The 60,948-nt window shown below is 37.3% G+C and overlaps 3 protein-coding genes and 1 long non-coding RNA gene across 5 annotated transcripts; 2 read left to right on the forward strand and 2 right to left on the reverse strand.

Moving 5' to 3' along the window:
- Nucleotides 1-8,773: 8,773 nt before the first annotated feature.
- On the reverse strand, nucleotides 8,774-9,736 carry LOC126710218 (lachrymatory-factor synthase). The gene is made up of 2 exons (XM_050410594.1): nucleotides 9,665-9,736; nucleotides 8,774-9,340 (listed from the first exon to the last, which is right to left on the reverse strand). Exons 1-2 carry the CDS (start codon nucleotides 9,734-9,736, stop codon nucleotides 8,840-8,842), a joined length of 573 nt encoding a protein of 190 aa, XP_050266551.1. The 3' UTR covers nucleotides 8,774-8,839.
- Nucleotides 9,737-32,844: 23,108 nt separating this feature from the next.
- Nucleotides 32,845-38,330, forward strand: LOC126710462 (casein kinase 1-like protein HD16). Its single transcript, XM_050410926.1, has 16 exons — nucleotides 32,845-33,652; nucleotides 34,179-34,310; nucleotides 34,412-34,485; nucleotides 34,599-34,668; nucleotides 34,772-34,827; nucleotides 34,937-35,008; nucleotides 35,506-35,600; nucleotides 35,705-35,771; nucleotides 35,872-36,001; nucleotides 36,078-36,296; nucleotides 36,402-36,544; nucleotides 36,627-36,801; nucleotides 36,985-37,075; nucleotides 37,160-37,317; nucleotides 37,405-37,593; nucleotides 37,684-38,330. Exons 1-16 carry the CDS (start codon nucleotides 33,209-33,211, stop codon nucleotides 37,741-37,743), a joined length of 2,175 nt encoding a protein of 724 aa, XP_050266883.1. The 5' UTR covers nucleotides 32,845-33,208; the 3' UTR covers nucleotides 37,744-38,330.
- A 1,185-nt stretch (nucleotides 38,331-39,515) lies between these two features.
- LOC126710463 (uncharacterized) lies at nucleotides 39,516-41,177 on the forward strand. Its single transcript, XR_007649673.1, has 2 exons — nucleotides 39,516-40,422; nucleotides 40,873-41,177. It is a non-coding gene; the product is annotated as an uncharacterized LOC126710463 (long non-coding RNA).
- Nucleotides 41,178-44,230: 3,053 nt separating this feature from the next.
- Nucleotides 44,231-52,210, reverse strand: LOC126709437 (protein SAWADEE HOMEODOMAIN HOMOLOG 2-like). 2 transcript variants are annotated; one of them, XM_050409683.1, is made up of 9 exons: nucleotides 51,816-52,210; nucleotides 49,255-49,340; nucleotides 48,925-48,970; nucleotides 48,666-48,783; nucleotides 47,539-47,647; nucleotides 45,788-45,836; nucleotides 45,401-45,544; nucleotides 45,192-45,311; nucleotides 44,231-44,833 (listed from the first exon to the last, which is right to left on the reverse strand). In XM_050409683.1, exons 1-9 carry the CDS (start codon nucleotides 51,870-51,872, stop codon nucleotides 44,792-44,794), a joined length of 771 nt encoding a protein of 256 aa, XP_050265640.1. In that variant the 5' UTR covers nucleotides 51,873-52,210; the 3' UTR covers nucleotides 44,231-44,791. The 2 variants fall into 2 exon arrangements, with proteins under 2 accessions (XP_050265640.1, XP_050265639.1); XM_050409682.1 differs by having other exon boundaries at nucleotides 47,539-47,650; nucleotides 51,816-52,201.
- Between the last annotated feature and the right edge of the window lie 8,738 nt (nucleotides 52,211-60,948).

The following is a 60,948-nucleotide window of genomic DNA, read 5'->3' on the forward strand; positions in this document are numbered from 1 at the left end:
TTTACTAAGTTGCCAAACTCGTCCATAGACAACTTCGATCAGCTAAGTAGTGCTTTCTTGCGTCACTTCATAGGGGGACAACGCCCAAGGAGACCAGTAGATTACTTACTCACCATAAGACAGGGAGAGAAGGAGACTCTGAGGTCATATGTCAAGCGATTCACCCGGGAAACTCTGGAGGTGGACGAAGCTGATGACAAGGTGCAACTGACGACCTTCAAGGCAGGGTTGAAATCCAGAGACCTTGTAGCCTCTCTTGCCAAAAACCCCCCGAAGACAATGGCTGAGATGCTTCTGAAGGCCCAAAAATACATGAACGCGGAAGACGCTCTAGCTGCCATAAAAGATACCGAGAGGCTAGGAGACAAGTCCAAGAGGGAAGACGACCGCAGAGGGCAAAAGAGAGACAGACCAGAACGTCGGAACAATGACGGGAATAGAAGGAGAGATGACAAAAATCCTCGTCAGGTAAAATTTACTCCTTTGGTTATGCCTGTTGACAAGATTTTCACGCAGATCAAGGACGAGCATTATCTCAAATGGCCCAGGCCATTACACTCGTCCCCCAACATACGTGACAAGAACAAGTATTGCCGGTTCCATAGAGACCACGGCCACAACACAGAAGATTGCAGAGACCTGAAGGAACAAATAGAGGAGTTAATACGGAAAGGAAAGTTGCAGAAATATGTAAAGAAAGGAGAATATAGCAAGTTCAGAGACGACAACAGGACCCAACATGAATCCTTCACTCGGGATGACGACCATCCGTCCCAACCTCCACGCAAAGTGATCGGGGAGATAAACATGATCACGGGAGGACCGTCCACAGGAGGATCGTTTAGATCACTCAAAAAAGCATGCCACAGACAGGTGAACAGCGTCCACACCGTGCCTCCGTCCAAGCACCGATGAACATACCAAGACATGTCCTTTAATGAAGGAGACGCCAGGGGAGTAACGCAGCCTCACAACGATCCCCTGGTCATAGTGCTGAATATAGAAGGGTTCAACACCAGAAGAATCCTTATTGATAACGGGAGCTCAGCAGATATCATCTACCTCCCAGCCTTCCAGCAGTTGAGATTAGATCCAAAAAGGCTCCGCCCTTTTGACTCTCCGCTCGTCAGCTTCAGTGGAGACAGGGTCTACCCCAGGGGAATAGTGACTCTGACGGTGACGGCAGGGACCTACCCGTTGCAGTTGACCAAACAGGTAGACTTCCTGGTGGTAGATTGCCCTTCGTCCTACAATGTCATCATAAGGAGGCCCACCCTAAACAAGTGGAAGGCGGCGACGTCGACCTACTGTTTGAAGGTGAAATTCCCAACAGACAACGGCGTGGGTGAAGTGAAGGGTGACCAAGTCCTGGCAAGGGAATGCTATCAGGCCGTCCTGGCAAAAAAAGAGAACCACACGTGGACGATTGAAGAAAAAGAGGAGGACGGGATGGAGACCCTGGAAGTAGTGGAGTTGGTAGCAGGAAATGTGGACAAGACGACCAGGATAGGGACGATGCTAAGCCCCGAGATGAGAACGAGACTCATAAAATTCCTTAAGGGGAACCTAGATGTCTTTGCATGGGGTCACAAGGACATGCCAGGCATATCTCCAGAAGTCATCCAGCATAGGCTAAATGTGGACCCCAGCAGGAAGCCCGTCCAGCAACGACGAAGAACCTTCGCTCCGGAACGAGATCAGGCAGTAGCAGAGGAAGTAACCAAACTCTTGACGGCTGGATTCATCCGAGAAGTATATTATCCAGAGTGGCTCGCCAACATCGTCCTGGTAAAGAAAGCCAACGGAAAGTGGAGAATGTGTGTAGACTTCACCGACCTGAACAAAGCATGCCCAAAGGACAGCTTCCCTCTACCAAGGATAGACCAGCTCGTGGACTCCACCGCCGGGCACAAGCTACTAACGTTCATGGACGCCTTCTCAGGGTACAACCAGATAAAGATGGCTGAAGAGGACCAGGAGAAGACTGCCTTCATCACAAGCCAAGGACTCTACTGTTACAAGGTGATGCCTTTTGGATTGAAAAATGCTGGAGCTACGTACCAAAGATTGGTAAACAAAATGTTCAGCCAACAGATTGGCAGGAACATGGAAGTATACGTGGACGATATGCTTGTCAAGAGCAAGGAGGAGTTCGCTCATCTGGATGACCTGGATGAGACTTTTGCAACCCTGAAAAGACACTAGATGAAGTTGAATCCAAGCAAGTGTGTTTTTGGGGTGGCCTCGGGAAAGTTCTTGGGATTCATGGTATCCCAGAGGGGAATAGAAGCAAATCCAGAGAAAGTACGAGCCATCATTGACATGGCCTCACCCAAGACCGTCAAGGATGTACAAAAGCTTACAGGAAGGATAGCAGCTCTAAATAGGTTCGTCTCTAGGGCCACAGACAAATGCCTGCCCTTCTTCAAAACCCTCAAGCAGGCTTTTGCTTGGACCGACGAATGCGAGGCAGCGTTCCAAGAGCTGAAGCAATACCTGAGCAGTCCACCCTTCCTGAGCCCGTCCAAAGGAGGGGAGAACCTATACTTGTACCTGGCAGTGTCAGCCTCGGCAGTAAGCGCAGCCTTGATTAGAGAAGAAGGCAAGAAGCAACTCCTGGTGTACTACGTCAGTCAAGCCTTGCAAGGAGCTGAGTTCAGGTATCCAAGGATCGAAAAGATTGCGTTTGCACTTATAGTAGCCTCACGCAAGCTCAGGCCGTATTTCCAGTCAAATCCTATCCTTGTGATGACGGATCAACCAATTAAGAAATCAATGAACAAACCAGAAGCAGCAGGGAGAATGGTCCAATGGGCAATCGAACTCAGCCAATTTGACATCGAGTACCATCCCAGAGCAGCCATCAAGGCCCAAGCCCTGGCTGACTTCATCGTTGAATTCACTCTTCCAGATGAACATGGAGTTACAGATGAAGTTGATAAATGGACAATACAGATAGATGGTTCGTCAGCCCAAAAGAGGGGGGGAGTAGGGGTCGTCATAACCACCCCCGACGGAAAAGTGATGAGATACGGGGTTCAACTGAAGTTCCCAGCCATTAATAACGAAGCCGAGTATGAAGGAATATTGACGGGCTTGAGGCTTGGAAAAGCTCTTGGAGCCAAAAACTTGCTGATCCAGAGTGATTCAAAGCTGGTAATCGGACAGATCAGTGGAGAGTACGAAGCAAAGGAAGAAAGGATGCAGAAATACCTTAAACTGACAAGGCAACTAACTCAAGAGTTCGACACAGTGGAATTCGTCCAGATACCAAGGAGCCAGAATATGGGGGCCGACGAAGTATCAAAACTAGCGTAATCAGAAGAAGGGAAGACGAGCACAGACACGGCGATAGAGATCCAGAAACACCCGAGTATTGAAGAGGTGGCGGTATTTTCCATCCAGAGCACAGACACCTGGATGACGCCCATAATATCCTTCCTCCAGGACGGGCACCTACCTCAGAATACTGACGAAGCCAGAAAGGTCAAGAAGAGAGCAGCCAGGTTTACAATCCTGAATGACGTCTTGTACAAGAGAGGCTTCTCCATGCCTTATCTAAAGTGCGTCGACGAGGACGAGGCCAAATACATCCTGGAAGAAGTACATGGAGGAATCTGTGGCGACCATGCCGGCTCTAGATCCCTAGTCAACAAGGTGACAAGAGCGGGGTATTTTTGGCCAACCATGCAGGGGGATGCTGCTGACATCGTCAGAAGGTGCGACAGATGCCAGCGGTACGGGAATGTGCAACGGCTTCCAGCGGAGAAAATGACGACCATAGCCTCCCCATGGCCGTTCGCACAGTGGGGAATCGACATCGTCGATCCTCTGCCTCAAGGTAAAGGTCAGGTAAAATTCCTTCTAGTTGCTATTGACTATTTCACTAAATGGGTTGAAGCAGAGGCCCTAGCAACCATCACTGAGGCTCGGATCCAGAGCTTCGTGTGGAAAAACATAATCTGCAGGTTCGGGATTCCTTTGACGATCATATCTGATAATGGGAAGCAGTTCGACAGCCAAGGCTTCAGAGACTTCTGCTCGGACCTCGGGATCAAGAATCAGTTCTCATCCCCGGGACACCCCCAGGCAAACGGACAGACGGAAGTAACGAACAGGACGCTGCTCAAGATAATCAAAACCAAGCTGGACGAAGCAAAAGGTGCCTGGCCAGAAGAACTACCTAGTGTCCTCTGGGCATACAGGACTATAGCCAGAACCCCAACAGGAGAGACACCCTTCAGGCTTACCTATGGCACAGAGGCAGTGATCCCAGTAGAGGTTGGAGTAACAAGCATCAGGCGAGGAACTTTCAGAGATGGACTCAATGACGAGGAACTGCGGTTCAACCTGGATTGCTTGGATGAAGTAAGAGACAATGCGTCCAGTAGAATGACGAAGTATCAAAAGAAAATGGCCGAGTATTACAACAAGAGGGTCAAACTCAGGCGTCTGGCCATAGGGGACCTTGTCCTTCGCAAAGTCACTATAGCAACTAAAGACCCTACTCAAGGGAAGCTGGGCCCTACATGGGAAGGGCCATATCGCGTCATTCACTACTCTAGGCAAGGAAGTTACCATCTGGAAACTATGGACGGACAAAAGCTCCCTCGTCCGTGGAACATTGAGCATTTAAAGAAATACCATGAGTAAATGTAACACACGAATACATTCGTTATTGAAGTTAATAAAAGTATTATTCCTTTGATGTTTTTGCGCAGGCAGTACAGGTCGACCATGAGGCCTATAAATCACTAAGTAACAAGATTCCGCCTTGACGAATGTAAGTTACTGACGAACATCATAGGATGGTAAAAAGACTAAGTAACAAGATTCCGCCTTGACGGATGTAAGTTACTGACGAACATCATAGGATGGTAAAAAGACTAAGTAACAAGATTCCGCCTTGACGAATGTAAGTTACTGACGAACATCATAGGATGGTAAAAAGACTAAGTAACAAGATTCCGCCTTGACGGATGTAAGTTACTGACGAACATCATAGGATGGTAAAAAGACTAAGTAACAAGATTCCGCCTTGACGGATGTAAGTTACTGACGACCATAATAGTATGGTTAAAAAAAAAAAACTAAGTAACAAGATTCCGCCTTGACGGATGTAAGTTACCGACGACCATAACAGTATGGTTAAAAGACTAAGTAACAAGATTCCGCCTTGACGGATGTAAGTTACTGACAACTATAATAGCAGGGTTAAAAGACCAAGCGATAAGAGTCCGCCTGGACGGACATAAGTCGCCCATGCAGCGCTCCCTAAAGTCACAAATGGCAGAAGTCAGTTGACGGAGAAAAGAGCGCAGTGCATTAAATCAACAACTAATTAACAACGCACAAAAATTGTGGACGGATGTAAATCAGCCAAAACATCAAGAAGAAAAGTAAGTACGCTTCATTCCAGCCCATAACCACTGGGCCAATATCATTGTTTTCAAAATAAAGTTAACTGTTTTGAAATTAGATTTACAAAAAGAAAGGCCCAAAAACAAGATGGGCACCCACCATAAAAAAAAAAAAAAAAATTTCTAAGTGTTAAGAATCAAGCATCAGCTGTGCCTTCACTGGCCGGTACGTCAGCAACAGGCTCAGGAGCATCATCACCAGGGGCAGAAGATGAAGCCGCCTCCTCTAGAGCCATTTCCTTGTCAACTTCCTCCAAATCCAGGCTCTCCAGGTCGACTCCAGAAGGATGCTTGATCATATACCTCCGGAGAAGCTCAAAACCTTTGAAATACCAGCTGAAGAGCACGGTATTGTACTCGTCAGTGGTCTGGAAAGCCTCCACGGATCGAGCGGCGATGGTCACAAGTTTCTCCTTGGCTGCCAGAAGCTGCACGTCCTTCTCGTGAGTCAACCAGCGCTCAACTCTGAGGTCGTCCTCCAGCACCTTGACCTTCTCCTTCAACGTCGTTGCCTCGTCCATAAAAGTAATCAGGTTCGTCCTCAGGTCAGAGTTATCCTTCTCCAAAGCCTCCATCCGGGTTGCCAGAGACGCCACCTTGGCCCCTTGAGTGAGGTACTCAGCGGTGATATGGAGACTCTCTCCCAACACCTGGAGGGAATTATGAAGTCGTCCATAAAAAAAAAAAAAAAAAAAAAAAAAAAAAAAAAAAAAAAAATGATGATGAAGAGGGAAGAACCCCACACCTGGACCAGTTTGTGGACGTGACGAGAGGCCACATCGTTTAAGGACAAGTCAGAGAGAGCCTTCAAGTCCGCTGAAGTAACGACCTCGTGAGCTCTTTCTACAGCCAATGACTCGTCATCCCATATTGTGGATGAACGAGTATCAGTCTTCTCTTTCCTTTTGCCTGCCACATGCGGCCTTTTGGAGCCGGGAGTAGGAATCTCTTCTATTGAAACGGTCGGGGAGGCAGTCCTCGTCGTTTCGGAAGCTATGGAAGGAACGATGCTGAGCGGGATGGAGGCAGGACCCTTCCCGGTGACTCGCACAGCCTTCTTCCCCATATTGGACAGAGGTTCGTCCTTCTTTGACCTCATCTTTGCGTACATGTCCTTGTTGAATTTTGTCGTCATCTCTGCAAGAAGAAAGTGTGTCAAAAAATTGCTTAAGCACACATAAGAAGAACCAGCACTGACGAAGTCAAAACTTACTCTTTTTGCCTTCAATGCCGAGCTGACGAAGAACGAAAGGAGATGGGTCAGGACCAAGGTTGTAAAATGCAAAAGACCGGGGGTCAACCAGTTCGTCCCAGCTCTCAATCGTCTTAGCGTACCCGATGGCAGTCTCTATGCGTTCCTTATACCGTCTCTTCAGTCCAGGCCGTCTCTTAACTATACCAAACAAAGAAACAGAGAAGTCAGCAAGACCAGAATCTCAAAATTGGCAAAATTGAAACAACAGGAGAAATACTGACGCACCTAAGGTCGGGGTTCCCCACCGACGGAGCAACCTCGGGATATCACCCCAATCACTGCTGGATTGAGTCTCGAAGTCGTCCCCAGACACAAAGAAAAAGCGCGACTTCCAATACCTGAATGACGAGGGCAATCCCTTGACGATCCTAGTCTTTCTCTCCCAAGGGACTAATTCATAATACCCCCACTCCTTAGACTCTTTCAAACGATACAGGTAGGTGAGCTCGCCTAGCCTGATCATATCCCCGTTGGAGGCCAACCATATTTGCATACAGTTGATGACGATCCTCCACGAGTTAGGCATGAGCTGCCCAGGAGCTATACCAAAGTGATCTAAAAGCTCCATCAGGAACGGGTGGACGGGGAGCCTAAGCCCACAGGTGAAGGTTGACTCGTAAAAGCATATTTCGCCTGGAAAGAAGTGACAGGCCCTATCTTCTTCCCTGGGTAGACGAACACGAACCCTAGACGGAAATTGAAACCTATCCTTAAATCTATTCACAGTCTCGTCATCCAGACCACAAATCTCCCTAAGGGCATAAAAAGCCCTAACCTCTCGAGGGTCAGAGACGGCTGTATCTCCTTCAGCCGGGCCACCACTGGATGATAGCCCAGTCTCAAGATCACTAGACCTAACCTCAGACATCAATCCTCTCCCTCCTAAACCCTCGAACCAATTAAGCGATTGACGGAGCAAGGGCAACAATTCGCCCAAAACGACGCTCAGACTATTGCCCCCATACACAAAATTTTCCAAAAAAGGGTAAGTACCCAAAGACCCCCCTAGACGCGCAAAAAGGAAGGATATCGACGGGCAAGCTATCCTAACCTCCAAACTATCAACCATGGAAAATACAGAAATCGAAGGGCAGAAAAACAAGGTACAAAAACTGAAACCCCAAAAGAAAAACAAGGACCAACAACAAAATAGAAGCAAAGAGAAATAGCGAATCAAAAAATTATGCTACAGCAAAGGAAGAAAAAGAAGAAAGAAAAAGGAAAGAAAAACGTACCTCCAATGGTGGAACAGCAGAAGCGCAGCGCAGGAAAATCTGGAGAATGTAAGTCCTAAGAAAAATGCTCTAAAAAGTTGGTCTGTCTTTGCTCTTTCAGAAGTAGAAGAAAAGTTAAAGAGGAGAAGTTTTAAATGTGGGCCAAAAACGATTGAAAAACTAGCGGGAAACCCAAGGGTCATGCCATTAATTCCACAGACCATCAAGCGCCACGTGGCCATGATTGCGTGTAGCGCCGCCACTAAGCATTAAAAGCGGAACAGAACCCCAAGAGTCACAAGAAAAACTTTTCATCTTCTGTGATCGTCATGACGGGTCACCGACGACCCCAGAACCTGGGGGGCAACTGACGGGAATGACGACTCTACATCCCGCTGACGAAGATAACATTAATGACGGGAGAATCATCCATGACGAGGTAATCAGAAACAACGAAGAAAGCCATCATCACTGACGAAGGCAGGGAGTTATTCAATGCAGTCAATCAATGACCCGAGCAGTTACCAAATCGACCAAGCAGACCGTTGGAGAGCCTCTTAAAAGTCTCATTACTGACCAGGGGCGTTACTAAAGAAAGCATTAACAGCCTCAACGGCTAGCCCTTAAGGCCTCAGGTATAAAACTTTCATACAACCAACAGAAGAGGATATATGCAAAAATACTCTGAAATTATATTTTATTTCCTTACTGTGTTTAATTGTGATCCTAACTTTGGCATCGGAGACTTTGTGGCAGGCACCACACCAGTGTCCCTCATCGAGCAAACTTTCACTTTCTACAAGAGATTCCATCTGCTCACTCTTACTGACGGATTTGTGTTCCATCACACTCTATTTGCACACCCCTAACCTAACTTACATGGATAAAATAGGAAATACAAAAGTAACTAGAAATTAATAATAAGATAAATGAGAAAAGATTACAAACAACTACCCTTCTGGCTCAAAACTTGCTAGTGCATCTTCCATTCTCTTAACCATGCGCTGCAATCCCACCTCATACTTCTTCACCAAATCATCTAGTACCCACCCTTCCACCTTATCAACGGTGAACGACCACTCAATCATACACCCTTCATCACCTTGGGGAACAATCTTGACCGTAGAAACGTATGACTTGAACCCAATATTGCTGTCCACAATCTCGTAGCTTAATCTGTGTTCATCATCATCGACGGCTATTAATCTTTCCTTGGACCAGCTAACGGGCTTATTGTCACCATCGTTGGATGGGATTGAGAATCCAGCACAGTATCTGATGCAACCGGGCTCACCGTTGGTGCCATGAATACCATAGCAAGTGGCTAGGCTAGGAAACCATTTGTGGAAGTTGAAGAAGTCCTTGTACAGAACGAACACTTGGTCTGCGGTGGCATTTGTCAGTTTTGTACAAACCTTGCCTTCCCATTTAGAATTTGACTTGGGCTCCCACTACAAAAAAAAGGTTCTATGGCCGCGTTTTTAAAACGCGGCTATATGTCAAAAAAACGTGGCTATAGCCTATAGCTACGTTTTTTTAGGCCGCGCTTTCTAATGTGACCTAAAACCTGTGACTATAGGACTGACGGTCCTATGGCCGCACTTTTTAACCGCGGCCCAAGACCAGGTCCTATAGCCCCGTTTAAAACGCGGCCTAAGGGTCTGGTCTTAGGCTGCGTTTTAAACGCGGCCTAAGGTTGTGGTCTTGGGCCGCGTTTTAAACGCAGCCCAAGGTTTAACCTTAGGCCACGTTTAAAACGCGGCCTAAGACCAGACCCTTAGGCCGCGTTTAAAAAGTGCGGCCATAGCTCCCTTGGTGACAGCCTCTGAGACATCTTTTAGCCGCATTTTAAACGTGGCCTAAGGTTAAATCTGTAGCTGCGTTTAAAACGCGGCCCAAGATCACAACCTTAGGCCGCATTTTAAGTGTGGCCTAAGACCCCCGAATTCCTGTTAGGAATTTGTCTATAGCAACGTTTTAAGAACGCGGCTATAGTTTTTTTTTTTTTCCTTTTTATTTCCTTTTTCTGGGCAGATGAGTACAAACCTGCTTATGTTTTACAAACCTGTCACACATACAAAAAATTCCAGTGCAAAGATAAAATACAATTGCTAATTATGACTTACAATATAATACAAATTTTTTTTACTAAAAGAAATGCAACAAAAGCGCACAAATTATTATTATCATTAGTAAAGAATATTATCTCTCACCAACTTTGGACAAGTGTGTGCCAACCAACAAATTAATTGTTGAAGGAAATCTTAACATCTATCAACTTGTACAAGTCATTAAAAATTCCAAGTGAAAAAACTATCAACATCTATAACTTAGTTTACTCTCCATGGAATGTTTACTCTCCGTGGAGTAACTAAACTCCACGTGCCTAAAACTTGTGTCATAGTGACAATGAATCATTTTGTTGGACAAACAATGGACTATACCATTGTTCAAAAGGAAATTAGAAATGTTCACATGCTCAAGTAGAAAAATGCTCTCAAGGAGACCCATATCCCATGACATAAACAAATTGGACTTACCTTTGCAACCTCTAATCTACCAAGTTGTATGTCTAGCTCAAATCTGTAATCAGGGTCTTTAGCAAGTGATGCAAGTTGTGTAATCCCCTCAGCATCACCTAAAGAAGAATAGAGCAGTAACAAACCACTCAAGTCCATTGCACGCTTTAAACATTCCTCAGCCATATCTAACTGCAATACTCAAATAAGAGAAGAATGTGTAAACCAGTAATCCTCAACTTAATCACTAGCAACAAGCCATCTTCTAATACACATAACTCTGACAATACACTCGCCTAACCACTCTTTAAAGAAAAGAAAAAAAATCCATTTTTTTTTAATTTAATTCAACAAAAAAGAAGAATTTGATTTCTATTTTGCCTTTTCCCCCTCTTTTCTCCAATAAAAAATTGAATATTTAGACCACTAGTGAAGTAGACAATAAAAAATTTGTTCCTTAACTGATAGTCCAGAATTATTTCCTAAATTTGGCTATAAATTTTGAAGATGACAAGGCAATAAGGTCACATTTTACAAGCACACAAAGAAAATAAAAAACTTGAACAGGATGAACAACATTAGTTAAAGTAAGTTCATACCCGGGTTGGGGGGAAATCTAAAAAAGGATTAAAGTAAGTCCAGATTCCATTGCTCAAAAAGGGACATCAGAAATCACATAGCACTGAAGGCATTCAAAAATTTGTTTTCAACAGCCTACAACAACAACCAAGTCTTAAGTCCCAAAAATTTGGATTCAGATATGGATCCTCTACAGACCAATGAATGATACCTAAAAGATAAGACATTTCTAAGCACTTGTCCTTGCACCATGAGCTCTCAGCTCTTATTTGCTGCTCAGGCTATAGTGGTTCAGGCCCTACCTAAAGTTAAAGCCCAGTTAATGATCACGTATAGTTTCCCTAGTCAAGTCCTCCTTAGGACTAGAAGTTTAAGCCCCCATTTATGATCAGGGCCATTGGATTGGCATTGATAGCAGGTTGTTGAAACTTTTTCTACCAACATTAATAAAAATAAAATAGCAACTTACAAAATAAAGCCATCACCTTTTTTCCCTGCTTTTGACTTTTTGGCAGGGTAGTCATGTACTATTTGCCAAGAAGATACTAAGAGTAACTAAAACGTTTGACCAAGGAGTTGGTCAATCGAATATGATGAATCAAATGGGACAAACTTCAATTGAGACAGACTTAGATAGAGTAGATGATTGACTTTCACTATAATGGGTGGAAAACTGGAAATTTAAAAATTAATGGGCGACACCAGAGAAAAATATTTAGAAAGTTTAGATTCCTAGTACATCTCTATAAAGAACTTCGAAGACAATTTCCCATACTAATTCAAGTCATGCAGATCAATTATTTGTACTTTCTAGTGTGTCTATATATATATTTCATGGATATTAGGTAATTGTCAAACATAATCAGTTTGATTCTATGGTTTCATTTACATTATCATGACAATCAACTGGATGTTAGTTGGGGATGTGAATTAATCAATCTTATCAGTTCTATTTTGCCAATTCAGCAACCAGAAGAAAAAGTAAAGGTACATAGGAAAAAAAAACCCTTCAAACTTTGAGGTTCCTGGTATGTGAGTAAAGTACGAGATTTTCCAGTAATTTTAAGTTGCTCCTGCAAAATATTGAACAATTAGTTAAACTAATGATCAGCCATATAAGAAAGCACCAAAGATGAGACTACAATTATGTAATTAAGAAAATAGTAGAGACAGTATGATGCACTCCTTAGCACATTCAATATTGTTGATTATGCCAGTAAATTTTATTAAAAAAAAAAAAAAAGATTATTCGAAAACCACCAAATACTGTTTGTGCTTTCAAATAACAAGGAGATAATATCAGACACCATCACTGCCACTTCAGTGTGTGGCATGGAATGAACATCAATGGCAGGACCGTTGTTACCTCCAGATACAATTTGATTTATTACAACTAAAATGGATACATTTGAAGTATTAACTATTTCGAGAGCTCAAACAACCCCTCCCCCCTCATTCAAAGAAAAGAGACATGACATTAAAAGTTAACTACAAAGTATATTTAAAACCACAGGTTTTTCCTTTCAAAACTTCGGGCATTATCCCGTTTTTGCCATCAACAAAGTTATGTTAGCACCTCCTCAAGAAGATACATACAACTGCAAGATTAACAGCCAACACCATTACAAGTCATAAATCAGAGGTGGTTTATCCTCATAGTAGAAAGTTCAGACAACCAGTCATAATTATAAATATATCAAGCACCCATGACAATGCAACTGCTACTGACACTCATAAACTAAGACATCACTCAACTTACCTTTAATCAACCTAAATTTTCCCAGTTATTGATGATTTTTTTTTTCCATGTATAGTGAAACATGTCTAGCTAATCAGTGCAATATCAATTTGTCACCAGTCAAATTATTCAAAACACATCTTACTAAAAATAAAAATTAAAAACTAAAAAATAATTATTAAAAAAGTCATTGTTGCAACTTCTTTTAATTATTTTTAAGCAAACAAAAAAACTTTTATTGCCAGAACTGGATTACCTGGTTTCCTATAAACAAACACCCCCCATATCCCCAATTCCTCTAGTTACCATCAAACAGAATTTCACCCAACTAAATTACCACTATAGGCATGTACTTATCCAAAAAATAAAATTACCACTATAGGCAGGTATCTTCTCTCCAATTATTGATACAAATCTCACTTTTCAATATAGATTATAATTCCTTATGACCTTTTTATTTTGGCTTGATTCCTTTTGACCCTTTTTCCCCCTTTCTAGTTAGGACCTCTTAACTTTTCCAGGCTAGGATACAACTTTTTCAGGCTAGGATCTGTCTTCACTTGCTGCCACCTACCATATTGCTCACTAAAATCTCAAAATCATAATGAGACAATAAAACCAACCCTTAATATATTTTTATACATATATTGGCTCTTAAGCTTCCCACTTCTTATACCAAACAATCAATGAAAAATTAATAAAGCACACAAGCTACTCCCAACAATATACACGTGGTAGCACAACATTACTATAACCAAACAAAACAAGGGTGCACATAGCACAATAGATTAAGAATAACTTTCTCTAATTTATTTCTTTTAGAAAATTTGGTGGGCCAGATGTTGGCATAACACATCATATGGCCCCTAGCACATAACAAACAGCAGATTAAGGAAAAAAACTTGGTGTTCATTAATTGCAGTGTTACCAGAACTTCACAGATATTTCACTTTTTTGTCACTTGTTGCATGGCCAGATTGTGTATTTGTGTGTTTTAGAGAGATTTTGGGGGTTTCATGATGATACCTATTTTTACCTTATCAACAACCTCTGCCGACCAAAGACATTAGCAATAACAACCTCTGCCTACCAAAAAAAAAATTAAGATTATGTATTCTTTACATCTTCTTCTTTATTTTTTTCTCAAACTTTTTCTAAGCGACTAAAAAATCTCCAAAGAAGAAAAAATAAATCCCGAAATTCTCTTTTCTTCCAAGTCAAAATTTCCTATCAACAAAACAAACTCCAAGAACTACTACAAACATCGAAATTCTATTTTGTTTCCCATCAAAACTTCCTATCAACCAAATTTTAAAAATTTTCTTATGAAACAAACAAACCCTTCAAAAACAACGTTAAAAACTCAACATTGGATACATAAATACATAGATATAGAGAAGAAAAAAAAACAAACCTACATGATGGATTGAAGATTGTCAGGTTGAGGAAAGCCCGATCTGAAAATGCCGTCCTCCACCATTGGGAAATTCGACGGAGGCACCAATACCACGTCGCTCTCTTCCTCTTCCACTATCAGTCCCATATCGTTTTCTTCCACTAACAAATCGAAAGAATGAAAGAAATAGAGAACCCAAAAACAAAAATTGATGGGTTTCTAAAATCTAACTAATGAGAATGCAGGTTAGAGAAATTGAAGAAGAAATATAAAGGAAGAAGAAAAAGAAGAGGTCATGGTTGGGATTTTTTGCGATTTCTCTTTTCTTCTGTGTGTGAGAATGAAGAGAGGCGCAGGGAGAATGAAGCGATTCAGAGGGTGTGCTAGGGTTAGTAGGTTTTTTACTATACTATTTATACAAAGCCTAAAGCCGCGTTTTTAACCTGCGGCTATAGGCAAAAACTGAAGCCACGTTTAAAAAACGCAGCCCCATCCCAAACTAAAGCCGCGTTTTTAACACGCGGCTTAAAACCAAATTTAAAGCCACGTTTATAAAACGTGGCTTTAGGCAGCCACAGTTAAGGAAAAAAAAAAAAAAAAAGAGTTTACCAAAAATTAAATACGGAGGTCCTTAGGCCGCGTTTTTAGCTCAAAAAAACGCGGCCTAAGAACCCGTCTATGGCCCCGTTTTTAAAATGCGGCCACAGTTAAGGAAAAAGAAAAAAAAAAGTTTGCCAAAAAATAAAATACGGAGGTCCTTAGGCCGCGTTTTTCGCTCAAAAAAACGCGGCCTAAGAACCCGTCTATGGCCCCGTTTTTAAAATGCGGCCACAGTTAAGGAAAAGAAAAAAAAAAGTTTGCCAAAAAATAAAATACGGAGGTCCTTAGGCCGCGTTTTTAGCTCAAAAAAACGCGGCCTAAGAGCCCCTCTATGGCCCCGTTTTTAAAATGCGGCCACAGTTAAGGGAAAAAAAAAAAGTTTGCCAAAAAATAAAATACGGAGGTCCTTAGGCCGCGTTTTTAGCTCAAAAAAACGTGGCCTAAGAGCCCGTCTATGGCCCCGTTTTTAAAATGCGGCCATAGTTAAGGAAAAGAAAAAAAAAAAAAAAGTTTGCCAAAAAAAAAATACGGAGGTCCTTAGGCCGCGTTTTTAGCTCAAAAAAACGCGGCTTAAGATCCCGTCTATGGCCCCGCTTGAAAAACGCGGCCTAAGAACCCGTCTATGGCCCCGTTTTTATGAAACGTGGCTTCAGTCTATCTTGGGCCGCGTTTTTTATAGCCACGCCTTAAAAAACGCGGCCCAAGGCCCCCGCGTTTTGTAGTGTCCATTAATGGAGATTTATTGAGCAAGAGAAAGTTAGAGATACAAAAGCATGCAAGTCCAAAAATGTTAGAAGGGAAAGTGCCTTTAAATAGACATATGGCCGATTCAAAACATTTTCCAGCAAACCTCTCTATCTCTCTCAAAAAATGTGGACAACGAAAAATGTGACGCGCACAACAAAAACGTTGACAATGGACAACATTGGAAAAATTCTTCACTTGGCCATGGTGGAGGTGGGGGTTGGGGCTTTTGGAGTGGATGTGGTGGAGGTGGATTTTATTGAAGGTGTGTGGCTGCGATTTGTTGCATGGTCGATAAATTAGCCAAGTCTACCAGCCAATCCAAAAAGTGGATGCCAATGAGTTTCCAGTCCAAAGCAGGTTTTATTTTTCAACATCTAGTATGGTCGAATCAAATGATAGGTGTACCTTAAATCTCATCTTGATCTGATTTGTGAGCACCGCTAGCTATCAAATTTTATAATTTACATTACGACAATGATGTGAGTATATTCCTTCTTATGCCCCGTCATAATCTTGCTCTGAACCCTTATAAAATGACATTGCTTTTTAAATTAAAATATACACGAGAGAGAGAGAGAGAGAGAGAGAGAAAAGCAAAAGAAAACATGATGTTACTTTATCCATAATGCTCATTTGTGGGCAATAGCCACGTATAGGGATGTGCATGTGCATGATAGGATTGGGTTGGATTTTTACCATCCTTGGGTTGAGAAGTCAGGCCATTGACTTGGGGGGAAATTTTGTTAAGCCTAATAAAATTTGGGTTTCGTTTAATTATTTAGGTCAATTATTCAATTTATACAACTGAGTCTAACCATCTCTATCAAACCAAAGTCCCAAATCTCAATTTATACTACAACCATAGTAATATAAGTTATTACTGTCTTTTAGCTTCGAAAATGGGAGGAAAAGTATTGAAATTTTCAGGATCTTATAAATGTTTGATTTGGAAGTAGCAATAGTAAAATTTCAAGTATTCTCTGTATCTCCATTTCTCTAACATATGAATTAAGTGATTTTGAGAACCATGTCCCAAAAATGATAGGATAATTGACTCCTCAAGGTAGAAACTCTGCCAACAATGTTATGCTCCCTAGATGGAGGGTTTTACAAATAAAACCACCACTTAATTTAATTATAAGAGGAAAAGCAAGAAAAACCTTGTGATATACCTATTATTGAATAAAAAAATGAAACTTACATCACTGTTAAAAAATAAACTGAAATTAAAAAAAAATATATATATATGACTTTTGACCTAAGTTACAATCTAAAAAAAGAAAGAATTATATTGCTTATTTGCGTAGTTAAATTTTAGAAACATAACTTATATGGCTTATTTCCCAAATTACAGTCAAATTTACATGGATAATTTTTTTTTCATCAGAAACTTACATGAATACGAAATGGTAAGAAGGTGTTAAGCACCTATTCCACCCTACTCGAATGTTAGTTTTATTGGAATTAATGGTCATATTACATTATGCACAATATTCATACATGCCATTCATCATTTGAAGAAAATCCATGCACATCATGTGATCAAATAATTTCTTTTACACATTCTCATGAGTCATGACATGTTCATCATCCAAACCTAGCATGCATATTCATCATAATGCATTTCATCATCATAATTTTAGGGTTTCACTCAATAACAAATCTAAATACTAACCCATCTATATTATCAAGTGTTAATCTGCATACACATCCTCTTGTAAATTATTTGATGGCAAGTTACCCTTAAAAATATGAAATAAGTTGCTGCCCTTCCTCTCCCAAATCAAGTCAAGAATTTTCCACATACTTGGATGAGGGAATTGTACTTATTGATGTCATTGTCGTTGATTGATCAAGTGCAACCTTCATCAGTCTTGTTGCACTTAATCAATCATTCTATGCTACCATCATACTCATTTGCTTATAACCTAAATAATTCTTAGGTGCTTTCAAAGTATAGAAAATAGTGCTCACTCTTCTCACATTTATAGTAGGGTCCACTCATTAAATTCATGGTAGAGACCACCATGAATGTGAGAGGAATGAGCATAATTTCTACTTACTCCGAGAGTACCTAAGAATTTTCCTTATAACCTTCATATTTCTCTATTTTTTACCTTTTTTTTTTATTGCATTTTGTTAATTTTTATTTGCTTTGACTCTTGAGGTGCCTTTCCATTCCTTCACCAATTTTCTTTAAGTTGGCTTTGTCTTGGGCATACTCTTCTCTGGCTTTAGCCAATAGGCTCGAGTTTGAAGCATGCAGCTAATTATATAATATTAAAGCATGTTATTGTGAGTGAATGTTTTTTTAATTAGCTACATTCGTCCATGTATCTATAACTTTTGTGAGTTTGTCCATCACTCATGGATGTTCCATGAGTAGATTAGAATAATTATGACCATGTCATGTGATTCAACTTATTTTTATCATAAAAGAGAGTTTATAGTTTTGTAAAATTTATTGTAAGGGCTATTTTTGGGGCCCAGGCCCAGCAAGCAGGCGATTCTGGCCCAAAAGACCCTCAACAATGAATTTGTAGAGAGTGGGTCACAGAACTAGGTCTTGACAGAGTAGACGTAATTATTAGTGAGCCATGCAATGATATGAACGTGGGAATATTTCATTACGTTTCATGGGATTACAATCCATGTGGGTGCATGAGTGCTTCTTATGCTCTGTTTACAGAGTTCCTTTCTCCCTTTCTCTCTTCCTTCCTCCTTTTCTCCAATTTTCGATCCCTTGGTTATGGGGGTTTTCTTCTCTTATATAGCATCCTTCAATTAATAATGGTCTTACACTTGTTAACCATCTGGGCCTCTACTTGAGTACCTATCCCATAGGACACCCCCCCTTTTTCTGTGAGTTGCACTGGCCAAGATAACACTATTCTCCTATCCTCTCTACATTAATGCGGCTGGAAAAGTAGTTTCCTTGCATTTAATGCGGCAGTTGTGGTTGCCCCCCGAACGTCCAACAATTTCCTTCTACTTGGGATGATTTCTCACTGTGTACAGGGCGTGCGTTGGACTCCCGTTTGGTGCGTCTGAGGAGACACTCCTCCTCGGACGACCCTTAAACAAGCCCGGCCCAACAGGATTGGGCTGGAAGTCCTCTGGCCATGTCTTCACTTCCTGTTATGGCTGGGCTCCGCATGTGTACCAAGGCTCACTGTTGACTGATGAATTTTACCCCCACATTTATCATAAATTTTTAAGGTACAATTATATTTTAACATGATAAATAAAAATAAGATCATCCAAACTCACATCTTCACATCTAATATAAGTGTAGTGTGAACCGTGAAAAAGGGATTTGCTAAATTGACATTTTAATGGAACAGTACATATCTCCAATAATGCAGGATATTACTTCATAAAATCCATTGTGTTTTTCTTTTTTCTTTTTAGGAGATCAAACTCATTATATCATCAACACTAAAATTTTAATCAAATATCTTAAATTATTGCCCAGGTAAGGACAATGTATGCTATATAGTTAGATCATTGATTCACATCATTTCGTTCAATTTGTATTAACTAAGGTAGCATTACTTTTCTCAAAAAATAAAATAAAATAAAATAAGGTAGCATTACAAGTGATGGTAAATTATACTACTAGTTGGATTAGTGTTCTTTCTCAAAATTTTATTTTTTATAAAAAAATATAGTTTCTTAAAAAAGAAGTTGGATTAGTGTTATACTACAAAAAAATCGGTCTAAAGCTGCGTTTGAAAAACGCAGCTTAAGACCCCAAAAACGCGGCTATAGGCTTTGAGCCGCGTTTCCATGGCCGCGTTTATAAACGTGGCCTAAAGACCGCAGCTCAAAGCCTGAAAAACGCGGCTAAAGGTCTGGTCTATAGTCGCGTTTTCCAACCGCGGCTATAGGGTTAGGCCTATAGCCGCGTTTTTGGAAACGCGGCTATAGACCAGCTTTAAGCCGCGTCTGAAAACACGGCTATAGGTTTTTTAAAAAACAAAAACAAAAAAAAAAAAAAAAAATTTCTGGGTTTTTTTTTCCCCAGAAAATTCAAAATTGAAAATTGAAATATAAAAAATTCAAAATTAAACACAAATACAAAAAATTCAAAATCAAATACAAATCCAGAAAATTCAAAATCAAATACAACATACTCACAACACAAACACACCCAGAAAATTTTAAATTAAACACAATATACTCACAATACAAACACATACACCCAGAAAATTCAAAATCAAACACAAACCCAGAAAATTAAAAATCAAACACAACATACTCACAATACAAACACAACGAAAAAATCCAAAATCAAACAAAACGTGTTCCAAAATATAACACAAACCCATGAATCTCCTCTCATTCAACAAAACCAACCAAATCTAACACTAATTCCATTCAATAAAACAAAAGCACAAGCTGAGAAACAAAAAAGAACACAAACCTGTGAAGAAGGAAGAAAGAAAAAGGAACAAAAAAAAAAAAAAAAAAAGGGTACCCAGATGTGAAGGAAGAAAAAAAAAAAAAAAAAAAAAAAAAAAAAGAGAAAAGAGTTACCTGGATGTGGAGAAGGAAGGAAAAAAAAAAAAAAAAAAAAAAGAAGAAGAAGACTTATCCAGATGTGAAGAAGGAAGAAAAAAAAAAAAAAAAAAAAAAAAAGAAAGAACGAACCAAGAAAAAAAAAAAAAAAAAAAAGAAAGAAAGAACGAACCACCTGAAGAATGAAGAAAGAAAGGGAAAAGAAAGAAAAGAGAGTAAGTGGGGGTAGGTGGGAAAGTGGGGGTGTAGGTGTGAAAGGTAGTGTACGTGGGAAGCTTCAGGAAACTTTTTTTTTTTTTAAACGCTACTTCACATGTGTGCATTTATATAGAGTTGCTGCAACTTAGTTTGTAGCAAATCTTTTTCCTTATTTATATTTAAGTTTGGATATAGCTTGTTTTAACTTAAAAAATAAACTACGTAAAATTACAATTGTATCTAAATTTTTTTTTTTAAAAAAAAAAAAAAAATATATATATATATATATATATATAAGCATATAAAAGAAGACTTAGCAAATAAAAGACCAACTTATATTAATTTACCACAACAATGGGGTGGGATGGGCATGGGTTCCCCACATGAACATTTGAATTCAAAAAAAGAGTGCAATTTATATATATATATATATATATATATATTTATGTCACATTTAAGCATATTTCATTAAGTTTGTCAGGAAGAATTATGTTTGACTTATTCAAACTGTACAATAGTTTTTCAATCGGACATTCCGTTAGTTTCCCATTGAGATAAAATGATGTGATATTGGGGTTTTAATCTCCTCCAAATGTTAGTCACACAATTTCTCCTCTATGTAGGAGCTCTCTCTCTCGCTTGACGAGTTTTTTTCTCCTTTAGATTTAACTTAAGGGTCTGCCTTTTAGTTTTCTTTTTGCCACTGATGGCCGACAAAGTGATCCATAGCCTGGGTAATATGAAATTAACCACGAAGGAGGAGGCAGTGATAAAGGTTTCGGATGAAGGAAGACAAGAGGAGATTGAGAGTTGTTCACAAAGCCTACTGGGGAAGTTTCTCACGTGCAGACCATTCAATAAAAAGGCAGCGGCAAACACACTGAAGAAAGCATAGGGGTTAGAAGGAGGAGTTTAGATTATGGAAGTGGGCTCAAACTTGTTCCAATTCAAATTTCAAACTGAGTTTGAGATGGAACAGGTCTTCAAAGGGGGTCCTTGGACCTTCGATAACCAAGCCCTCATGATTCGCAGATGGCAAAAAGGTATGACAGCACGCAATGTGAAGTCGAATCAAAACAATTGTAAGTGCAGATTTGGGACACACCATTTGACATGGTTTCTCCAAAGGTGGCAGTGGAAGTGGGAAGTAGATTGGGAGTGGTGGTAGAGGTGGAGAAGAGACAGAAGCTAAAGGCACAGTGTCTGTTCATAAGGGTTCAGGTATCTATTCCGATCTCAAAACCAATAAGGAGGGGAGGCTTTGTGGGGGGATCAGACAATATTCATCACTGGGTCAACTTCAAGTACGAAAGACTTGCGATGTTTTGTCACTTTTGCAGGATAATGGGACATGATCTTCGACATTGTGCCAGTTATTACGTTGCATCAAAGAATAGTGGAGGAGTGGTGTGTCAATAAGGCGACTGGATGAAAGCCACTGGTTCTTGGTCTTTGCTACCGACATGAAACGCGTCAAGCAACGTTGAAGAAGGACCACATCACACATTCAAAAGGAGATCTAAATGAAAGCAAGACACGCCGACAGACAGACCTCCCTATACGGACCAAATGGAGGACGAGACACATGGAAAAGGAAACGACGCAATATCCAAAACAAACCCAAATTTTCAAGAAATAATTACAGACATTAATAAGGGGTTAGTAACGGATTCAGCTACAAGAAAGTCAAAACACGTGGACATTACTACGGATGCTATAAATCTGGATATCCAGGGAATTATCACTGACAGTAACGTAAGGAATGATTGGGATGTTGCAACATTAAATTTGAATCATGAAGAGATTAATACAAAGGCTAAAACCTTTGAGGAGACACGTGAGCTACTGTCACTAAAGCGGGCGCATGTGCTTGACAAGCCCATACCTAATGGGCCAGCAAACACAAAGCCCAAATAGACTAGAATTTCACGGATGGATTTGTGGGCTTAGGTGCTTAAGTGAGGAAGAGCCCATAAATATATTAGGGAAGAGGGGGCCTTCACAGATTACAGAAGAGGAACTGAAGGAAGATTTGGCGGGGCAACGGATGAAGAGGAGTAAGACACAAGAAAAGGATACAACACATGCAATGGCGAGGGTGATGGCTCACCCTTGCCGACCACAATGAGGCTTCTAAGTTGGAACTGCCAAGGTCTTGGGAACTTTTAGATAGTTCGAAGTCTTCGTAAAATTATGAAGGACTAAGCTCCTACAGTCTATTTTTTGATGGAAACAAGGCTAGATAAAAAAGGTTTCAAGCAACACTGTGGAGATTTATCTTACCCAAATCAAGTTATCGTTAAGAAACTTGATTCAAGGGGAGGTTTGGCATTGTTATGGAAGCATGAGGTGATGGTAGATGTTATTAACTTCACCGAAAACCACATCCTAGCAAAGGTGGTAGAGGAAGATGGCTTTCAATGGTACTTAACGTGCTTCTACAGGTGGCCAGAGTCGAGTTAGAAGTCAAAATCTTGGGCACTACTTTCTCACTTGGCTTCTTTCGTCAATGGTCCATGGATGTACATTGGGAACTTCAACGCTATTTTACACTCCTCCGAGAAACTAAGTAGTCGGCCTCCTACTTATAGCCAAATGGATGACTTTCGACGAGCTTTGGAACTCTGCCAGTTGTCAGACTTGGGGTTTGTCGATTACCCTTACACTTGGAACAATAAGAGACCGAGACTAGCAAACACTAAGCAGCGGCTTGATCGAGTTATTGCTTCGAAAAGCTGGAAAGCGAGATTCCCAGTTAGCACAATAACACACTTGTTTTCACATGCCTCAAACCATTTACCATTGATTCTTCAAATAGGGACACTCAAGAAAGTGGCGGCAAGAGGTACAAGGGATTTTAAATTTGAGGAGGCATGGTTGTTATGGGATGAATGTGAAGCTGTAGTCCAAGATGGATGGAGCAAAAGTGGATAGTGGAAATTCTGGTTTGAATGGGGTCAAGGATAAGATTGCAAGCTGTGGAATGAATTTGCATGCTTGAGGGTCCACCAGCACACACCCAGATATTGAAAGAATCAAGGAACTCCAAAAGAAGGTTGAAACAATTAATATAGGTGAGCTAACAGAAGGAAACATGTCGGATTTTTTAATAGCAAGTAAAGAGTTGGACAGTCTCTTGCTAAAGCAGGAAATATATTGGGCGCAAAGGTCCCGTATCTCTTGGATGAAACATGGGGATAAAAATACTACGTTTTTTCACTCAAAAGCCTCACAACGGAGATGTAGGAATTTTATCCAGGGGATTAGGGATAAGGACAACAATTGGGCAGAAGAGATTGAAGGCATTGCAGGGGTGGTAGTAAGCTACTTTGAGACAATGTTCAAGGCAGGGGGTCTGACCAGTTGGAAGACTGTATTGCTGCTGTACAACACAAGGTAGCACCACATATGCTGGAAATTCTATCCAATGAATATAATGTAGATGAAGTGAAAACAGCATTGTTCCAAATGGAACCAACGAAGACTCCTAGACCCGACGGTATGAATACATTTTTTTACCAAAAATTTTGGCATATTATTGGTGATGATGTAACTAATGCAATGTTAAATTTTTTAAACTCTGGAAATATGGATCTCGAGGTTAACTATACTCATATTTTCCTTATTACAAAGTTAAAATCCCTAGAAAAAATGTCTAATTATAGGCCCATTAGTCTATGCAATGTCATATACAAATCATCTCAAAAGTTTTGGCAAATAGACTAAAGAAAATATTGCCCCAACTGATCTCCCCCACCCAAAGTGCCTTTGTATCGGGTCAGTTTATCACTGATAATATCCTGGTTGCTTATGAATCCCTACATACTATGCATGGGCGTAAAAAAGAGCAAAAAGGGGTCCCTTGCTTTGAAGTTGGACATTAGCAAAGCTTATGACCGGGTTGAGTGGGCCTTCCTTAAAAGTATAATGGTGAAAATGGGATTTCCTAAGGTTTGGATAGAACGGGTGATGTGTTGTGTCTCCACCTCTTCTTTTTATGTTAAAATTAATGGTAAAACTTATGGTAATATCATACCTTTTAGATGGCTCCATCAAGGAGGCCCCCCATCTCCTTATCTATTTCTCTTATGTGTAGAAGGGTTCACTTCCTTACTGGTAAAGGTGGAGATGGAGAATCGGATCCATGGGGTGTCTATTTGTAGAAGAGCACCTAGTATTACTCATCTCTTATTTGCAGATAACTCTCTATTATTCTATCAAGCCAATCAAGAAGAGGTTCAGGTGATCATGGATACATTGCAATTGTATGCTAAGGCTTCCAATCAATGCATCAATATAAAGAAATCATCAATATATTTTAGTAGTAACACAAAGGTGGAACAAAAGGAATGGTTTAAAAATAATTTTGGTGTAAAGGAGGTGGACAGATTTGAGTCATACTTAGGACTTCCAACACTAATTGGACGCTCAAAATACCAAAAATTTTCTTTTCTCAAAGATAAAGTTTGGAAAAAGCTACAAGGGTGGAAATGAAAGCTATTATCAAGAGTGGGGAAAGAGGTGCTCATAAAAGCTGTTGCACAATCAATACCAACCTACACAATGGGGGTATTTCAATTACCAGTAATGCTTTGCAATGAACTTAACGCAATGTGCGCAAGATTTTGGTGGGGACAATTTGGCAATGAAAGGAAGATTCATTGGAGGAGTTGGGATTTGCTATCTACACCCAAAAAAAAGGGGGGAATGGGTTTCTGCGATCTTCGAAGTTTCAACTTAGCAATGCTAGCTAAGCAAGGATAGAGGCTGATGCAAGGAAAAGACTCTTTGCTATTTAGATGTTTCAATGCAAAATATTTTCCAAGATGTGGTTTTTTGGAGGTGGTGGATGTTCCCAACAACTCCTATGTTTGGAAGAGTATTTTGGTAGCCCAAGGAATTTTAGAAAGAGGTCATTGCTAGAAGGTTGGAGATGGATCAACAATACGAGTTACTAAAGATAGATGGATCTCAAAGCATCCGACGAATAAAGTGATTCATACTTGTGCGGATAAGGAGTGGGAATGAAAAGTGACAGAACTAATTAATTTGTCTGCCCACACTTGGGATAGCCAACTTATTGGAGAGAAGTTTCACCGTGATGATGCAAAAGCTATTCTCCGCATTCCACTAAGTCAGAGACACATCCAGGACTCCATTTATTGGATACACAATAGGGAAAGGGAGTATACGGTCAAATTTGGGTACCAAATTACTAGGCAGATTGTGAAGGAGGAAAATATGTAGGGTGAATGCTCCAAAACAAGGAAGGGTGATTCAGTGTGGAGCACTTAATGGAAACTCCATATTCCAAACAAGCTCAAAGTATTTGGTTGGCGTTTTTGTCATGATATCTTATCCACCCATGAAAATCTAACACGCAAAAGCATTATCAAGGATCGGACTTGTGAACTTTGCACAAGAAAGGATGAATCTGCTCTGCATGTGATGTGGGAATGTAATGTAACCAAGGATGTATGGTAGGGAGTATTAGGAAGCTACAAAAGGGAACCTGTGAAGCGCAAGTCATTAAACAGTTTGTGGAGGAGATGATACAGAAATTAACATTGGAGGAGCTCGAGTTATTCTTTGTACAAGCATGGTTAATATGGTCACAGCGGAATATGGTTATACTTGGAGGGAAGTTGCAAGACCCATCTCGGTTTGTTCCGAGAGCTTCGGACTTCTTGATGGAGTACAAGGATGCATAGATTCAGTTGAAGGTCCCAATAAGTATCCTGAGAGTATCAAGGTGGCACCCACCAGTAGGTAATGGATTCAAGCTAAACTTTGACGTTGCTATATTCCAGGATATACAAGCCTCGGGCTTCGAAGTTATTATACGAAATGAAGCAAGGGAGGTAATGGCGTCCATATCAGCAAAAGGCCCAGCGGTGGCTGATAATGAGGAGGCCGAAGTGCTTGCTTGCAGGAAAGCTATGGAGTTTGCAGTGGACTCGGGGTTCTACAGTTTGATCATTGAGGGGGATAACAATACCGTATTGAACTCCACCACGTCCATCGTCACAGCGTGAGCTAACTATTCTAGACTGGGTCATCTTTATGAAGACAATGACTGCCTTATTTCGGATTTACAGGGAGTATCTATTAGCTGTGTAAGTCGCTCAGCTAACTCTACAGCTCATTCCTTAGCTAAATATGCAAGATGTATTGAGGATAAATTTGTATGGTTGGAGGATATACCCCCACCTGCACTACAAGCATTGTATGATGATTCTCAACTTACTTAAATAAAACTCAGTTTCGCTTTCAAAAAAAAAAAGTACAATCTCTGGTTCTCTATTTTACCCTTCCAAAGGGACAATAGTTTTAACTTTTAAATCTTGTTTGTGATGTTCCACAATATGGGCCTAGTTGACTAAGCTAAAGAAGACTGCCTTCACCATCAATTCCTAGAACTCGAATCGAGTGGTCCAAAATCAATTTGATCAGTTTTGGTGGAATCATCGTCATTCCTTGACCTCTACTTTTCATCATATACTCCCAAAAACTCTAAAGATACAATAAAAGCATCCACATAAGTGGAGTTAAAAATTTAGCTATTTAGCACTTATAAAAGTCACTTTATCTATTTTACCTCTTTATTTTACAATATACCCAACATCAATGAATCTATATTTTTAGCTATTTGATTAAAATAATAATAAATAAATAAATAACTCATTAAAGTAAAATAAAAAATATTCACCACAACAACCTTTCATCCACCCATAATCACCTCCACCACCACTCCACCAGCAACAACCTCTATATGGCAACTACAACCCATGGCAAGAAAAAAAAAATCAAACTACCACCAACACAGTCACAACCAAACCCACAAATAAAATAAAAAACCAAACCACAACCATAGTCACCAATACACCACCACAACCACCAAACCCATAGAAATAATAAAATTAAAAAACCAAACCACCACCACCACCACAGCCACCAAAACCCACAGAAAAAATAAATTAATCAAACACCATTCCACCACCATAGCCACCAAACCCATATGAACAAACACAAAAAAACCCAATCACAACCAACACACCCAAATTTCAATCTGAGCAAAGAGAAAAGAGATGGATTCAAGGGATTCAAGGGCGGTAGCAAGGGCATTCCGATATGAGCAAAGAGAAAAGTGATGGATTCAAGGGTGGTGGCAAGCTCATGACCGGCGGTAGCAAGGGTGTGACTTGATCTGTGAGAATAGAGATGAGAGAGAGGGATGAGAGAGAGAGGAGCTTTGGCCTAAGAGAGGGAAGTAACGGGGGAGAGAGAGAGAGATAAGCTGAAATGGGAAAAGAAAAGGAAAAGGAAAGAGAAAAAAAAAAGGGAAAGAAACATTATTTTAATGGGAAGTTTAATAAAATATTATTTTTTTTGTTATAATTTCTTACTACAGTGCACAACTATAGATGGCTATGCATTGTAGATGAGGAGCTAAAATTTTTAAGTTTAGCTCCACCATTATAGCTCACTTTTTAGAATTGGTGATACTAAAAATAGCTTTATAGCTATTTAGCACTACCAATGCTAGTGCTCTAACAAAAACTAGAGTAAACAATAAAAAAGAAGAAAATAAAATAAAAGAGAAGAGAAGAGAAAAAAAAAAGTTAAATTATGGACAAAATTTGGTTACAAGCTGTACTTAATATCTTTTTATTGGATGTGAATTTTGACAAATCCACTATTGTTAAGGGTGTCCACGAGTTAGATTGGTTCGAGTTTGGGCTCAACTCAAAACTGACCTAATCCTATCGAGTGGTAGGATGGTGGACCCGCCACCAACCACGAAGAACCATGGGTCGAGTCAGAATGGGCTTGGGTGGATGGCGGTCAAATCCAATTTCGACCGAAAGACAGAGATCAAAGACTAAACTTGTTACAAATTTCACAAATCTGAAAGAACATATCTACACTGAAGAACAAATCAACAAACCCAAACACCAATAGCCCACAAATCTGAATAACACAAATAGAAATAAAGAGAGATGATAGCAGATCTAAAGAGATTGAAACAAATAAATAAAGAGACTGAAACGAATAAATAGCCCACAAATCTACAAACCCAAATACTAGTAGCCCATGTGCAGGAGACTGAAATGAAGAAATAAAGAGAGAAAATGATTGAAAATCAAACCTGAGAGAGATAATTGCAATTTGGCAATGGAGGAGAATCGTAGATAGGCGATGGTGGAGGTTCACAAATTGGAAGATTATGAACTAGAGGTGTTGGTTATAAAGAGATCGAGGAAGTGAGAGAGATCTATAGATTGAGAGAGAACAAGGGAAAAAAGAGAAACTGAGGGTGAGGCTGTAAGGGTCTGATTCATCTGAAATGGAGATTGTAAACTAAGTGCTGGGCTATGCTATTACGGTCGAGTCAGGTGGATCAGATTTTGGAAGGGAAGACTCGTCACTCGACCTGCTAGAATCAAGTTAGGATGGCAGGGACCCGCCATCAACCGCCAGGTGGTTAGGTTGGGATTCGAACAGTTCGGGTCTAATCGGTTTGTCCAGATGGGTTGGGTTTGCAGTTTTGTTGGACATGCCTAACCATTGTAATATATTTTCTTCTTATATCATCTACGCTTGCAAAAATTTTAGAAAAAAAAAATTAATAACTATATCATCAATCAATTATTTAGATTGAAAGTTTTTGTAGTCTAAAATTATGCATAAAAAATAAATTTATAGATTATATAGAAAATAACATTCGATTGACACAAAATTTGACATGAGTATTAAAATCATAAATAACATGTAATCCAATTGTTAAAATTTTAAAATATGTAACAATTTTTTTTTTTTAAAAGGGCATAATTAGGTTTGTAACCAAACATTGTCTTATTATAAATTTATCTATTTAACTTGATTCAAATTTTTTTTTTTTTTTTTTTTTTTTGAGAAAGAAGAATTCATTCATTCAACCAAAAAATCAACAGGAAAGACTGTCGAACATTACAAGATTATGGGCATCACAATGGATGTCGCCAAACCAAATCTGGGGGGAATGGGACTGTCTGGCTAACTTAGCCAATTTATCAGCTACCCCGTTCCCTTTCCGTCTTACATGAGCGAAGACAACAGCTTGAAACCCAAAAGCCAGGTGCCGAGCATCTTCAATCAGGTGGCCAAAGGGGGCTAAGCACGCTTCGCTTGAGTTGAGAGAGTTTGTTATTATTTCGGAATCACCTTAAAAAATCACTGTCTGAAGATTAAGTTCCATTGCAAACAAGATCGCCCTCCTACAAGCTAGAGCCTCCACGTCTTCAACAGATGGAGGTAAGGCAATACGTTCGGAGAGAGCTCCAATAACTTTGCCTTCATGGTCCCTGAGCACCACCCCCAACCCCGCAATAGATTGCTCCTGGAAGATGGCTCCATCAAAGTTGGCTTTACACCAAGAATTGGGAGGGGGGGACCAACGAACTAGAGTTGGAGGCTGGAGAGGAACCAGGGGCATATCATGGACTTGTTGGAACTCCTGAAGCCGTTCAATGGCATCTGAGTGTATCTGAGAAAAGGGCAGTGATGGAGAACCAGTCCGAGACGAATTTCTCTTGAACCAAATACACCAGGCAATCATTGCAAATCTTTCAACCAATTGAAAGTCCATCCTGTTAAGAATACCCAAGAAGAGGTCCTGGAAATTGACAAATCTTTCCGAAATATAAGGCCTACATAACTCTTCTTTCCACCAAATTTCTTTGACCATATAGCACTCCCATAGAGCATGGATGCCATCTTCAGGGTAGTCTCGGCATAAATCACAGGTGTCATTTGTGATTATTTTCCTGCGGCAAAGGTTCTTTTTTGTTGGAAGAGACTCAGAGGATGCTCTCCAAAGAAAATGCTTAACTTTATTTGGAATATTAAGTCTCCAAATGTTAGTCTAGAGCTCCCTGTTGGCAGAAGAACTTGATGGACCAGGATAGTTATTGCTTGCTATCTTGGCCAAGAGAAGATAAGCTGACTTTGTGAAGTATATACCATTCTTTGTTTCATGCCAAATTCTGACATCAGGAGACTGCTGAGAACTTAAAGGGATGCTAAGGATCTCCCTAGCTTCAAAAGGGAGGAATTCACCTCTGACCCAAGCTTCATCCCAACTTGCACCATTTTCTGTCAACAAAGCACAAACTTTGGTGTTCATTGGGAAGAATTTTTAGGGGGAAAGGATTTTTCTGGGCTGTCTACTTGGCAGCCACTTATCTCCTCTGATCCGGACAGTGTGCCCATCTCCAATGCGCCAGGCCAATCCCAAGTCTAGAACTCAGCGCGCCTTGAGAATGCTTTGCCAAGCATAGGATCCAGAGGTTTTTACACCTTCATCCATGATTGAGCACGAGGGGAAGAACCTAGCTTTAAAGACCTTATAGAACAAGGAATCCCTGTTATGTAATAGCCTCCACACCTACTTCCCAAGAAGAGCAAGATTGAAATTTTCAATATCACGAAATCCCAAACCACCTAGACATTTAGGAAGACAAAACTTATTCCAAGCCAACCAATGGGTTTTTCGTTGATCACCACTATACCCCCACCAAAACTTGCGAATTAGCGACTCTATGTCTTTGCATAAGCTTTTTGGTAACTTGAAACAGTTCATCGTGAAGGTAGGCATGGCTTGTAGAATAGACTTGATCAACACCTCTCTGCCTGCCTAAGAAAGTAGTTTCTCCTTCCATCCCTGAACTTTATTCCAAACCCTTTCACGGATGTAACTGAAGCTTTGTTTCTTTCCTCTTCCCTCAAAGGAAGGAAGCCCAAGATATTTTTCGATATGATGAGAGTCTGAGACCCCCAATCTGGCTTTTATGGAGTTTCAGACCTGCTGCCTTGTGTTGGTACTAAAGAAGAGTTAGGTTTTTACGCGATTGATCCTCTGCCCCGAAGCCCTTTCATACTTATCCAACAAATCCAAAATAGCGGAGCATTCGTGGTTGTTTGCCCAACAGAATAGCAGGCTATCATCCGCGAAGAATAAGTGGGTCACCTTGGGACCCTCACGGCATAAGGATACACCGGTGATTGCTCCATTGTCCGCAGCTTGCTGGATGAGAGAATGCAATCCATCTGCACACAAAAGGAACAACTAAGGAGACAATGGGTCCCCTTGTCAGAGACCACATTGGGGGTGGATAAGACCATGAGGAACGCCATTAATTAGAATTGAAAAAGAAGCAGAACTGATGCAGGAGATAATCAAATCAATCCAATTCCTATCAAATCCTAATTTCTCCATCAACTTGTCCATGAATTTCCACTCAACCCGGTCATAAGCCTTACTTACGTCGAGTTTTAAGGCCATGGATCCTGTTTTCCCTAATCTCTTTTGTTTGAGGTGGTGTAAGGTTTCAAAGGCTATCAGTAAGTTGTCTGTGATGAGACGGTTGGACAGGAAGGCGCTTTGGGATTCAGAAACAGTTTTTGGGAGACATTTTTTAAGGCGGTTGGCGATGGTTTTTGAAATGAGTTTATAAATGACGTTGCAAAGGCTTATGGGTCTGAAGTCTTTTGCTGTTTCAGGGGATTTAATTTTTGGTAAAAGGCAGATGAAGGTATGGTTTATATCAGATGGAACGATTCCGGAGTTTAGGACCGAAAGTGTAGCAGATAATACATCATGACCAACAATACTCCAGTAATGTTTAAAGAAAATAGGAGGCATACCATCAGGGCCGGGAGCTGAAAGGGATTTCATTTGTTTCAAGGCTATCTCAACCTCTTCTGCTGTGTACTCCTTTGTCAACTCCAAGTTCATCTGAGGCGTCACTTTTTTCTCGATTCCCTGGAGGATGGGATCAAAATTGGATGAAGCTTCCAAAGTAAACAGCTCCCTAAAATACGTGACCAACACTTGCCCAATCTCTTGTTCCTCCTCAATGACACGGCCATCCTCACAAGTCAGTTTGGAAATAAAGTTTCTTCGGTTTCGTTGGCTTGCACGGCTGTGAAAATAGCTGGTATTGAGGTCCCCCGCCTTAAGCCAATCCACCCTTTACCAGTAACTCATAAACTTCCCCCTTTAAGATCCTTACTTGCTCATGATTTTGACCAGCCATTGACAATGCTTCTGCCTGAACTAACATTTTCTTTTTCTTCACCAAAAGATTCCGAATGTGCCTAAAGGTAAGTTTGTTCCAAGTTTTCAGCTTAGAGCCGCAAGCCTCAACCTTGGAAACGACCTTATTCATGGGGTTGCCTGGGAATAGATCATCCCACAGATTTTTGATCACCCCTTCACAACCAGTGTCCATCTACATCACTTCAAAGCGGAAAGGTATGCTACTCTTATAGAAACAGACATTTTCGTCATTAGAGCATATCCACAAAGGGCAGTGGTCAGATATTAGTTTTGTAATATATAAATTATTAATATTAAATTTATAACTTTTACTTTATTTAATATAGTCGTTTCATATGTTTTCCTGAGGGATCTTTTACTGGACCAAGGGTCCATATCCCCACCTTTAAAAAAAAAAAAAAATTATATTTTTATATATAAATATACATGGCCCCCAAATTAAAAACTAGTAATTCCAAATTGAAAACTGACCCAAAGAATATAAAAACAAAATAGTTATTTGATCTCTATTATATACTGTGTTTTGTATTAACATTTGGGACTTTGGGTCGAAAAGAACTACAGCACTGAATTACTGAAATACATTAATTCAGTTTTGGAAAAAAGTTAGAGACTGAAATTTAATTTGTAATATAGGAGGAAAAAAAAAAAAAAAAAAAAAGAAAGAAAGAAAGAAAGAAAAGAAAGCATATTGACATTGGCTATCAAATTTCTAGAAATCCAGAATCCCCAGTGCTTTTCAATTCCCTCCACAGATCTCAAAATTCCCTCTAAACCGAACCCTAATTCGAACATTCTCTCTTTCTCTCTATTTATCGCTTGCTCTATTCAATTTTGTTCTTCACAGTGAGATATCGATCATTCTAGAAGCTTTCATGAATCATCATCATCATCAAAGCTTCATGGACCAGCAACCTTACGATGCCTGAGCTGCGTAGCCGAGCACGCAGGAACCGGGCACCCAATAACCCTGACCCGAACCCGATTACCCAACCACAACCCGCCGCCGCCGACGACGACGACGAAAACAAACTAAGTCTACGAACTCTCCGCCAGAGAAGAGGAACCGGACAGAACCGGAGGGGTAATAGTGTTTATAACCGTAATAATAGTAATAAGAATAAGAAGAACGACGCGATCGGAGGCGTTGATGATAGGAAAATCGTGAGGGCTAAGAGAAGTCCCAAGGTCATCATTGAAACGAGGTCGCTTAAGAGCAAAGAAGAAGAAGAAGAAGAAGAGACTAGGGTTTTGAGACAGGAAGTTGAAGAAAGAGCAATGGATGAGTACGATAGTGGCGGCCGGAGCGGCGATAAGGGCCTCGCTGCCGAGGATGAAGGCAGCACTGCTCCTATCCCTGAAAAGGTCTTTCTTTTTTTTCAAATTTAGTTTTTTTTTTTTTTTTTGGGGAATAATTTTTTTGAGTTTTGTTTAGTTTCTGTTTGGATGATGAGAAACCAGAGGAAGAATGGGGAACGGAAAATTTGTTTGTAGTTTTGTGTTTTCCTGTTGTTCTGTAGCTAAATTTCACTACTTAGTTGTTTTGTTTTTGTTCGGTTGATGAACGAATAGGAAAAAAAAAAAAAAACTTGCTCAGGAAATATAGTAAAGGAAACAATTTACCAAAAAATTTTCTTAAGGTTTTGCTTTGCTAATTGCATTGGCAGGGCACTTGTGTTTTCATAATAGACTTTGAGGAATTTTTTGCCTCTAATCTTCATTCACTTGTGAATGTGATATGCAACACATTACAGTTTGCTTGTGTATGTTCTTTGTTTGATTTCAAAATTTTTTACTTGGGAACTTGATTGCATGAGCTAGTTATAAAATGTGATAGTGTTATGCGTCTCCGACTGATCATTTTATTGTTCGTTTGGTTTCTTTACGACAGGTTCAAGTTGGTGGTTCTCCTATGTACAGAGTAGATAGAAAACTGGGCAAAGGAGGCTTTGGACAAGTGTATGTAGGTCGACGCATTGGTCACGCCAGTTCAAGTGAAAGAACCGGCGCTGGTGCTATAGAGGTACGTCATACAAGTATATATGGTGTATCTGATTAATCTGGTAATTATATCTGATACTTCTGGTGTTAACACGTCTGCTTAATCTCTCTAAATTTTTTCAGGTAGCTTTAAAATTTGAGCATAGGAGTAGTAAAGGATGTAATTATGGACCGCCGTATGAGTGGCAAGTTTATGGGTAAGGCCCCTATCAGTGCCTGTTATATGTTTGTTTTGTACACTGCATCCTCACTGTAAAAGTTTTATTGTATATGTGATTATAACTGTCACTTTTAATTGCTTTTTGTGCAGTTCACTAGGTGGCAGTCATGGTGTTCCACGAGTTCATTACAAGGGCCGGCAAGGTGACTACTATGTTATGGTATGTGTTTTTTGCTGTAATGTGTTCGTTTTTATTATTTTATGGTATTGAAGTGATAGTTCTGGTTTTAGAATGTGTTATGACGAGCCTTTATTGCTTCCAGGTTATGGATATGCTTGGACCAAGTTTGTGGGATGTCTGGAATAACAACTCACACACGTAAGCTTCTTTTTGAATTTGATGGCTGAAGTTCATTCAAATTTTTATTTGTTTATGAATTGATTAATTTCTGTTTGTCTAATTTTTTACCTTGTTCTTTCAACTACAGGATGTCTATCGAAATGGTTGCATGTATCGCCATCGAGGCTATCTCCATATTAGAGAAGATGCACTCTAAGGGGTGATACTTTTATCTATATTCTGATTATGATGTTCTGTTTCTTTACTACAAATATAAATGATTTCATTTTTTAACAGATATAGACTTAATTTTTTATGCTAAGATTTCCCATTTTATTGAGTTAGATCCAAAAGATATGTATTTGAACAACATCAATATCCACTGTGGAATCACACCCTGATATTTTGTAGGGGGCTCTTTATAGCACGTGATGGAGGTCTGTTGAATAATATTCTGGTTACTTATGGCTACCATGGTATAAGGGATTTATTTTTTTTTTGATAGGTGGTTTAAGGGAAATTATTCTCTTCGTTGGGCCCATCTGCCTTTACATTAAACAATTTGAGATAATATACCAGAATTATTGAACTTGATTGGGCTATAGCTGGTTCATATAAGTAATGATTAGTACCAATATAGGATCTCTAGCGTCTGAGTAGTTTCTCATCACTGCAGTTTATGTGTTGTTATAATGTTGCTGCTAATGTCACTGGCAGATATGTGCACGGGGATGTAAAACCTGAGAATTTTTTGCTTGGTCCTCCTGGAACTCCAGAAGAGAAAAAGTTATTTCTTGTGGACCTTGGATTAGGTAATTGTTAAAAATACTTTTTCCTTACTGCGGCAATTGTTTCCTAGCCCACAAAGTTGAAATATTCCTGATATCTTGTTATTCTCTATGTCTTGACCTTACAGCCACTAAGTGGCGAGATAGCACAACTGGCTTGCATGTTGAGTATGATCAACGTCCAGATGTTTTCAGGTAAAAGAAAAATTGTTTATTTAATTTACCTTAAGTCTGCTTAGATTAGCTATTCGTGAGAGTTTTGTAGTACTTATTTCTGTATGACAACTTGATCCAGGGGAACTGTTCGGTACGCCAGTGTGCATGCTCATCTTGGTAGAACTGGTAGCAGGAGAGATGATTTAGAATCTCTTGCTTACACACTCATTTTTCTTCAACGTGGTCGGTTGCCTTGGCAAGGATATCAGGTTGCAAATATACAAATTTCAGTGTGATTAGGTTTGTGTAATTACATTTGTTCATCTAACATGGTGTTTTCATTAGGGAGAAAATAAAGGATTCCTTGTATGCAAGAAGAAAATGGCCACTTCCCCAGAAACTCTTTGTTGCTTTTGTCCCCAGCCTTTTCGGCAGTTTGTTGAGTATGTTGTAAATTTGAAATTTGATGAAGAACCTAACTATGCAAAATATATCTCCCTTTTCGATGGGATTGTTGGTCCAAATCCTGATATCAGGCCAATAAACACCGATGGTGCTCAGAAGGTACTTTAGATTTTCTTGCATCTGCATTTTATGGTTGACTGATTATTGCCTAAACCTTAGTTTAGAGTAGAGTTCATCTAACATGTTTCTTTTGTTATTCTGAAGCTTATATGTCAGGTTGGACATAAGAGAGGACGATTGACCATGGAGGAGGAAGATGATGAACAACCAAAGAAGAAGATTCGAATGGGGATGCCTGCAACACAGTGGATTAGTGTTTACAATGCTCGCCGGCCTATGAAGCAAAGGTATGTGGTTGAAGTTACTCATTAAGCTTGTCAAGTATGTGACAATAGGATGAGATATTAATGTTTTCAGCTTATGTTGCAGATATCACTATAATGTGGCAGATGTAAGGCTTTCCCAACACATTGAGAAAGGAAATGAAGATGGGTTATTTATCAGTAGCGTGGCTTCATGTTCAAACCTTTGGGCCCTTATTATGGATGCTGGCACGGGCTTTAATGCTCAAGTTTATGAACTCTCACCCTTTTTTCTTCACAAGGTTGAATGCATTTTATTTGAATCTAGGACAGTTGTTTGACATATAAAATCATACATGTTGGTTAAATGCATTGCAGTTGTGTAACTTCAATGTGCTGTATAGATATTAATTACTAGTGCTTATAGCTTTTAAACCTTGTATAATTCAATAAATTAATCTTGTCTGTTTTCTTATTATGTGAAGGAATGGATTATGGAACAATGGGAGAAGAATTACTACATCAGTGCAATAGCAGGGGCTAACAATGGAAGTTCACTAGTTGTAATGTCTAAGGGTTAGTCCAAGTGTCTTTAAGAAGGAATGATTTTAACAGGATTTTATATGCCTTTCTTAATTTCTATTGCTTTATTGAATTTAGGAACTCAGTACCTACAGCAGTCTTACAAAGTCAGCGATTCATTTCCGTTCAAGTGGATCAACAAAAAATGGAGGGAGGGTTTTTATGTTACTGCCATGGCAACTGCTGGATCCAGATGGGCAATTGTCATGTCTCGTGGTGCAGGATTTTCTGATCAGGTTTGTTGGATTTTCTGGATCTCTGTTTACTTCGAATGCCATGTAGTGATATCGAAAAATAATTGATTTTTTAATAAATAATTTCAGGTAGTGGAACTAGATTTTCTCTATCCTAGTGAAGGTATTCATCGAAGGTGGGACAATGGTTACCGGATCACATCAACTGCAGCAACTTGGGATCAGGCTGCGTTTGTTCTTAGTGTTCCAAGAAGAAAACCTGCAGATGAAACTCAAGAGACACTTCGAACTTCTGCTTTTCCTAGTACACACGTCAAGGTGAACTATTCAGATTTATCATTTTATTCCTATTTGCTTCATGCCCATAACTTATTTCTGAAACTAAAATTTCAACATGGTGTTGTGCAGGAGAAATGGGCAAAGAATCTTTATATTGCATCTATTTGCTATGGTCGAACTGTTTCATGAACTGCCGGAGTTCTTTTGGGATGGAAATTATGTTATCTTGACCTCTCCCTTGTATGACCCGTGAAACCAGCTCTTAACATCTAGTGCTCCTTGTTGGGAACGTAGGATCCACTCAAGGCAAATTTACTGATCATGGCATTTTGGAGTTGATGTATGCTAAACTCTTCTATATTGCCGACATCACATAGCATCTGATACAAACACCAGTGCACTGTCTTTCAATTGTGTCAAAATGCTTATGAGGCTAATTTTAAATCATAAATGTCCACCTGGGATGGGAGTTTCACCTACCATTAAAAGTTTGTATAGTTTTGAACAATAATCACATGGTTGAAGGCATGTGCACAGGTCAATCTGATTATTGATGGTATTTTCAGAACGTAAATTTATGATTTTGCTGGGGGCTCTGGACATTCTCAGCTGTTCAGCCTGTACTTAGTCCTTTTTTATTTTTATTTTTTAAAAGATCTCCCTTTTGGACTAGAAGATATTTCTGAGATGTCTGAATTTGACCTGAAAGAAAGTGGTTGTACACTTTTGAGTAACAGTTTGTAATTGTCTCTTTAATATTATTGCCCTTCATGACCTATCAAAAAAAAAATATATATATATATATATATATATTATTGCTCTTCTTGCTATAATTTACTTGCATACTTTTGCAAGTCCCTACGATCAGGTTGGTGCTTAAGCTGCATGACCAACTTGTCTAAGCATGTGCAATATCGTGTAACAGTCATGGAACTGGTCATTTTCCACTCCTTCCTAAAGCACCACTATTATTTATTTATGTATTTTTTTAGTACAATTCTTTCTCAATTTGTAATGTCACCGGTGGTACCTATTATTTAGATTTTGAACTGGTCACCAGTATGCACATTGTTCCACTGATGATCAAATCACTTTTGGAAGGTTTTTTTTTTTTTTTTTTTGGGTAATAGGTTTCTTTGTATCTGTACACGTGTACATTTGTACATTTTATATTGTGTATATATAAATAATCACAGACACAGGCATGCATTCATTTATGACTAGTGCTAATGTGTATTGCATGCGACTTTATAAGAGACAGCAGCCGTTGCAGCCGTTGTCTATATACTCATGCTGTCGTCAGTTGCAACTAATATTGTCACTAGATTCAAACATCAGTCTATTTTCTTGGCCTTCTATGAAATGCTTGTGTTGATATTTTAGGTAGGTTGTTGGGCTCTGATAATTATTGTGCCCTGCTGGTTCCTTATCTTCATTTACATAAAACTTGGCAATGTGGATGTGCTACATTTTCAGTGTATTTCAGTGTCAAAGATTAGATGGTAATTTTGCTCAGGATCTTGGAAGCAGAAACATAGAAGGCAAACCATGTAAGAATTAAAAGAACTCCAGTCCACTTGGTAAGTTCTAAGAGCGTCACCGGGAAATTTATGTAAAGTTCTTTTCCACATTGTTCTGATAGTTTAGGAGCTGAGATGATTGCAGTTTGATTAACCAAATTTAATTTTATATTCAGGTACCTATGATATCCTCTTGGCTTAACCATAGCAAGCTCTCCTTCAACTGGTAAGCATCGACCTGGTTTGCACTATGCTTGTAGAGCACTCTTGTTATTTCTATAGGGTTGAGGCAAACTGAATATGAGGAAAAAGGTAATGCATTCAAGGTCTTTTTGGATGTCATATGGAACCTGACTGTACTGAGATCTACTCAATGGTGGTTAAATTCTTCATCTACAATGGTGCTATGGAAAATGGGAGTTATCATTAAAGGGTATGGAATTTTGTTCTCAATGTAGTATTTCCCTCCCTCTCAACCACCACCCCCCCACCCCCCCCACAACCTCCCCCAGAAAAGTATCATTTCTTAGATCACTGCCTTTCATTTTTGAGTGACCAAGATCCATTTTGATTCATTCTAGTCATAATGCTGTAAGAAATTATAGATATCATAATATAAATTTAACGTCTGAGTTTGCTTCGCTTCATCGCTAATGTCTCTAGATTCAATGGCATCTATATGTGGTTTGCACTTTTCTTAGTCAAAAAGAATGATTGCATATCAGGGAGCTAGGTGAATCTCTCTGTACCCTTGTAGAGCATTTTCTATTCTTCTTCCCTTTTTTATTTTAATAAAAAAAAAGTTGTTCTCTCCTTTTGTTTTAGGGGCACTGGGAAATATTTCAATCATTTGTTTTTGGTAGGAAGGATGCCTATTTATATGGTCCTAGAGTTAGAGGTTCAGCGTGTGGAAACAAAAGGTGTGTTATTTAAACCTCTCAAACTTTTAGGGGTGTGTGATGATGAGTAAAGAGTTTCAGGCGGATCTGTCAGGGACACGACTCTATGTTTTAGATGCACAACACTATTAAATATCAGACGCATTTTTTTGTGTCAATGAACCGATTGACACCTCTTTTTATTTCCAACGGAGATGTCCAGGATACAAATCCCCCCACCCCAACTATCGATTTATTAAAAAAAAGTTAAGAAAAATAAAAAAACAGAACTGATGAGATTCACCAGAATTGAACCCAGGATGCTTGAGGTTCCTTTTGTGTGTGTGTGTCTATATATTTTTGGGGGGGGGGGGGGGGATGGTGGTGCTGCGAATCCTTTTATTTTTTTGGTTAATCTCTGATCTGAAGTTAGTGGCTTTGCTTTCATTCTGGAGGTTTTACATGTCAAGGTGATTTTTTGGTTAAAAAATTTATGTATTTTTGATTGTTGCTCCTTTAAATTAATGGGAAATTATAGCAAGTATGTATAATTCATTACTTTAGTTTGGTCTGAGATGTGCTAAGCATGTTTGATGCTCTGAAGTTGGGGACAGCAAGCAAAGTGAACATTTTGGGTCACATGATAATCTTGGTAGGTTAAAAGTGGATTGACCATATCAGTTAAAGCTAATCTCTTTCATTTGCTTAATGACACTAGGAGATGCTTTGAATTGTTGTTTTTACTAATTTTGATTTGTCAAAGAAGATTCTCCAGAAGCTTCGCTAGGTTGAATGCTTTTCTTGTCTTGTCAGCTATCAAATTTAGAAACAAGATTTGTTGAGAAAATGGGCCATCTCAAGATATTACTTATTTAATTGCATAACCTTGCGGGTTTTTATTTTGTTTCTTGTGTATGCAGGTTTTTAAAATGGTGACTTTATGGTAATGGAAGCCATCAAGGTGCTGAATTGTAGGAGCTAAGGTTACCATTGCTATGTGCCTACTGTGAGTAAACAGGTACATGCACTGCACGGCTTGAAGGAAGAAGACCCCCCCGCACCCCCCACCCCCCCCTCCCCTTTCTATTACTATAAATAATAGCAGAAGCTTATACTCAAATCACTCTGTTAATACATTTGACATTTATTTTGTTCCGAACCAGCTAAGTTTAAATCTCAAATACACCCTATAATACAACTCCCAAAGGACATCGACCTGACACAATGTATCGGTCCGCATAATACGTCTGCCAAGCACAAAAGAAATAACCGTTCATTCAGACCCTTTTTGGAACAAAAACACTACATTAAACGGCTCGTACTTATTATCTCATGTATCAGTGTCGTAAATACCATAAAATCTGAACTGATGAATGATAAAACTGTGATTGAGAGAGGGATAGAGAGTTGGTAAGTCACAACTTACAAGAGGGGTGAGAAATCTGAGGAATTAGCCCACTGTTTGTAAATTTCTTAAGAAGTGGTATAGAAGAAAGCCAACAACAGAGGTTGAGAGAGAGTCTGTAACCCATTAGGCTGGCCTCACCCGCATCTTCTTGCCATGTGAGAGATGTGCGGCAATTGTGACTCTACATTCCTAGGTTTAATTGGTTCTCTTTCATCAAACTAATTCTCTTTATGTATACCGACTTATAATTATCGCACAAGGACAGCGTTTCCTTTGTTGTTGGGATCCATGTTGTTTGACATCGTCTTTTTTTTTTGTTTTTTAGAGAAACGTTTGACACAATTTGGTGATTGTGTTTTGTGGTATCAAAATTCCGTAAATATATATATATATATATATATATATAGGCAAGAATGTATTTTGTTCAATGTTAGTCTATTTGGCAGTAGGCAGTGGTTCATCGGTCTGTTCTTGGGAATTTTGTAGTGACATGAATTGTAAAAGTGTACATGAGTCGAGTTGTTAAGGGGTTTTTACAACCTAATCCACCATGGTAGGTTAAAAGAATCCAACCTAACCTAACCCATATGGATAAAGTTGAACTTATATATTGGACATTTTTTTTTTAAATTATTATTATTATTATTATTAAATGGAGTATTAGAACACTGCCACCACAAATAAGAGTAAATTTATAACCAAATAACCTTGAACATAATACCAAATCAATGCAAACTAAATGAGAAAAATTAGGGTTTGGATTTTATTTAGGGCTCAAAATAGTAGTGGGAGTGGCGGCAGAGAAAGAGTAAACAGGAGATAAGAAAGAAATTGAAATGATGAGAACTTAGTATTTGAGTTTTGTTTAGGAAGAGGGGCAAAAACATAAATAACAAAATTGTATAGTATAATATAGTATAGTATAGTATAGTATAGTATAGTATAGTATAGTATATATATATATATATATATATATTAAATAAGGTTAGTTAGGTTGGGTTAGGCAGATTTGTGAACTTATGACTTGAATCTAACCTAGCCCATTGTAAAAAAAAAATTCACAATCCTTCCCAATCCATCAACCTTTAAAAATCGACACAACTTGACAGGTTGGGTTGGATTGGGTCGGTTTTGGCGAGTTGGTAACACACCTCTAACCTCCTATTTCTACTAAAGAAATTAAACAACAAAATTTTCAATTGATTATTACTCTTGGCCACTTCTATTGTTTACTTTTTATCAACAACTTCTAATGTTCACTCTTTTATCACAATACATTAAAAAAAAAAAAAAATGTTGCATATAAGAAGCTACAAATGGAAATTCAGTACTTGGGGAGTAATATCTTGGATAGCCTTTAGATTCTTCATTATTGGAGAATTCTAGAGACCGTACATGCATGAGTTTCAATATGAAAATAACCCCAAACACTAGGGCTTTAAAAGGGAACTACAATGAAAAATTTACCTTGAAGTTTTCCTTATGCTAAATTGAAAACTTTGGATCTGTTTGGTTGAAGGGATGGAAAAGTATGAGGATAAAAAATGAGGAAATGATAGAAAAGTGGGAGAATATAAAAAATTTTAGTTTTCCTCATGGTATTTGGTTTGGGATGGAAAAGTGGAGATAGCTGAAAGGGTGGAAAAGTAGAAAGATAAAAAATAAGGAAATGATAGAAATGTTGGAGAATATAAAAAATTTTAGTTTTCCTCATGGTGTTTGGTTTGGGGTGGAAAAGTGGAGATAGAGAGTATGTAGTTTGAATAAATTTAATTTCATGCCCTATTAGATAAAAAAAAAGGTAAAAAAAGGCTTTAAAAAAACAGATGAAAAAAAAAAAAAAAACAAAGCAAAACAGATGAAACACAACCAAAAAATAATAAATAAAAAAACCAACCGCTGATAAAAAAAAACCAACTGAATGGAAAGTATAGAAAACAACAAAAAAACTGAAGAAGGAAATTAACAAAAAAGTAACAGCTAAATAAAAAAAAAAGGGACAAAACGAAAAAAGAAGGCACAAGTAAAAAAAAAAAAAAGAACAACTAAGTAACAAAAAAGACAAAACGAAAAAAAAAAAAAAAAAAAAAAAAAAAAAAGGCACAAACCAAGAAAACCCAACACGTTTTATAGGGGTGGTTTAGACTTTTAGTCTATAAAACTTTTCTCTCCTGTTTTCTCCTTAATTTGGAGAAAAAACATTTTGGTGAGCTAGAGGAGAAAACATCTAGACTCCACCAATTTTTCTCTCTTCTCCTTCCAATCAAACATCTAATAAAAATATTACCTCATTACTTTTCTCTCATTTTTTTTCCTATCCTCTTTATTCCACCTCAAACCATAAGACTCTTTAGGTTTCCCTTCACAGATCCAACTAGAGGCCAAGTTCACTTCAGTTTAGTATCACAGCCCAACACCCAACTAATCCATTATGTCACATCATATCAAGGATCATTTGTTGACGGCATTCATTCAATATGGGGATTTTTCGTAGTTTCTGTACCTGTTTTGAAGTGTAAATACTAATTATTTTAACTTTTAAGTGATGATTCCATTAACATACATTGCACTTACCATCAAGCATGTCAAGGGGGTTTCCTTCCAACTCTAAAGGTTCCTCCTACAAACAGAAAAATTATGGCAAAAATACCATTTTAATTCTTTTGGGTCACTGTCATTTCAGTCCTTATATTTAGTAACAGTCAATTTAATCCATGTTATTTTCAACTTTGCAATTACTTTGGTCTTTACATTTTGGTAACATGATCAATCATTGTCATTTTTAACTTGTAGTCAATTTGTTTTAGTTGCTAAATGTCTACCAGGGTTGTAGATTAGTAAATTTTATTCGTGTTTGGATGCCAAGAAAGTGCTAGAAAAAGCAAGAACTGTTGTGATTTGACGATAGAGACCAAATTGATTACAAGTTGAAAATAATACATACCAAATTAATTACTACCAAAATGTAAAACCCAAATTAACAGTTATCCCAAAATAGTATTTTCACCAAAGATTATACTGTGACCCACAAGTGCGAGGGGGTGCTCTAGGCCAATTTCATAATCAGTAAAGGCAATCTCATATTAGAACCGTTACATGGGATGGTCGAAATAACGTGAATGTGGGGGAAAATATGGTAAAATGGTACACTAGTAAAGGCTATTGCGATTGCAGATGTGCTTTCCATTGGTACAGTTGCGATCATAACAACAGATACATGGTAATCACATCAGCACAAGCTTCCATGTATATTTTCCTCGAGTTCTCATATCCTTACTCAGCTTGAGGCATAAAAAAGACTGAGCAAAAGATTACCCCCACATTGGTTTCCTGGTATCCATATATTGTTCCTTGAAGTAAACTGCCCCTTGGAGTATCCATATTCCCATGCAACTCGCAGACAAAGTGACCTCAAAAATTACCAAAAATTATTAGCGCAGCACACAACATAATCTCCTCAAACGCACTCGTTCCTGGAAAAAAGAGAGTCAGCATATCAACTGCACTGAGCTTTTTTGTTCTTTAATCACCCATTGAGCAATGGTAATAGGAAAAAAGATATAAGAATGAATACTGCTGAGTGAGTTTTTTGTTCCAACACTTCTAGGACCACATCATTTGCCACAACTTGATGACATGTGCGACTATGATTGGTGAACCATCACTTTCACACAAACCCATCACTGCCTTTTTTTTTTTTTTTCCCCACTCAAAATCGCACATGTCAAGGTAGTGGTGGTAAAAGCTGTGTCCATAAACTCTCTTTTGTTCTTTTCTTGTCCATGAGCAAATTAATTGAAAAATACGAATGCCATAGCAAACTATACTTGCCTCAGAGTCGTCATGATCATATCGAAGCAAGAAAAGACACCTGCAACCCCTTATATCATGCAGTCTCCTTTGGATTTCTAAAACATGAGCATCATAGTAGATTGCTTGATCTCTTTTCTCCTAAAATTCAATCACATTGGCAGTTTAGATGGGCTACCAAGAATTGAGGCCTTTTCTAGAACACACCAAAACAATGCATTTAGAATCACCTGGAAGCAGAGGACAAGGTCCCCAACCTTCACTTTATGACACTCTGAATGCTCCAAAGGAATAGAGCGTTGCCGCACTGACTTTTTCACATTGACCCACTCATCTTCCTCAGCACCAAATCCAACAAATCTGACACAAACTTCCTTTGACAAAATTTATCAAATGTAATTAGGTAGAATAAATGGCACAAATAACTGGTTACTTTTTAGTATTCATCATTCCTAATTATTTGGTCTATGTTCTTTAATACATACATACATACATATATATATATATATATGTACAGGGCACAAATAACTGGTTACTTTTACTATTGATCGTTCCTAACTATTTGGTCTATGTGTATCATTTCAAAAGTTGAAAAAAAATATGATTTATTGACTTACAAATTCACCAGAAAGAAATCTGTGGGCAAGGAACACATCAACATCATACCTGCAAAGCCAGAAGTCTGATTAAAAGGTTCAAAAAGTTTTAACCAAGTTACAAGCACTATAAAAGGTAATTAGTGAATTATATATATAATATCTCTCTCTCTCTTACTGTTAGACCCTGATTAATACTGATTATAGTCAGACCAAAGCAAGAAAGATATTGTGATTGTACCTACAAAAAACTAATCCCTTCTAAATTTTATTGTCATATTTTCTCATTTATTTTAAATTCCTTTTTTTTTTATATATTTATTTAGGGGTGGGTGAGGGGAGGTTTAAATGCAATCTAGAGGGATCAAACTTGTAAATTAAACATTTAGTCAATTATTTTAGTAGATATACATTCCTGCTTCTGGTAACCTCAATGCTGAAAGCCAACTATTTTGGGTTGCAACTTTAAGTTAATGGGGTGGATTATTGAACACACTCCAAAGGAAGAATCTTATGAGGTGAAATTTAAGCAACTGTCCAAAATAACTGTTGTACTCTTTTTGACAATTAATAACAAGAATTTTTACTTATAATAAATAAAAAAAGGCCCTGTTTTTGGATAATAACAGAAAGGCCTTGAGGCCTAAAAGTAGGTAATACTTTTTGGCATTTTTAGTTCACAGGTAGGAAGCCTGCCTCAGATGCCTCATACTATGAACTAATATTTTGATTTTGCTATTTCAAGTGATTAATCAGCCAACCCCTTGTAGTTTGGACTAAGGCTTCATCGAGTAGATTGCTTAACTAAATTTCATTCGCTATGTCTGTCTCTTTTATTGATAAGTCACTCATCTCTCACCCTATTATTTATTATATGAAGGGAGGTTCCATCTGAAGTTAGACTTCATTCATTATCATACTTCCTACTTAAACATGTGTCTTTCTTTCTTTTTTATTTTCTTCTTCTTCTTTTTATTTTAATTGCATTGCTAAAAAGATTCACCTTTCCCAGATCCCACAAAAGTAGGGCTTTGCGCATTGGGTAAGACCCTAAAAAAAAAATTAAAAAAAAAAAAATCTTTCACTGTCTATAATGATCCATGCTCTATTTGTGTTTTTATTTACACATAAAGTCTTCATATGGTTCAATTTTATATATATATATATATATATATATATTTGAAGTTTCAATTTCAATTTCATATGTGGGCAATTCCACCAAGATCTTTGAAAATTTGGCCATGATATATATCTGATCCATGAAATGGTCCCACCGTAACCAGTTATCCATAATATCAAAAAAATTGTTTAGTTCATTTAATTCCAATATTCAATATTATTAGATATTAGTAATCATGATCTGAATAATAATTCAGATTGTATTACTAATAGTATTATGGTCTGCTATTTAAAAAAAAGATGTTATTGTTATTAACATTTCTTAAATTAAGTCTGCTACTATTCTCCTGAATTGTCTAAAAAGGTTCAACGGCTTCCACATTTTTTATATTTATTATTCTCCAGTTATCCTTTAATATCTTTGCCAATGCATATTTTATCAAATCTATAAAAGCTTATGCCATAGGCCTTTCCAATGATGAAGACACCCTGTATCATGCTTTGACCTTTAAAAATACTGGTGGCAAACAATAGGACAACAATAAACCGCACAAGGACGCATTCAACAAAGTGATATTAAAATATTAAATGATCAGCTTAAAGTTTCTAACAAAGTAATGAAAAAGAATACCCTTGCTTATATGTAGGCTTACCATGCTCCATCTTTTGATGACCTTGCCTCAAATTCCAACTCTAATAAGGCTGGGATCCTTTTGCCTGCTTCTAAACTATCTGGGATTCTTTCTCCTGCTTTTGAACTATCTTCTACAGAAGATTACAGCAAAAAATATCAAAGATTACATACTTAAGCATTAATTTATTAACTCAAAAATTCTAACTCATTTATAAAGTAAGATAAATATCAATTGTAAGAAGGGGCCTATGAAAAAGTAAAATCCCATTTTAAAAAACAAGATGAGTACCAAAATTTAAAAGAGAACTAATAAGTAAAAGCCAGAGTCATATGCACTGTCTTGACGTACTGCACATCAATCAAAACATCCACAATTCAAATACATTTATTTAATGAGCATGTTTTATTATAGTATCACATACCATAAAGCAAATTTGACAACTAATCACTAAATTGTGTTGATGGCAACAGCACAAAAGACATAAATTGAATATCCACTACAACATGGTAAAGAATTCCAAAAGCATAAAGATTCTTCAACAATAGCTTGGGGCAGTTTACCATACTATTGACAATTGACTCTATGTTTTTATTTGATAAGTACAGTATTGATTATATATAACTTGTAAATGTAACAACTGAAATTGCAAGTTGAGGAGTTAATGCCAATGGTAAACTTTCTAACCATATTAAATTTAATAGTACATTTTTTCAGCCGTATTCTATACATTGAGCCATTCATGTTTCTTTTTTTCTTTTTACAACATTAAAGTCATTCATCTTGTTCGTTTGCTTCAATCCATCCATTATCATCTCCAGTTCTTTCATCAAATTCTGCATTTGCAGATGCTTTATACATAACATTGTATTTACAAGGCACCATGAGTTCAACACTAAATGGGTCCCCCTGCTTTTTATAAACCATTTACTCAAAGACAGGATTTATGACATGAAAAGAGTTAATCTCTCCACAGTCTGCAGTCTACACACTGCCAACTAGAGAGAGAGAGAGAGAGAGGGGGGTAAATTTGTATATAAAAACACACAATATAAAGAGCAAGATATAAAAATTCTGATAACTGCAACAAATATTATCTTATATAACAGGATGGATAAAACAGAAAAGAAGCAGTAAGCATTTTGAACCTTTAGGCCTTTCCAAGTTTTCTTCTGTCCCATTAGAAGGGCTAGCTTTTGGGAGCACGGGCAGATTTTTAGAGGCTTCTGGTACATTTTGCTGCTGATTTTGGAACCAACCATGTACCTAAGACATAATCAGAACACATAAGTGTTACAAAATAGACAACAATTCTTTAAGGCAGCAACCCAAGTTAGTAATAATCCTATCTTAGAGTAGAATAATAATAATAAAGAGGGAAATAGAAAGAATGGATAATGCAATAACCTCATTCCATTTAACAATAGGTTTCCCAGCACGACCAGATGAGCGACTGCAGAGACATACATACAAAGTGAAAGGCTTAGCAACTAGACACGCAACTTTTTTAATGGCAAGTAAGTTACACACACACCCAATGGGTCTTCACCCATGACCTCATCCTCCATCTATTATTGAGAGAGAAGAAAGTAACATTTAAGACAAACAATTTTTAGACAATAATCAATCACATATGTATCATAGTTCTTACTTATAAAAACAAAAAACGTATGTATCATAGTTATAACCAAATTATACATATTAATCAAACCTATAAAGATACGAAATGGGACTCACTTAAAACCTTTTGCAATTCTTTGACATATTTCTCGGTTCAGCAACTGTTCTCCTGATTCCTTTAGCAATTTTTCCATTTTCTCAATCTGTTTGCAAGGGATTGAGCAGATAAAATTATGATACTTTTTAGCAAAAAACATTAACCCAAAAAAAATCAATTGAAAACAATTTCAACAAAGAAAAATGCTAAAAGTGTGGACAGGGTTGCTTTTGAAAATATCTAAAAGACAAAAGTGACAGCTTTCAAGAAAAAAAGAAGAAGAAGAAATGATTGAACAAACATTATTAGTATTATTTAGCAAATGCAAACAATGTCCAAATAATGCACCCCCAATGGATATTGCGCCACTAAATTCTCAAGTCAAAGCTGATTTCACCTATTATGAGGAAGATAGAACAATAACAATCAGCCCAAATATTTGTAACTCATTAGACTCCTTTATGTTCATTCTCTTGTCTGCGCTTCAATAAAATCTTTATTTACTTATCAAAAAAAAAAAAAAAAAAAAAAATCAGCCCAAATAATTGTGGATTTTAAAGGCACACCTTAAAAGCTTATCTATGCATGCGTGTGTGTGTGCGCGCGCGCGTGTGCGTGTAGAAAAAGTGAAAATCTTATCATAAATCCTGGCATGAGAAAACTCTACCAGGCTGCTCATTTTTTTTGAATGCCATAGAAGCACAAAATCTTGAATCCTTTCCCCTTCAATCAAGAAACTATGTACCTAAATATATCGCTTTAGTTCTTGTAGGACAGGTTCTGCATGGGCTGATATTCTATGTTGCAAAAGAATTACTCAGTCACACCTTTGGGATCATCATTCAAGGCAAGAAAGCATGGAATCCCATTTTGGAGAAAATTGAGTGAAGACTATCAAGTTGGAAGCAATTATATTTGTCAAAATGAGGGGGGAAAGAGAAGATCTACATAACAACTTAATACAGTCGTTCACAACCTCTACATTTGAGGCTAACAGATTGGAGAGGAATTTTTTGTGGAGTGGTTTGGGTGACGAGTTCAAATTCAATCTTGTGAATTGGAAAACAGTTTGTTCTCCTACTAGCTAGGGGAGTTTAGGGAGGTCTAAGCTGGACACTTTTAACCAAGCCTGATGAGCTTTGGAGAGGAAGACACTCATTTATAGAGATGGGTTGTTCCTTTGAAATGTGGGGAGGATTGGGATTGATGGTCAACAGGGGAGGTAAGAGGTGCCTATGAATGTAACTTATCAAGGAGCATAGAATAAATTGAAAACAAAGTTCCAAATGACCTAGCTAATCAAAGTGCACAACATAATAGTTGGGACTCTATGATCACAATAAAACACAATATCATAAGCACATCAACTCTTCAAATTCTAAAATCCCCACACAACTTTACACAAATCTAGAGGATAACTAAGCTGAAACATAGAAATGCTTTGAACTTGTTCACAATAAGAATAAATATCAAAATTTCCACCACCAACGCCCCCCCCCCCCCCCCCCCCAAAACAAAAAGGAAGGATAGAATTTGGACCGAACAATCACAAAGCAAGCTATTTTTGAGCATTATGGCATTGAATAGGAATGTTTTGTAATGATACTTAAAAGGATCCATTATTTCCATGCCCATTTATCCACATACACAGGAATGCTAAGTCAAATTTCCATGCACTTTCTTTTGCACTTATGAACAAAATTTCCACAAGTTTGCTTTTAACAGAGGCTATAACTTAAGCCATCATGATCAGAGAACTATAAATCTCTGCACGTATAAAACATATATAAATGACTTAATCACGTTCAACCAAACCCAAGAGGCTTAACTTCAACTTAAAAGTTAACTTTCATGTTTGTACTGTAAGACTAGGATAATCAATCAATACCCATGTTTCACTGCCAATCGGGTTCTAAAATTACCAGTCAGACAATTGTAACCTACTACATTGATAGATTATGCATCAAAACCCACATAGGAATATAAGATCCTCAAAAGCTTTTACAAAGACTGAGGTTATCTGTTCTAGTACACAAAGCTGCCAAGAGCCTTGTGGCTCAATGGCATTGCCCAATTCTCCAATGAAGAAGAACCCTGGTTTGAATCCCCTCCCCCACTTCGAGTATTTTTTTAAAATAAAACCTTATACAAGGCTGAAATTAAGAGCTAACAGTAAAGATTCCATTAGTGAAACCCATGTTCTTGTGCTAAAAAAAAAGCTGCAAAAAATTAGGGTCATCACAAACACGGGTCATCACAAACACAGACCATAGATGATTTCCATGATTCAAAATTAAGGATTTTTTTTTTTTTTTTTTTTTTTTTTTTGTGTGTTTGAGGCTACAATATATGGCATTATGAACAGAAAATATTTATTAAAAAAAAAATTGTATAACATATAATCATTAAAATTTTGTGCATAACAGAAAATCTTTCATGATTGTAAATAATCACAGAAACTAATCAACAAAAAGAAAAAAGTAATAATATAAATCATTTAAAAAAAAAAAAAAAAAAAAAAAAAAAAGAGCTACATTTACAATATACAAAGAAAAAAGGAACCGAAAAAAAAAAGGATTACCTCAGCCTTTGTAAAGCCAGAAAAGGCTGGCCTTTCTCTTGGACGAAGACGGCCCATGATTCTCTCTCTCTGTGAAAAGCCCTAAGTTTGAATATTCTCCCTCTTTCTCTCCTTAAGTTCTGTTTGGTTAGAAACCCTAGAAGAACTAGTTTTAAGGCTGTCTTGCTGGCTCTACAGTTTAAGCGCCTTTTTGAGTTCTTTCTATTTTGGGTTTTAATTCTTTGTGTACCCTTTTTGGTTGGTGTCCGTACCAATCAACATCCAATAGTGAATTGATTGATTAATCAACACAAACAAAACAGTGCATTGAGCCCAAAAAAGGGAAAAAAAACAGTACTACAGGACTCCAAACTCAGGACTCTTTTTTTTCTTTTTTTGTTCATTAATTCAATCAACAGGACGGTGGGAAGCACAAAAATGGCTTCATGGGGATCTATGTTTGTACAGCAGCCTCATTTCTAAAGGCCCAAATTGGCAAATTCTAGCTTGGTTAAGCCCATGATATCTATATGAGAAATAGGTAAAATTTTGTGATTTTTTGTATGAGCCAAATGTTGGCGGATATTTTCGATAGCATTTTTAGTAACACAACCATATATACTTTGAAAACAAGTAGGCCATTTTTCAAAGCAAGCACATGAATTGCCATGCATGCTAGATAATCAAGAGGAATGGTTCCAAAACACTACTTCGACATGTAGATTAAGTGTTTGTGGTTGACCATACAATGCAATTGATGCATCTATTCGATGATACTGGTCATTCATGAGTGCATATTAATGTGTTCTATAATCAATGTGGCATTAACTATAAATGCTAGAGAGCACACACAATCACCATGTGTACGTTTTGGGTTTTATGGTGAAAATGTATGTTGATAGAGTTAGATTAACTCTCTCACATGAGTGATCACCTATAGCATTTAGGTAACGAGTAGAAATGAGATGTTGTGTCATTTAACCTTTCGTTAATAGGCAAAGTTAATATAAGTTTCCTTTAATACTTGAGATTAAATAAATAGGAGACATATTGTATATAAATGTCGCATTCACTAAGGTGACGTCTTTAATATGCATGTTATGTTAATTAAGACTTTGCATGAATAACTCATAATCCATGTAGCTTGTAATTGGCCACATGCAAAACCTTAATTTAGCACCTAAGGAGATGAGCAAATAAAGGACATGTAGACACGTGGACAATATCTAAAATAAGATCTATATTGTGTTGTAAAGAAATTGGACATACACATTTTGAAAATGATAACTCCACTATAGCATGTAAACTCATACTACATGTACTTTTTTTTATCACCATGAGAGGTGAGTCTTGTAGGTCATTATACAATATACATACACCAAATATATCCTACATGATTTCGATTATGTTACAAGGTAGAGAATTAAATGATTGTTACTCTAGCATGTTGTATATTGTCATGGATGATGCAATCTAAAGAGACATGACTAAGGAAATTATTGAACTAAACTTAAGTAACATGAGAGCAAATGAAGACTATTTGATAAAGTCTCAATGGGTTCCAGTTAACTCAACGGGCAAAGTCTTTAATAGTTGAATAAAAGATCTAGGAATCAATCCCTATTTACACCAAAAACCGATTGGTATATAGATCTGATGATAAAAAACTATTATTAAGAGTGGACGCTATAGGATGAAACTATCTCAAAAAAAAAAAAAAAAAAAAAAAAAAAAAAAAAAACTATTTGATAGTATATCCATGTTTTGTACTCCTAGTTGACAATCACAAGTCGTGTTACTTCTTGAACGTTATGACTTAATCGAGAATGCATAACAGTTAGTAGGCTTTAACACGGCTCTAAAATGATTGAGTTAAAGAAGGATCATCGGTGTTAAATCCAATGTGACCGAATGAATATCCAAGGCAAATTGAGACACTAATAGGGATGTTTTTAACTTGTTATCCTGATCCATCATAAGAATTATTTTAATGCTTCCAACTTTTCTTATAGGTTGAACTCGCTAGTTGCACAACCTACTTGCAAAGTATGAATGATGTTAAAAATTGATATGAGAACGTATTGCCTAGTTGCCCAGTGCCAAATATGTGCAAATGGGAAATGTTATAAATATTGGGTGGTGAAGAACCCAATGAGTATGCCTATAATGGGCCTGATCCAGTTCACAACGAAGAGTTAAGACTTGGTAAAAGGGAGTGATTAACTTTATGAAAGTGCATGTCATTTGGTGAAAATGTGACTTTAGCGAAGGATTACAATATTTGGCAAATGTTGCAACTGTTAATTAAGAAGGTCGTGACATTTCTTGAAGGGGGGTGGATGTGTGTTTGAGTAGGACATTACACATTATTGTTAGATAATAAACTAGGGTGGTTTGTAGAGAACTACACACAAGGAAATCTCTCTCTCTCTCTCTCTCTCTCTCTCTCAATTTCTAATAGTGAATTAGGATGTGAATATTGTGTGTTATGTTCATATAACAAACACCGTTGTGCGAGTTTCATTAATTTTTTGTTCATAATCGGCAATATAAGACAATGTAAATCACTTACAAGGTTCCTACCTATATGTAAGTTTGATTAAGGACAAGGTAAGCAAATAAAGAATTGTTGTTTATATGTTATTCGTTTCCATTGGCAAACAAGTTGTTATAAAATTTATACCATAAAAACCGTAACAGAAGAGAAATTTAAATCCATTCTATATACACTAAAATCTAGGGGTGTTCACCAAACCACATAAACCACACAAACCGCACCAAAACCGCCCGCAATATAGTATAACTGCACCGCATTGCAAGTAATAATGTACCGCACCGCATGGTGCAGTGCGGTTTGCGGTTTTATAATAAGAAAACCGCGCAAACCATACCGCACCGCACCCTCTCTATATATTAATATATTTAATTATTTTTAATATTAAATATATTATTAATAGTTTAATAACTCTAGTTTTCAAAAAAAAAAAAAAAGTTTGATAACCCTAGCAAGTGTTGATTAAGAAAGCCAATCCAAAATAAAGAAAAACTAACTCAATAGTTTAAAACTTGGACCAAAATAAAGGGAAAAATTAGTTTTGGGTTAGGTAGAAAAAACCCAAAATTTGAAATATATACCAATTTCAAATAATTCAAACCGCATCTTATACACTACACCGCGTATGTGAACGCAAAAATGTGGTGCGGTGCGGTTATAGTTTTGGCTAAACTTTAAACTACACCGCACCACACATGTGACCGCAAAAATAATGTGCGGTGCAGTTATGGTTTTAGCTAAATCGCACCGCAAAGTGCAGTGCTAAAAATGACCCAAAACCGCACCGTACCGCACTGCGAACACCCTTACTAAAATCTATAGGCATGCATCAACTGATAAGTGATACAATAAGTCTAGATGCACATTAAAATTGATAACAAATTTCCTACTTGTGTGAGGTGACAAGTGGTAAATGGTAGATAATAAAGTAGTGTTAGTAGTGAGATCTTATAAGAATCAATAATAAACTACCAATTCAACAATCATTGTGTGAAATTTATTGTCAAAATTATTGTGTTTGTAGTATTTTTCAGAAAGAGTTTTTTTTTTTTTTTTTTTTTTTTTGTGAGAATCGAGATTTGTACTAACTTGATGAGTGTCATATATATAGATTGATTTTCATGTAGAAGAACAAAAGATGTGTTACTTTTGTTTTAACGGTTGGTTAGAGATTTTTTAAAATGATAATGAGTAGTAAAATGAAACAAATAACCAAACAATATAGAGAAATTGCAAGACAAAACATATATGGAAGTTGGAACTAGTACTTCAAGAATGTTATGTTATTCATCATTTTTTTATGGCGAAAACTACATTTTCGTTTCTATATTTTCACGCAATTCCCACTTTGGTTCCTATCTTTTATTTTCACCGCTTTTACTTCCTATTTAGAAAAATACCATCCATTTTAGTCCTTTTTGTCAGTGCTCTAACGGCAAAGTTCTAAATGGCAGACGGAGTGCATCGCTGGCACACTAAATGCCGACATCAACATTCAAATAATAATATAATATTTTATTTAGCATTTTAAAAATGCCACGTCATCTTTTAAAAACAAAAAATTAATTTATGAATTTTAACTAAAGGAAAAAACAGAAATAAAAACGAAAAATAATATAAATTGAGATCTAACTTTATTTTGAGTAAGAACAGACAAGAACACACACCTAGTCGTTATTTTGTTGGCAACCAAACACAATATCAGCTGAAAAACCCAGTCATTGTTATTTATTTACTTATTTTCCCATATCTTCGTCTCTCTCATCTCGAACTCTCTTATATCTCAAACTCACTCAAGCTGAAGACCCAAAACCTCTCTCTCTCTCTCTCTCTCTCTCTCTCTCTCTCTCTCTCTCTCAGATAAGTGTCTCTCTAAGATCAGTGGTTATCTCTCTTAGATCGGTGGGTCTCTGCCTCAGATCAATGGGTGCTCCGAATCAATGGGTTGTTTTTGTCTCAAATCAGTGAGACTTTCTCTATTTCATCTCTCTATCTCTCAACTCAGAGGTGGAGATTTCAGTGGAGATAGGTGGTGGCACACTCCGATGGTGGCTTTGTGGCTTATGATTTTTGTTGATCTGGGTTCTCACCTTGTTCAAATATGGGTTGGTGAGGAGGGCTTAAGGTTCGATCAAGGAGATTTTCTGACAGAAAGAGTTTGAGGTGTGTTGGGTTAATGTTTTTGTGGGTATTTTGTTCAAATTTGGGTGGGAGTTGTGTTTGATTTTCTAGGTTTGTGCTCGTGTGTTCTGGGTTTGATTTTCTTGTGTTCTTGTGTTTGATTTTCTAGGTTTGTGTTAATTTTTTGGGTTTGTATTCTTTGGGTTTTGAAAATTTTGGGTGCTCAATCTGGGTTTTTTCCCTTATCTCACATTAGATTTTTTTTAAATCTTTTTTTTTTTTTTAACAAATCTATGGTATTTCTAGGTTTTGGCTAATCTATATATATATATATATATAAAACCGAAGCCTTTGCTAGCACCACAATTTTCCACGTCAGCACAATATTTAAAAAATAAAAAATAAATAAAAATTATAACTCCTCAAAACCCTAGCAATCTTACCCCTCTCTCAAGTTAAGAAATATAAAGTCACGGTTTCTGCAAACTCTCTCTCTCTCCAGACGTAGGAAGCCCTAAAGCATTCAAGATCTACAAAACCCTAGCAACCTTACCCCTCTCTCAAGTTAAGAAATATAAAGTCACGGTTTCTGCAAACTCTCTCTCTCCAGACGTAGGAAGCCCTAAAGCATTCAAGATCTGCAATACACGGTATAGATTTTAGCTTATAAAGTTCAGCTTTTATAAGGTTAGTTTTGTTTATATATTAATTAATACATAGTACTTTATTCACCATTGAATACTCATCTATATATATATAAAACCGAAACCTTTGCTGGCACCACAATTTTCCACCAAAATTCTAACTGCGCTATCATAAAATATTATTATTAGTATGAATTTTATGGAGTTGCGGTGTTCAAGAATTAAACCAAAATTCTTTTAATTATCTATAATATTTTGTCCTCTGAAAATTTTATCTCTTTGATTTTATTATATTGTGTTTCTTAAGCTATAAAGAGATTTTCTTTGGTTTCTGCAAACTCTCTCTCTCTCTCCAGATGTAGGAAGCCCTAAACGCACGGTATAGCATTCAAAATCTACAACTCACGGTATAGATTTTAGCTTATAAAGTTTAGCTTTTGTAAGTTTAGTTTGTTTATATATTTAGTCCTTACGTTTAGGTTTAGATTTAGGTTTAGGTTTAGGTTTTAAGATATTTATATATTACTATTATGTGGCTAAATTTCCCGTGACTTCGGTTTTATGTTTTTAAACAAATACATCAGGAAAGCAAGAGAAGGCGCATAAATATTTAGTCCTTACGTTTAGGTTTAGGTTTAGGTTTAGGTTTTAAGAGATATATATATTACTACTATGTGGCTGAATTTCCCGTGACATCAGTTTTATGTTTTTTTTTTTTTTTTAATTTGTTTTATGTAAGGTTAGTTTGTTTACATCAGTTCTTTATCTCAAAGATAAGACTTTTATTTCTACCACAAGAACTATTTAGGTATGTATCCCTTGCAAGCACACATGAACTTAAATTGTCTTTTAATATATGCATGTTTTATTATTTTTTAATAGTTTTCCCGTGCATCGCACGGGTTAGCGACTAGTTATGTTTATTTCTGGGACTTTTCAAGAGTGATTTGGTGCTTGTGGATGTTCTTCTTGTTTTGCTTTGGGGCTCAGCGAGAGAAGACATGGAAGTGAGAGTCGGTGGTGGTGGTAGTGGTTTTGGGAGAGAAGAGTGAGATTGGTTCAGGATCGTTGTTTTGGATTGCTGGGGTTTGATCATCGGATGGGTTTTGGGTCTTCAATCTTGTGTTCTTATTTTCTAAGTTATTTGCGATTTTTGGTTTTTAATTTTGAGTTCTTAAATCTAAGTTGATGTTCTTGTTCAAGATACTTTTATATCTTAATTCATGTGAATTTTTATTTTTAATTTTGTTTTGATTTTTTTTATTTAGTTAAAATTAATAAATTAATTTTTTAAATTTATATGCTAATGTGACATTTTTTAATGCCAAAATAAAATTTTTTATTATTATTTTAATAATTTCGTTTGCCATTTAGGGTTTTGCCGTTAGGGCACTAACGGAAAGGACTAAAATGGATGACATCTTTCTAAATAAGGAGTAAAAGCGGTGAAAATAAAAGATAGGGATCAAAGTGGGAATCGCGTGAAAATGTAGGGACGGAAATTTAGTTTTCGCCTTTTTTTATAGACATAGGATCATAATGAAAGGATAATTTAAAATGTAAGGAATTAAACTGTGGATTTCAGTTAGCTCAATTGGTAAAGTCTCTGATGATTGAATAAGAGATCTTGAGTTCAATCTCCGCCTACACTAAAAAACTGATTTAGTGTCTTGGTCTGATAATAAAGAGTTATCATCATGAGCAGACTCTATAGATTGAACTCTTTCGAAGAAAAAAAAAATGAAATGAATGGAAAACCCAAGTGGTGACAACCCAAAGCCAAAGGTTTCGTGCATGAATTGATGAATGACATTTTTTTTAAAACGTAATGGAATAGGAAAGGACCATTCGTTATAACTTATAAATATGAACTTGAATTGGGAAAATCTAAAGATTTCGTGCATGAATTGATGAATGACAACCTTTTTTAAACGTAATGGAATAGGAAAGGACCATTCGTTATAAATATGAACTTGAATTGGAAAAATGATTTTAACGAAAATGACAATTAACCTAAATTTTGATAGTGTAGTTTAGATTTTAGCCAGATCCCTTTCTCTAGGGGAAAAAAAGTTTAGGCCTGTCATCCCATTTTCTTGAAAGTATAAAGTTTTACATTTTTTTATAATAAAAAATTTGCAAGAAAGTATTGTCATCGCAAGTCGCAACTCTTCAAATTCAACTCTCTGATTTGTTTTTATATAAAAATAAAATAAAATAAAATTCTTTAAATTATCGAAAGTTTTGTAACCCAATTAACATATTTTATTATTTCCAATAAAAAATTTCAAAGTTTAAATTATCTCTCACTCAATATTGGAATAATATATATATATATAAAATTCACGGTGATCAAGTTACACTTGGTTTAACTCTAAGTGATATTACACCACTTAATAACTTATTATTATATGCAAAATTTGACAAATTTACAGTTAGATTACATTATATTTATATACTCTCTATGCTTACGAAATGTCACAGTGATAAAAAATCAATAGTCATGTTATCAATTAATTGTTTGAATTCAAGTGTTTGTAGTTAAAAATAATTCATAAAAGATGAGTTTATGGATCACATGATAAATAACATTCGATTGACATAAAAATTGGCATGCATGTTAAGCACATATAAAACATGTAATTCAACGGTAAAATTATTAAAATATGAATTTAATAAGAAGTTATTGAGTAGTGTAACATTACTTATAGTTATCATCTCATTTTCTTTAAAGTATAAAATTTTACATGTTTTTATTTTTTTATAATAAAAAAATTTTGGTTGAACATTTAGCATTCAAGAAAGTATTGTCATTGCAAGTCGCAACTCTTCAAATTCAACTCTCTGATTTATTTCTATAAAAATTTTTTTTTTTGAATTGTTGAAAATTTTGTAACTCAATTGATATATATTAATATTTCCAATAAAAATATTCAAAGTTTAAATTATCTCTCACCCAATATTAGAATTATATATATAACTATGATTTTTTTAAGGAGAAGTACATGAATAAACTAAAAAGGCATTGACGGGTTGGGGCGAAAATGAATTCAATAACAACTCCATATAAATATGGACTATATGTACATTGCACTTTTGACAAAAACAGTAAGTTGTTCGTTATTTATGCCCTTCAATATTGAATAGACTCGAAGATAAGTACTGATTTGGGTCTGAAAGCGAAAATTTGAAGATTGAAAAATGGTTTGCGTCCACCAAAGTAGAGAAAGACTTTAAAAAAGTGCTTAAAATATAGTCTTAGTCAAAAAGCCCCACAAATTAAAGAGCTGGGTGAGAATGACCAGGTCCAGGTCTTCTTGCATTGTAGGTTCCCGTTGATTTCAATGAATTGTACCAGTCAGAGTCACCAACAACTTCAGCCCACCAACATAGCGTAGAAGATAAAATTAGAACAAAAGGTAGTTAATGACTCACAGAAGAGTCATAATTAAGATCACTTGACAATATGTGAAAATTAACTCTGAATTTTTTTTACCTACCAGAATTATACTCTGAATTAGTAAATTGATGAGTGGCAAAGTTTCTTTCTTTGTGAAGATGAGAGCATTAGTTTAAGCATGATTATTATTGGTTTTAAAAGTCAATACTGCATCATTGCCGGTGCAAAATATGTAGCCATTATAAAAGGGGCATGGTAAATTTCAATTTCTCTAATGATTAATTTATATAAAAATAATTTGAAAATAATGGCTTGATTAAAGTATACAAATATACATATATTTATTTTATCGATGAAAATCATAGGCTTAAGTCTTGTTAATATAAGTGAGTACAAGTTTTTTTTTTTTTTTTTTTTTTTTTTAATATCAAAATT

This window comes from Quercus robur, chromosome 12, assembly GCF_932294415.1.
Source record: "Quercus robur chromosome 12, dhQueRobu3.1, whole genome shotgun sequence".
NCBI classification, from domain to species: Eukaryota; Viridiplantae; Streptophyta; class Magnoliopsida; order Fagales; family Fagaceae; genus Quercus; species Quercus robur.

Excerpts from the sequence above, each read along its gene's own strand:
- LOC126710218 (XM_050410594.1), bottom strand. The coding sequence starts at position 9,736 with ATGCGGCTAAAAGATGTCTCAGAGGCTGTCACCAAGGGAGCTATGGCC. Across the intron at positions 9,341-9,664 it reads TTTTTAAACGCGGCCTAAGG|TGGGAGCCCAAGTCAAATTC; the intron begins GTCTGGTCTTAG and ends TTTTTTTTGTAG.
- LOC126710462 (XM_050410926.1), top strand. The coding sequence starts at position 33,209 with ATGCCTGAGCTGCGTAGCCGAGCACGCAGGAACCGGGCACCCAATAAC. Across the intron at positions 35,601-35,704 it reads TCTTGTGGACCTTGGATTAG|CCACTAAGTGGCGAGATAGC; the intron begins GTAATTGTTAAA and ends TTGACCTTACAG. Across the intron at positions 36,002-36,077 it reads TGCCTTGGCAAGGATATCAG|GGAGAAAATAAAGGATTCCT; the intron begins GTTGCAAATATA and ends TGTTTTCATTAG.
- LOC126709437 (XM_050409682.1), bottom strand. The coding sequence starts at position 51,872 with ATGGGCCGTCTTCGTCCAAGAGAAAGGCCAGCCTTTTCTGGCTTTACA. Across the intron at positions 45,545-45,787 it reads GATTTCTTTCTGGTGAATTT|GAAGTTTGTGTCAGATTTGT; the intron begins GTAAGTCAATAA and ends ATTTTGTCAAAG. Across the intron at positions 45,312-45,400 it reads ACCTTGTCCTCTGCTTCCAG|GAGAAAAGAGATCAAGCAAT; the intron begins GTGATTCTAAAT and ends ATTGAATTTTAG.